The 72,089-nt window shown below is 33.9% G+C and overlaps 7 protein-coding genes across 8 annotated transcripts; 5 read left to right on the top strand and 2 right to left on the bottom strand.

Moving 5' to 3' along the window:
* Positions 1-6,095: 6,095 nt before the first annotated feature.
* CYCD5;1 (cyclin d5;1) lies at positions 6,096-8,316 on the top strand. 2 transcript variants are annotated; one of them, XM_078309038.1, is made up of 5 exons: positions 6,096-6,527; positions 6,619-6,705; positions 6,793-7,081; positions 7,163-7,296; positions 7,415-8,316. In XM_078309038.1, the coding sequence occupies exons 1-5, from the start codon at positions 6,273-6,275 to the stop codon at positions 7,586-7,588; spliced, it is 939 nt and encodes a 312-aa protein (XP_078165164.1). In that variant the 5' UTR covers positions 6,096-6,272; the 3' UTR covers positions 7,589-8,316. The 2 variants fall into 2 exon arrangements, with proteins under 2 accessions (XP_078165164.1, XP_078165165.1); XM_078309039.1 differs by having other exon boundaries at positions 6,367-6,543.
* Positions 8,317-15,015: 6,699 nt separating this feature from the next.
* Positions 15,016-21,357, bottom strand: LOC144559608 (calcium-transporting ATPase 10, plasma membrane-type-like). The gene is made up of 7 exons (XM_078308676.1): positions 21,123-21,357; positions 20,597-20,651; positions 18,274-20,222; positions 17,453-17,611; positions 17,005-17,176; positions 16,020-16,318; positions 15,016-15,677 (listed from the first exon to the last, which is right to left on the bottom strand). The coding sequence occupies exons 1-7, from the start codon at positions 21,297-21,299 to the stop codon at positions 15,333-15,335; spliced, it is 3,156 nt and encodes a 1,051-aa protein (XP_078164802.1). The 5' UTR covers positions 21,300-21,357; the 3' UTR covers positions 15,016-15,332.
* A 7,998-nt stretch (positions 21,358-29,355) lies between these two features.
* LOC144559532 (cyclin-like protein) lies at positions 29,356-32,912 on the top strand. The gene is made up of 4 exons (XM_078308584.1): positions 29,356-29,564; positions 29,779-30,040; positions 31,249-31,303; positions 32,101-32,912. The coding sequence occupies exons 1-4, from the start codon at positions 29,467-29,469 to the stop codon at positions 32,703-32,705; spliced, it is 1,020 nt and encodes a 339-aa protein (XP_078164710.1). The 5' UTR covers positions 29,356-29,466; the 3' UTR covers positions 32,706-32,912.
* A 9,518-nt stretch (positions 32,913-42,430) lies between these two features.
* Positions 42,431-46,492, top strand: LOC144559662 (Radical SAM superfamily protein). Its single transcript, XM_078308753.1, has 8 exons — positions 42,431-42,662; positions 42,734-42,896; positions 43,978-44,088; positions 44,473-44,607; positions 44,844-44,948; positions 45,228-45,397; positions 45,941-46,040; positions 46,122-46,492. Exons 1-8 carry the CDS (start codon positions 42,571-42,573, stop codon positions 46,362-46,364), a joined length of 1,119 nt encoding a protein of 372 aa, XP_078164879.1. The 5' UTR covers positions 42,431-42,570; the 3' UTR covers positions 46,365-46,492.
* Positions 46,493-52,982: 6,490 nt separating this feature from the next.
* On the top strand, positions 52,983-57,563 carry VDAC2 (voltage dependent anion channel 2). Its single transcript, XM_078307963.1, has 6 exons — positions 52,983-53,213; positions 53,304-53,371; positions 54,978-55,088; positions 55,179-55,265; positions 56,358-56,566; positions 57,172-57,563. Exons 1-6 carry the CDS (start codon positions 53,162-53,164, stop codon positions 57,476-57,478), a joined length of 834 nt encoding a protein of 277 aa, XP_078164089.1. The 5' UTR covers positions 52,983-53,161; the 3' UTR covers positions 57,479-57,563.
* Positions 57,564-59,342: 1,779 nt separating this feature from the next.
* Positions 59,343-60,050, top strand: LOC144559343 (uncharacterized). Its single transcript, XM_078308361.1, has one exon. It carries the CDS (start codon positions 59,343-59,345, stop codon positions 60,048-60,050), a length of 708 nt encoding a protein of 235 aa, XP_078164487.1.
* Positions 60,051-60,901: 851 nt separating this feature from the next.
* On the bottom strand, positions 60,902-62,034 carry LOC144559217 (uncharacterized). Its single transcript, XM_078308211.1, has 2 exons — positions 61,631-62,034; positions 60,902-61,543 (listed from the first exon to the last, which is right to left on the bottom strand). Exons 1-2 carry the CDS (start codon positions 62,003-62,005, stop codon positions 61,373-61,375), a joined length of 546 nt encoding a protein of 181 aa, XP_078164337.1. The 5' UTR covers positions 62,006-62,034; the 3' UTR covers positions 60,902-61,372.
* Between the last annotated feature and the right edge of the window lie 10,055 nt (positions 62,035-72,089).

The raw sequence follows: 72,089 nt of genomic DNA, 5'->3' as shown, positions 1-72,089 counted from the left end.
TAGTCCAACTCGACCCCAAAAATAATATTTCTTCTCTTCACTTCATTTGACTAGACTTTAGAGCACATTAATGTTAATCAATGCGGGCGTTTTATATATACTGTCTAAAATAGCAGAAAGTCTAAAGTTCATGAAAACAATTTAATAGTATTTTTTGTTTGATAATACAAATAATTGTCAAACTACTTATATTTTAAAAAAGGAAGCGTCTAATTGTCCACAGCCTTTTATCCACCATTTGTCCACAGCTTTGACTTGTGCGAATACTGTAAAATTACTTCTACATGCTATATAATTATACAATATATCACATAAAATATATCAGTTAATAACAAAACATCCAGCAACTATTTGAAGTGGTCCCATGATAGTTAGAAAAAGATTGCAACTTGCACAATAGGACAAAATAAATGTACTTTCAAACTGTACTTTCGAAAATTACAGTTATAGAAAGTTATTGGCAGTTAGAGTTAGTTATTAGTGGTTATTGGCAGTTAGAGTTAATTATTAGCGTCCGCACTGGGTTGAATCTTGTATACTGTAAAATTAAATCTTGTATACTGTAAAATTGAATATTGTATACAGTAAAATTTTCAATTGAATATTGTATACTGTAAAATTGAATCTTCTATACCGTAAATTTTTCACATAATACTGTAAATTGTCAATTGAATCTTGTATGCTGTAAAATTTCTAAAACTAAACCATAAAATAATATCATCTATACTGTAAGATAAAATGTAACAAATGCTACATTTCAGTTTAAACTACAACCTACAAAGAATCATGTATACTGTAAAATTACAAAATATAAACCATAAAATAATACCATGTATACTCTAAAATTACTAAATCTATGCATATATCCATCATCACACAAAAAATCTGTTCACCACAAAACATCATATGTTCACCACAAACAATATATGTTCAACACAAGATAAAAATATTCACCGCAACATTCAGAATAGCATAATAGCAATAAAAAAACTATGGACAAATAACTTTTACATTAAAAACCTCTTGTGTTCATTGTTCGGATGAGTAAGAAGCCTCTCTATCATCTCTTTTCTCCATATTTTCACAAGATAAAAACTGTAAAATTACAAGATGAATACTGTAAAATTACAAGATAAATACTGTAAAATTAACAAATCATCTCTTTCTTCCAGATTTCTACAAGATGAATGTTGTAAAATGACAAGATGAATACTGTAAAATTAACAAGACAATACTGTAAAATTAACAGATTAATACTCCATATCACCTCTCTATCATCTATTTCCTCCAGATTTCCACAAGATGAATACTGTAAAATGACAAGATGAATACTGTAAAATTAACGGGGCAATACAGTAAAATTAACAAATCAATACTCCATATCGCCTCTTTATCATCTCTTTCCTCCAGATTTCATTTGAAATGCTAGATCTGTTACTGCATACAACGAAAACAACAAATTCAACAGAAATAACTTACTAGATTTGAATTTTACCGTGCTCTTCAACAAAAATTAACCATCTCCGTCTGTGTCAAATAAGCTGATTGAAGGCTTCCTTGAACTCGGCGATCTGATTGTCGATGAGTTGATCCACCATTTAATTCTTTCTAAGATGAGAAAATAGGCACAAAAGAGAAAAAGAGGATAATCTATCAGTACTGGAGAGAAAAGATTAAATAATGATTAAGTATGTTAATTTGATTTAACATTTTAGGATTTTACCTGGAAGCAAGATCGGTAGTTGTTTCATTAAGTTTATATATATGAAGTTGTATTTAGCCTTCTTTCCTATCGGAATCATATATGCTATGGATGATTTTTTTCAAAACGAAGATTCAATTGAGCCACAGGCGGTAGCGAGAGGCCAGGGTTGACGGAAACAGTGGTGGTGGTGAAGAGGTGGAGAGGATCGAGTGTGAGCCATAGGCATAGCAGCACTAGGTCCAACGGTCAGTGCTGATGAAGGTGGCACAATTTTCAATGTCGTAGCTGATATGTCCGTCTCTTGTACGGATTGAACACTGTACTCGGAGCTGATCGTGATCTCGAATCATCTCGTCATAGTCATCGGATCTAGATCTGGTGGAAGAGCTCGATGTGGTAGCGGTTGTTTGGTGTTTGTGAGCGAGGAGCAGGATCAGAGAGTCACGGAAAGAAGAGGACCGGGAGAGAATTTGAAGGGCACGGTGTGGGGTGGCGGAGCAGGTGGAAGGAGAGAGAGAGAGCGTGAGAGGAGGAATGACATCTCTACTGAAGAAGAGGGAGAACGTGAGAGGGGATTGGGATTAAAGCTTACCGTAAATGGAAATCAGATAAAGTAACGGTCCGAACCGGAGTCCGTTAAAACAAGTTAAACTGGATAAGATACTGTACTGTGGACAAACAGTGGACAATCTTCTGTGGACAATAACCTTTTCTCTTTAAAAAATAATAATTTCGTAACATTTGTAATATTATATAATAATGAGTTACCTATACAATTAGATAAATTTAAAATACTAAGAATATTATTCATAAATCTTATTACTGTGTTAAAACATACTAAAAAGGTTAAAATGACAGAGAAAAAAACTTCCAGTCGTTTCTTGTATAAAAATTCACACGCCATCTGATCTAGGGGTGCACAAAAAAAACTCATGACTCATAATTCGTCCGGAATCAATTATAACAACTCAAGTTGAAACTGGATCGAATTCATTGACTCGGTTGTTTCACGAGTTGAATCCAAGTTGTCTCCAACTCGGTTTGGAATCAAATCGGTTGACTCATTGACTTGGTAAACTATGTAATGTTTTGTTAGACTTTGTACTATTTAGTAAGTTGGTAAACTTTGCACTATTTAATTATGTATTTACTACTATTTCTTTATGTAAAATTTCAAATTGTATACTATTTTGATAAATTATATACTATTTATTTTGTTAGACTTTGTTTTGGTAATTTTTAATTTGATAAACTATGTACTCTACAAGTCATGAGTTGACTTGAGTTGACTCGAGTTATTCGTGAGTTAAATCCAAATTGAAAATTTTGATCCAAAATTAGATTAGCAACTCGGACTCAACTTGACTCATAAGGTCACAAATTGAATCCAAATTACTCTTAACTCGAAATCAACTCGACTCATGAACAACCTAATCTGATCCCTATTATTTGCTCCGAAATTCATACTAACTCAATTTCTAAAACCCCATTTTGTATGGATCAGCTCATAATTTGATTTAAATTCTGTGCTAACTCAATCTCAAATGTATTTTTGTTCGTTTATTTGTGCCGAGTATAGGCTCTCGGGAACACTTATCTTTAGAATATTAAAATCAACGAAGGACTTTCCAAATATCGGGTCATGAACCTGGCCCATCAATTTGACATTTTTAATTTTTTACTCATATCCAAGGGTAAATTTCGCGGTAGGTCACTAAACTTTGTTATTTATCACGAATTGGTCACTCAAACTTGATTTGTCTCTTTTAGGTCATTCAACTTTGTTATTTGTTCCAATTAAGTTCCTCTATACTTTTTCATCCAAAATACTAACAGAATATGCTCATTCCGTTAGTGTTTTAGATGAAATATGCTCATTATGTTAATATTTTGGATGGAATGAGTATATTCCGTTAATATTTTGGACGGAATAAGAATATTCCGTTAAGATTTTGGATGTAAAAGTATAGAGTGACTTGATTGAGACAAATAACAAAGTTGAGTGACTAAAAATGGACAAATCAAACTTTAGTGACCAATTCGTGACAAACAACAAAGTTTAGTGACCTCTAGGGGTGGCAACGAGCTGTTAAAGAGCGAGCTAGGCCACACTCATACTCGGCTTGTTAGTGTATCAAGCTGAGCGAGCAAGTTTAGATTTTAGGTCCCGAGCTAAAACTATTGCTCAAGACCGACTCGTGGCTTGTCCGAGCGAGCCGAACTAGCTCGTTATTAGCTTGGCAGATTTATAAATTTGTATATTTTCTTTCCTGCTATATCTTAAATTTTCATAACACATCTTATCAATTATGACTAAAACAAAATAATATTTATATAACTAATTACTGAGGAATGCTCTTAATTCAATTGTAATTAAGCAAATTAACTACTATAAATTAAGTTTATGTCTAAATTCATACATACAAATATATCAAAATCTTAAATTCATACAAATATATCAAAATCCTAAATTCATACAAATATATTTACAGAATAAATTCATGCATACCAAATCAAACAAATTCATACAAATTAACTTAATTGCTTATAATTAATTCACACATATTCCATATAAAATTACCAATCAACTTAAACACAGTCCAAAGTTCAATTGCCATAACACTGGCTATGACATCCATAGACTATAATATCTCCAATCTGAAGTGAACGGATCCGATTAAACTATGTATATTAAATAGCTCGTTAACGACCGAGCTCGCTCTTGCCGAGCCAGGTCAAACTCAAACTCATTAATTCTGGCTCGAGTATGTAGTGAGCGAGCTAATTTTAACTTGATCCACTAATGAACGAGCTGTTATCGATCGAATCACAGGCGAATACCAAGTGGGCCACGAGCCACGAGCTTTTTTGCCAGTCTGACCTCTAGCAAAATTTACCCCATATCGAAAAAAAAAATACTATGATTATCAAATCCAGTCAAAGAGTCATATCAAGACACTGCAACAATTGTGAAAATGAGTGAATCTTTTTCTAGAAATTCTGAATGGTTATATTTAACAATTAGACCTACATGCTATACGACATGTTGTGTCATACAGAAATGTTTCTACGATTTACAAGCGTTATGTCAACTGATTTAATCGAATCGAACAAATGAACATCCCTAGTCGTATCTAACAAAATAGGTGTCCAACATGTACTTCTAACAACACAGCACATGACACGTTCAACGTGTTCAAATGACAAGTATCGTGTCTCGTCACGTGCTAGACATGTTGTGTTTGTGTGACAAGTGTTATTATAAATTTAACAAGGAGAGCATCAGAGCATGGAGTAAGGGGGGTGTCCGATGGGCATCGGACCAAATCCTGTTCGATGGTTGTTGGAACCGTCGGATCTGCTTTAGAATTCGCATCCGCAATTTCGCGTCTGCTTTAAAATCCGTACACACAAATTCTAAAGCAGATCCGACGGTTCCAACAACCCATCGAATAGAATTTGATCTGATGCCCATTGGAAACCCCCTCTCCCCAGAGCATGGGATTGGCTAGGACCCAAATCAGGTCTCATCAAGAGACTTTTGGGGAGTGAGTCTTTTTGTACCGAGAACACAAAAAGACCCCCTCCTATAAAAAGCACGGTACAGACTACAGAGGAACAGCTCACCATCATTGATTCATTTCTCACACGGTCAGCCTTTAGTGGTGCCTTTGTCTCACTTATCTCTCCTGGCTCTTGTATCCTCTGTTATAACTGTCAGTGCACAGATATACAATGAAAATAATTACTGCTTTCTCCTTCCCTTTACAGCACATTTTATTTTATTTTGTTCAAACTTCAAACAGTAATAGCTCAAATGAGAAATTAGTAACGATTGATCATTGTTTTGCTTTAGATATTGAATCTGATGACAATATTATGTGCTAAGAATAGAAAAATATTATACAAGTTCTTATGTTATCATGTGAAAATAATTATTCAACTCCTTTCATTATTATGTCATGTTATTATTTATCATGTAATGTACATAATTTGAGTGATCAAATACAAAAAACAAACAAGGTAAGAGAAGCAAAGAAGAATTTTACAAAAAAAGAAGTTGCTTCCAAGTTTTAAAAAAAAAAAATACAAAAAAAATTAAAAATATCATATGAAAAGCAGCACACCCGTTCTAAAATGGATGATATTACTAGTTACAATAATAAATAATCGGGCTAAATTAATAATTACAATCTTAATTACTTGCCTAAATTGCATATTAGCATGCAATACATAAATTGCATAGTTTTACAATGAATATAAAATGACAGAGGACACCAACCTCTCCCCTCTCCATCTCTTGTGTGTTAGTGTGTAACCGCTGTATTAATCAGCTAAATCTTAGGAGAATAACACACCCCCAATCCCTCTTCGCTTCCTTTCTCGACCAACACAACACAACACAACACAAGTACGGCGCGATTTTAATTCTCTCGGAAATGGATTTTCTCCTTTCCCCTATTACGCACAACTACCTTACTTAAACTACAGAATAAATATATAAACGCAGAAACAATAAAAGAACACAATCGCCTCACTTTTTTTTTTTTTCTCTTTTCCCTCTCTAATGGCGGATGCCCGTTTTTCTTCTTCTCTCATCTGCCAAGAAGACGGAACCTCTCTAGGAAAAGAGGAGAGATTAGAATGGGACATGGACAATCTTAGCTCGTTTGGTGATTTTTTTGACTTATCCGAATCGGATGATGAGTATATTGGCTTGTTGGTATCGAAAGAGAGCCGCTTTGAGAGCATAAACCAAGAGGAATCGTCTGAGAATCAGCTAGTATCAGCACGTACCGATGCTGTTGTATGGATTCTCAAGGTGGGTCTCTGATCAGGTTCCTCTCATTTTCAAAGTTCATTGTTTACTGGTTGTCAATTTTAATTTGGGTTTTGTAACTTTGTTCATGCAGACTAATAAGCGCTTAGGTTTCGGTCTCAAGACTGCTTACACCGCTGTGGTGTATCTTGATCGATTTTTCCTTCACAGAATAATCGATGTAAGGAAAAGATTACATCGTTTTCCTTTGTTTTTCCTGTGTTGTTGTTTTTTAAAATTATATTTTGTTTTAATTTTTTCTTTGCAGAGAGGCAAAGCTTGGGCTGTGCGTCTGCTAAGCATTGCATGTCTTTCTCTAGCCGCAAAAATGGAGGAAAACAAAGTCATTACCCTCACTGATTTTCAATTCGAAGATTACCTATTTAAATGCAACGCAATACAGAGAATGGAGCTTCTTGTTCTAGCTACATTGCAATGGCGCATGATTGTGATTACCCCTTTTGCTTATCTCAGCTATTTTGCATCAAAATTGCATGAGCATGGCATAAATGAGTTGATCAAAAGGGCTATTGGGTTTATCTTCTCATCTATTAGAGGTCAAAACTTTAAATTATTTGAGATTGTTTTGAATTGAAGATTTTATCTTTGATGCTAAAATTGTGTTTTTATATTTTCAGTGATTAGTTCTGTCAATGATCGACCATCAGTTATTGCTTGTGCATCTATTTTAGCCTCATCAAATGAGAAGTTATCGCGGCAATTAGTCAAATCGAAGATCTTGTCCTTATCTTCATTGGAGCTATTAGATAATGTAAGTCTCAACAGTACTGAATTGCTATTGTTCTATTGCTGTTGCTGTTTTATTTTTGGATATGTATGGACAACAGAGGAATAAAATTGTAAATGAAGTGCTATTATTCTCTTGTCAGGAGCATGTGTATTCCTGCTATTCCATGATGATTCAAGAAGCAAATAAGGAGAAAATTAATTACTCATCAAATAATATTTCTTCCTCTGGTATAAGTTCAATAGTAACCAGCAAAATCTCCTTAGAGAATCCATGCATTAAGAGAAGAAGACTTCAATTCCCAAATGATGAGTAAAGAAAATTTTGATTTTTGATTCCCATAGGGCCATAGTTATAATTTGTTTTTGTTTTTGTTTTTGTTTATTGTTTGTCCATTTTGAGGAATGTAATTGTGAGGAAGTTTGGTTTGAGAGGTCTTTCTTAAATGTAGAAAGGAGGTTTTTGGGTAGAAGTTATAAAGGGGAAAAGTAAGAAGCAAAGGCTGACAATGGTTCAATTGGATGGTGGCGATTCTTTGAGATTTGTGAATAAGGTGATAAAAAAGATTAGTACTTTTCCTTAGGTTAAGTTAAAAAAAAAAAAAAAAAAAAAAAAAGGAAAAAAAAAAGTGTCAAGCATTTGTTGTTATCTTATTTAGATTTTGTAAAAATGGGGCTCAATTGGTAGACCCATTTGTCTAAGGTTTTGGTTGGTACAATACCGAGTGCTCTATCCTTTTGGGTATGGATGAGTGCTTTTGCTGGTCCATGTGAGGACTGAAGCAATGAGAGGAGTCATCAGTTGCATGCAAATGGAGTTGCTGCATCTAGGGACTCGGGTTAGTGTGTGTATGCGGTGGAGGTTGATTTTGATTGGAAGACGAGAGAGGATGTGTAATCTCTTATTGCATTAAAGATTTTTGAAATAGATGATCTGGTATATTTTGTTGTTCCCTATCGGAACTCATCTATTCCTTGTTTTTGCTTGTAAGAAACTTTTGGATGAAACCTAAATAAAAAAAATATGATGTACATACTTTATTGACATAGAATTTCATCATAGAGAATAAAAGAAATGTGCGATAAAGAAGATTAATTTGAATTGTAGGTATCAAGCAAATTGTATCGAGATGATTTTGATTTATATTTTATTGGTACCAAGCACAAAAAAATTATTATCTTTAAAACTATGAAATAATAACTTCAAAACTTTTCATCAATCAGAGCCACAAACAATTTGGAATTGCATTTGTTGATTGCTTGATTGCACAAAATGATTTATCCAAAAATAATTTCCTAATGCAATTTCTTGCTTAAATTCTAAAATTAATTGAGATTGTTATGAGATTATGTAGATGTACATAGACTTAAAGGATGGCACCTTTAATTTGTGTCTTCTCAAATCAGATTGCCTATTTTGCTATTGCAAGAGTCAGTGTTCTCAAATAGGAATAAATATTTGGTTCTCCTTTAAATGCATTGACTTTATATGTGTGGTGCTTTCTCAAAGAGAAAATATCTGTCTTTTTTATTTTTCGATCCTCTGCTCCCCAATATGTCTCCAAGATTTTATTCATTGCCTATTCTTATTTGGTCTTTTCATCCTTCTATCTTTTTTTCCTTTTAGCAAACATTTTGTTTTTCTCTTTTTGTTCTTCCCTTTTTGGTACAACTTCTCTGCACATTCATCATTTGTTATTTTTTTTAGAAGATTTTCTGCTTAATTTTAACTAATGTTTAAAAATGCAATTATTATATATGTTTTAACACAAAGGTAGTTAATGAATTATTAAATACACAACAACACTAACTACAAATACCTTTACAAGTTTATACATTGCACAGTGCTAATTTTATGAACACTAAACAGTGCAATCATTGTTTTTAAACCTTCAGAGAGAAGTTTTAATATCGGACAATTCAAATTTAAATGCTAGAGAATATTAATTATAAGCACTTCACTCTGCAAGTTAATATTTATAATCACTTTAATTTTAAATGGTAAAGTGTTTGGATATCATAACATGTATAAGCATCTATTGTATATGTATTAGTACGTAAGAAATGAATGAACAATGGAAAGCATAGATATAAAAATTCAATACAATTCACTAATGGTAGGTGAAGGCGTGGATCGATCTACTCAGTGGACGTGGCACTGATGCATTATCTTTTTTGTTCAATTTGTTTTAGTGTGCAGAAGAACTACTATTTGTTTTTTTAAAGAAGAAATGTGAAAGTCTAGCTCTCAGATATCATTGATCAAGACACCAGTAATATCAAATTTTACGGAGTTTTTTGAAAGACAAGTAAAGGAAAAAGGAAAAAGGAAATTGAAATGAACATATTTACAAGAAGAACTAATAATTGTTATTATCGTAAATGATAAAACAATTAAAGTGACAGATTTGAACCCGTTTTTGGATAAAATTTCTCCAGTCCGTTGGACAAAATCCAATTTCTTTGTAGAATTAGACTTTTTAGTTAATTATATTACCATTCTCTTTTCCAAAAGTAGCATTATAAAATATGCAAAAAAAACCAAAAAAATTGAAAAATTCGCACAAACTGCAAAGTTGTGAGAGAGACTTGAACTCTCGATTTTTGAGTAATCACAATTTTATAACTTTTTTTTTTTCTAACCAACTGTACTACCGCCTCATCTTAAAATATGTGCATTTTCACTTGTACATGTACAAAATCACAAACAATATCACATCTATGGTGCACCCATGTTTCTTGGGATTTTAGGGAAAGATTAATAGAGTCTGAATAGGATCCTTCCAGTTAAATTCAATTAAATTAAAAAATATATATATTTTGCTACTAAATAGCAGGATTTCCTTTGTTGCTCGGCTACAAAAGTGCATTGGAATATAATGATCACAACCTGACGACCTATTCTAATTTTCAAACAAGAAAGCAACCATATAAGGTCTATATATACAGCATTATATTCATCTAATGTAGCACGTAAAAAAAATTTGATATACGTATAGCATTATCTTGAATTAAGTATAAGAAATAGGTCAGGTTCTTCATCTTTTAGATTGACCCTTTGTGAGAGAATCTTGATCTCAAATAGCTTACAAAAAGAAATGTTCTAAGTAGATATATACCATGTACCAGTTAGCTAACGGTATTATATCTAATCTTGCAAATGATGATTATATACATTAATTAGCCAAAACCATTATTATAAAGATTGTATATTATCTTCACCATTGTTAACTAAGTTTTGTCAGCCCGTGAGCACTATTGTTAACCACCTAATCCTCCTCCAGTGCAGCTACGAATGGAGAGATCCCTGCGAAGGACTAGTATGCACATAAGATTTTTTTTTCTTATATACATAATACATGACCTAAAAAGTGCAAAAATAATTTTTGTTTAACAAAACTCTTCTCCAACTATTAAGTTATATAGAATTGAGACATAATTACAAAGTTAGTTTGTTTCTTTATATTATTTTCGTCCAACAATTAAAAAAACATCTAAAACGCGCTAAATTATAAATGGAGATATGTTGACTTTCAAGGAAAAACGTTGTTAGTTTTGCATATTGTCTTTTTCTCAAGAAAAAAAAAAAGCAAGATATATATATTTTTTAAGCCTAGCAGAGGCTGCTAGGTGAAAAAAAGAAAGAAAAAAAGGAGCAAGATCTCAAAGTTATGAAATGGAGAGGAAGTAAATGTGATATAAAATTAGTGGAAGTCTGTCATAAAAGTATATGACTCGGGACTCGGGAGGCGCACCAACATAATAACAGACCCGCAAAATAAAAAATCGGCCCAACAACAAAATATAATGGCCCTCTCTCAGTTATTTTATCCAGTTACCGAGCTGTGACCAAGTTTCTTTAAGCTATTCTCGGCTGGTGCTTGCCATGCCTTGCATAGTGGCATGTGAAGTGTGCTCCGTTTTTTACTAGCTTCAAGGTGGTGTCTTTAGCGCTTAAGGGCATTTCTCAAAAGAAAAAGAAAAAAAAAAACAGAAAAGGCATATAGAAGTCTTCAGTAAAACCGAATGTTATGTTTCGAAGTAGGTGCTTCCATATATGTAGCGAACCACACACTGCGGATTTCATTCTACGTAGTACCTAGTACCTACAGTGATAAAAGTAAAAAAACTAACACATCTTAGCACACTCATATTTAGTGATCTAATATGTTGTGTACAAGAAAAAAAGACCTGCTTTTTTATTACATTAAACAGTACTGTGAATCCAGGTTTATTGTAACCAACTAAGTCAGAGAATTAATATTTCTAGAGGTTCCTGATGTACTATTCTATTAGATGGACAGGGGTTCTTCCTGCTCACAAAAAGGACTCGGCCAAGGGTGCGCAATGAGCTCTCATCTTTCTGTAGATCAATACTTTTATGATCAATACTATAATTTTTAGTCAACTAATACATATACCTGTACTGATTCTAATAAGTGCTAAATGTACCAATCTCAGCTATACATTTGCATCAATAAAAAGAAATGTTATTTAGTGAGAATTATTGCACTTAAAATTAATAAAGTCAAATCGAATTATCATATGTAATTAAATGATGCTGAAATTAAAGGATGGATACACATACCATCTATATGGTTCATCAGCTTTCTTTAATTGATCGGTTCCTTCATCATTATTAAGTTCATCTTCTATTTCGGTTTCATACCCAGTCTCATCATCTATTACTGTGGGCTGGACACGTGAGGTTAATTTCGCGAGTTCTACTTGGTCCACTGCTTCTAGAATGCCTTGATCTACCAAAACAGTATGTATATCTAACTCCTCTCCACCCGTAACCTCGTAATCACAACGAGAATAATCAGACTATTACTGTGGACTATTTAATGGTATCAGTACAGCACAATGCAGATTTTTTTTTTAAAATAGAATTGCATTGAAATAATTTAATAGAACAAGTCCAGACTGTTGGAATTTTCGAAAACTAGCCTCCACCGATCCCTAGGATCGGTGGAGCAAAAAAAACACATCCTACACCGATCCCTAGGATCAGTGCAGCCCATTTATCACTCCACCATTCCTTTGCCGCAGAATGTCACAGAATGTCACAGAAAATCAAAACAAAATAGCCCTCCACCGATCCTGTGGATCGGTGTAGGTTTTTTTTTTTTTTTTTTTTTTAAACAAAAATTTCTAATTTTTTTATTTTTTTTATTAAAATATTAGAAATGTTGAATATATTTCTTTGAAAATAGATGAAATACAATATAATTTGATTTATTAGAAATATTACAACAAATAATCCGGATCAATATTTTTCAGGCCGGATTTTTCGCGGCTGTAAGAAAAATTAATATATTTCTTTATGTGTTATTGGAAAAAAATAAAAATGCTTAGATTCTGAGTTATTGATCCCGGTTCAAAAGTCACTTCTAGGTAATCTAGAAAATATTGTGATCCATCTAGTACATTTAATTAATAAAAAATTGTTTCTATTTTGAGAATTCTTTTTGAAAAACAATCATTAAATAAATTAAAGTTTTTGTTTTTTTTCAAAAATAGATACAACTTTTTATAAATTAAATGTCCTAGAAAGATCACAATATTTTCTGGATTACATAGAAGTGACTTTTGAACCGGGATCAATAACTCAGAATCTAAGCATTTTTATTTTTTTCCAATAACACATAAAGAAATATATTAATTTTTCTTACAGCCGCGAAAAATCCGGCCTGAAAAATATTGATCCGGGTTATTTGTTGCAGTTTTTCTAATAAATCAAATTATATTGTATTTCATATATTTTCAAAGAAATATATTCAACATTTCTAATATTTTAATAAAAAAAAAAAAAAAATTAGAAATTTCTGTTTAAAAAAAAAAAAAAAAAAAAACCTACACCGATCCACAGGATCAGTGGAGGGCTATTTTGTTTTGATTTTCTGATTTTCTGTGACATTCTGTGGCAAGAGAATGGTGGAGTGATAAATGGGCTGCACTGATCCTAGGGATCGGTGTAGGATGTGTTTTTTTTGCTCCACCGATCCTAGGGATCGGTGGAGGCTAGTTTTTGAAAATTCCAACAGTCTGGGCTTGTTCTATTAAATTATTTCAATGCAATTCTATTTAAAAAAAAAAATCCACAATGCACAGCAATACAGATAGACTATTACTGTGGACTGAATAACCACGAGAATAATCAGACTATTACTGTGGACTGAATAATCACGGTAATAATCAGACTATTACTGTGGACTGAATAACAACGATAATAATCAGACTATTACTGCGGACTGAATAACAACAAGAATAATCAGATTATTACTGTGGACTATTCAATGGTATCAGTACAACACAATGCACGGCAATACAGATTATTGCCGTGGACTAATCAATGGTAAAAGTATAACACAATCCCAGATTACAAACATCGCCACGTGGCAAGCATATTTTTCTCAAGAAACTAACATCGCAGATACTTTTCCCCTTAACATCGCTAAAACTATTCGCGAGGATACGTACCATTAGCGACGGTTGTTTTTAAGAGGATACATTTTGCAAGGAGCTATCCTCGCGAATAGTTTTCTGAGTGGAATTAGCCTCGCGATTACCAGAAAACTAACCTCGCGAAAACCCAGTGGTTCTTGTGGTGTGCACTCACGCTATCCAGCATCCTTCCAGTGATTAATTGACAAAAATGTGGGGCAATTACACTCTTGGAAGCCACACATGTAGTCTCACGGCTCATATCAGAATGAGCCGAGTCAAAGATTTCCATGCATTTAGTATTGTGACTCACATAGATCATATTTAAAAAAAAGTCTCATATAGATCATGAACTGGAAAAGAATTTCATCATCTCAGGATGTGGTGGTCACCCAAAAGGGACAATAAAAGAGTGGAAAGGAATTTCATCTTCACTGAAAAACGAGTCGAGTTAGTCCAGCTTGAATTTGTTCATGACGAGAAAAATCAGAATCAAACGAACAAATTACGATTCTTTTTCAAGTTAATCTCGAATGAGTCACGAACTACGAATTATTTTTGCCAGTCCTATATATAATTCAGGGAAAGAAGGCAGATCATCAGCGTTATTGAGAATCCACCAACAGCTTAATTAGTAGTTCAAATGCAATTATCAAGAGGCTTTTAAGCGAGTTTGCACTAACGGGTCCAATATAAAGTTAGAATCCAATAGCTAACGAACTCGTTTAGATGTTGGATAAGTGGCTCTTTCAATTAGATTTTAAGGGGGGAGTTCAGTTGGTGTCTGATTGAGAACGAGCATGTATTGATCCAATACGAATCCTTTCACATTCCTCATCCTTTCTGTCCCCTACAAACATAAGCACATGCCATTATCAGAGCAGCAAAAGTGGTACAATAGAACAGCCTCCTAGTTCACATGTTTATTGCAGATTCAGAGTAACGTTTAGATAGCCCCCCAAAAAAAAAATACACCCAACAGACTTAGAAAAATAACAAACAATACCTTCTAGGTTTCAATTACTTTGACCATTCTAAGTTTACCCTGCCTCGGCTCTATAGCATCTGTAAATTGTTAAATGATAGTTGTACGTGATGAATGTACTATTTACTGGGAAGAAACCAAAGTTGCCACTAAACATACATTTATTTACTCTAGCTTAGTCTAGTTTAAGTCCAGTAAAGTGCACCAGTACATAATTGTAACGTGAACATTCTTGGTCTGGATTAGTTTGATAGTAGTCGATAAATGAACAATTATCCAGCCAACATTGAATCAACTAAAATGGAACATACATACTTTCCAATGTTTTTCTTAGACTAGATCAACTTTCCAGTCGTTTGATTAAGGATTGAACTAGTTCAAATTATACAATTTCAAAAGACAGATTATGAAATAGGAAATATACTCCATCTCGTGACTACACCTAAACATCGCTACATACAGATTTACAAATAAAAGCAAGGAACAAAAAAATAGAAAGAAAAAAAATTCAAAGGAAAATTGAACTAATTAGCTAGCAAACAGAGATATTCTACCCGTAATATCTCCCCAGACCAACAGCTGATCGGTCATGACTATTTCAGTGATAAGTACAAATATATATAACTCATTTATTTTGTAAGCCATTTAAACATCAAATCAGTCGGATCCTCTGGCAAATCAGTCGTGACTACCTGCCTAGGTTGCGACTGCACTGTGTTGTATTTTTTAGTTGAGCCAACTGGGATGAGCTTGACCATTGCAGCAATGGGCATACTAAGGAACCCCAAGAAAATGCACACAAACCAATGAGAAGATGAGAGAGGGATTGTATTTGCAAAATCACCAAGGAATTGCACAATTATAAATTGAAAAATTATTGTGCTGGAAATAACAGCCACAAATACGTAATTGTCCAATATGCCCTGGAACACGTTAATCTTCTCCATCTCTCTTGAGCTTATTTCATTAAACACCTATAATAAAAGGTACAACATTAAAGGAATAAGAGGGAACAATATGCATAAGACAAGCAAGTTTACCAGATTTTCTCAAATAAAAAAATAACCAATGCACAGTAAAATCTGATTCAGATATAAACACTAATATAAGAGGCACAGCTGGCATTTTTAAGCTAAACATGAAAGTTAAGAGTATAGAAAAAATATTTTCATGTTAATGGATTTCTTTCTGACGCACTCATTTAATTCTCATAGCCTTCATAAAATGCCCAAGTAGAAGATCATTGCTCAAAATATGGTTATTGAGCTGTACATTTCACAGTACTTGTACTGTAACTAACATGAGAGGGAATTTACCTGACAAAAGACAAAGGAGTTGAAGATCAGAGTGTTGAGTGCCACATCAGCGGTGGGGCCCTCTAGGCCGAACAATGACTTTCCATCAGCCTGGAGATACCAAATCACAATGAACTGATAAAACGCCTGACCGAAAATGTTTCGCCACATCACACTACTGATGAAGTTGCCACCCCTGCCAACTGGGACCTGCTTCATCAGGTCATTGTGTGGTGGTTCGGTCGCCAATGCGAGAGCACCAAGTGTGTCCATGATCATGTTAACCCAAAGTAATTGTACAGCAGTTAGAGGCGCACTCCCTACGAAGAACAGAAAGATTAAAAAGGATTAAGGTATATGGGAGGACATACATTACAAAATTTTAGAGATAGTGTCCGCAAAAAAATAAAAGCTTATTTTAGACAGCAATATTCCATATTAAATATCTTGTTATTATCCAAATGGAAAAATGTAAATAATTAGTATTTCACCTTAATACTCTCATCATGAAACCATTACTTCCATAAAGTGATAAGAAAATCTATTCTAAACAGATTACTAGATTTAGAACCAATAGAAACTTAATGAGCTTATTAAAGTGTCCCTTTTGGGTAATTACATTTTATTGGTCAAACAGATCATACTCAATAACTAAACAGTTCACGATTTCCTCCACCAAAATAAAATAAAATAGTCCACATAATTTTGTTATGTTATTTTAACCTTAATAAGTACTGTTTTGGTAATTCCGGATAAATGTAAAAAAAAAATGGAGGAAATCATTCACATGAGATTTTGTCTTTAACTTTACATGGATAAAATCTCATTCTACCAACTAAGAAATTTACTGTCTGCTCAAATATATCCATAAAGAGCAATTTGGTAATTTCAGCATTGGTACTCTTGGTCCAAGACTGCATAATAGGCCCGCGTGAGAAGTTATTTCATAATTAGATGGGTTCATCAAAGGAAAGCATTGTTAGTAGAAACAAGGTTGGTGTTTTACCAGTAATGCAAGCTGAAGTGAAATTAACAATTAGTGCAACAACATTGACAGTCAATTGGAACTGCACGAATTTTTGGATGTTGATGTACACCGATCGGCCCCACTTTGCAACTGTCACTATGGTTGAGAAGTTATCGTCTAAAATAATGACATCAGCACTCTCTTTTGCCACCTGTGTAAACATTTGAAAGCAAAGAAAATTATGCAAAACTTCATGGTGACCTGATTATATTTCTACCTGAATCACATATCCCGAGAATAAAAAAAGGGTTTACAGATTACAAGCAGTACTTAATTGAATTGAATTCTAATGTAACTTTAGCTTAAATAATGTCTAAATCATATTATAGATTATCGGTAGTTTGGTAATAGAATATACTCAAAATATGATATTATGAGAACATAGGCATCTTTCAGAAATACATGAAGTCAAATTATATATTGGTACCTCTGTCCCTGCAATACCCATGGAAAGCCCAATATCGGCCTCGTGGAGAGCTGGTGCATCATTTGTACCATCACCGGTCACGGCCACAACCTCATTAAGATTGGTACGAAGATGCTTGACTAACATGTGCTTGTCTAATGGCGAGGACCTAGCCATAACCTATCATGTCATGAGATATACTTGTTTATAGCAATGTTTTAATTATGTTCAGTGAAAATACATGTCAATAAAAACTGTATTGAGTATGATACTCGCCAAAGGAAAAATTGTCAATGTGCTAATTTTGTTATAAAAAAACATTTTGTCAAAGTTCTGCCAAACTATAAATATGGCAAGCACACTTGTTTAGAGCAAGGGATTGACTACGGTCAGTGGAAATACATGAGATCTACTTGATCAAACCTAGCAAATTAAGCAAAAGAAGGTACATTGATTCATATGCACAAGTATCAAAACACATTTGTGAGCTATTTGCAATTTACACCAAGTTATTATATATATATATATGAGAAATATATTAATTACTAAATCACCCTGGTAGTTCATATATATATATATGAATTACTAAGTCACCCTGGTAGTTCATATATATATATATATATATGAATTACTAAGTCACCCTGGTAGTTCATATATATAATAGAAATATAACTTCATTACCACATAAAAAAATTTGCAAACTAGAAACCCATCATAATCTTCTTGTTTTGAATTAATTTAATGCAGTATTAAATGGAAGGAAACAATTGGGCAAGAGCAAAGAACTTCTAACAATTAAAAAAAAAATGCAATTTCTCTTATAAATAAGAACTAAGAAGTACCTGAAGCCTCGGGATTAGTGCTGTCATCTCCTCTTCACTCTTAGTCCTGAACTCTGGGCCCTCAATTGCAAGCCCGTCATCAGTCAAAATACCACATTCTCTTGCAATTGCCTTCGCAGTATTAATATTATCTCCTGTTACCATTCTGACAATAATGCCAGCTGACCGACAAGTGGCGACTGACTCCTTAACGCCAGGCCGTACAGGATCCTTAATACCAACAATACTGATACAAGTGAACCCATTTACTGCTATCGGTTGATCAACCGAGAAACCACCTTCTAATTCCATGTAGCCCAGACAGAGAGTTCTCAATGCCTCATTGGCGTAAGTCTCAATTGTTCTTGTCAGTTGGCCTATGGTAGCTTCATCAAGTGGAACAACATTCCCATCACGGTTCAAAAACTTGTCGCAGGAGGCTAGAATAATCTCTGAAGCACCTTTGGTGTGGGCCCGGTAACCCCCCTCATTTAATTGTAACACTACGCCCATTCTCTTTTTATTAGAGTTAAAGGGTTCAACTTTTATTAATGTACCCTCCTGACGCACCTTCTTGAAATCTCCACCAAGAGATAAACCGAACTCTAGTATAGCTGTCTCAGTTGGTGTTCCGAGTATTTCGAGTTTGCCATCTTGGCTCACCACAACTTCTCCACCAGTGTTGGTAAAAATCGACTGCAATAGTAATTTTAGTACCTTGTCAGGAAAACTGGAGCGGATGCTAACAACTTCCTTGGGATCACTAACATCTTTGCTCTCACCACAAATGAATGCCTTAACAACAGTCATATGGTTGGTGGTTAATGTACCAGTTTTGTCACTACAAATAGTAGTAGCGGATCCCATCGTCTCACATGCTGCCAGGTGGCGCACCAGGGCTTTGTCATTCATCATTTTCTTCATAGCAAAAGCAAGACTTAGAGTTACAGCAAGCGGCAACCCCTCTGGCACCGCAACCACAACAATTGTAACTGCAATTGCGAAGAATTCTAGAAGTTCAAGCGCATCATCGCCTGACCACCAGAAATAGGAACCATCTAAAATCTTGCGCCTAACTAAACTTTCGGCTAAAACAGCAAATGTCACAACAGCAAAAAACAAACCAATTTTGCCAATAATAGTCGCAACCCCATTGAGTTTGACCTGTAAAGGTGTTTCATCATCACCACCTTCACTAAGGGTGGCCATAAGCTTCCCCCATTGTGTTCGCATGCCAACTGTTGCGATCAGCATCTTGCATGAACCATCTTGCACCTTTGTGCCCGATAATAGAAAAGGGTTCTCCTTGTTGACCATGACTGGTTCACTCTCACCCGTTAAGCTCGATTCATTGATCAAAACTGAGAATCCATCTATGAACAAGCCATCAGCTGGCACTTGATCACCAATAGCCAGGTGGACAATATCACCGACTAACAAATCATAGATGGACAATTTTTGGCGGTACCCGCCACGTGTCACTTGGATAGAAATTTTCTTCTTCTCTTTATCTAAATCTTTGAACTGGAGGGATTGCCTGTAGTCTGATGTAGCGGTGACAAGCACCACCAATAAAATACTTGCAACAATGCCAAGGCCATCATGGGCCCCCTTTGGCCAGCCCTCGGTAGCTACACCAACTATTAAAGAAAAAAATGCACACATGCCCAGAATCATGAGTGTCATGTCTTGGAGAGCTTCCCAAACGAACACCCAGAAGCTACGTGGCTGGATCTCCGCAAACCGATTTATGCCGAAGATTGATTGGCGACGAGAAAGGGACTCTTCAGAGCATGGGACACCCTCAGATGCTGAAGTGTCGAGTTTGGTGGCAAGGCCAAGGACACCACCGTGGGTGCGTAACCTTTTTAAGTCATGGCCTTCAACAATAGAGCTGAGTTCGTCAGCACAGACCTCAAAGCCAGCAGCTTTTACCTCAGTTGGTACAGTGTATTCAGTGTGCACAAGACCTGCATAAGAAGAGAATGAATGTAAAAGGATTAACCGGTATGTGTCATTCATGGCACATAACTACACATAGCTGGGAGCAGGGCAGATGAGTATACTAAGGCACAAATAGGCAGTATGCGATGTATAGGTAGTATAATAGTACACAAAAATATGTGATTGGTCCTATACCAAAATCTGATATTGAAATCCATGTCCCCCCCCTCCTCCTCCACTATTGTTCTGTATCCGGCAGTTTGCCGAACACACCACTCTTCATCAGCAAGGTCCAGGGACAAAGTAGTACCATCCGAGTAAATTCGTAATGTAACAGTGTAACACCCATTTATTTCATGTACGTAAAAAGAATCTAATATGGGTTGCCATGTGACTTTACCTTGAATAAATTGTAGAGCAGCTTTGGAAACAAGTACAGCAACACGCAGTTTCTCCTGAGAATTAAAATTTTCAGCATCAGTTCCATACTCTATAGCATTATAGCAATTTCATTTTCTAAGGGTCCCTGTCTTGTTTTCCTTTTTTTTTTCTGCGTTCTTTTGTCTCTCTCCTAAATCTTATATTTCGTTTTTTTTTTTTTAAATAGTTGTTTTATACACAACTAGTTCAGAAAAACAGTACTGACAGACAACAAACTAGTCTATTTGAATCAAATTATTGTGCTGACAATATAATAGATAAAAAACGGAACCATGACAGATTTCCCTTTGATTTTAAAAAAGAAGAAGAAGATCAAAGGAAAACCATTATTTCATTTGGTGATTTCAAATTCTATATGTACAGAATGTGATTTGGATTTGGTGATTTCCAATTCACCAACTTCCAATATGTTCAATAACAGATGCGAAAGAAAACGAATAGAACCACTGATGGTAAAAAAAAACTGACGTTAATTAGAAAAAGACCTGATTAGATCGCTTCATGGCAGCAGCCTCGGATCTCTTAGACAGATTAGCAGTGAATCTGAACCTTCTCTTAGGATTCTTCACCACGCCACACAGTTTTCTCCACCGCTGAAGCGACTCGTCTGACGAGTTCTTCGCCATCACTCCCCCAAAATTTTCCTTCAAATAATTCTCCATAGTCGCTCAGAATTACTCGGAGTTCGTCGATCTATCTTCCCTTGAAGAATCCCCTATGTATAGAACTCCTTCAGAAAGCGTTACTCTGAGTTCGTCGATCTATCTTCCCTTGAAGAATCCCCTATGTATAGAACTCCTTCAGAAAGCGCGAGGAATTTAAACGAAGACAAACTACAGAGAAGTTTCCATCTGAAAATTAAGATGTTGCAAGAAGCGGGAAATTTGGATGAAAATTGCGAGTCATATGGAAAAGAGACGGGAAATCCGTTGAAGTTTCGGGTCGCGCTTTATATAAGGTCTACAAGAATTTGACTAGAAATACGGTCAAGTTTGTGATCTTCTGTGGCGGGATGAACATAAAACATGCTGCGAGTTTATGCCAACCATTGTTTTATACGGACTGATTAATTGATTAAACTATCAGTGACATGCCACACCACCAGAAAGTACGAGATGCCGTTAGCTTAGCATCAATCTATGAAAGCCTATATATAGCTTGAGTTATTGTGATTAGAGGTTGAGATAAATGGGATAGATTTTTGATACTTAATTGTTTCGGTAAATTTATCACTTTTAGGTGTGCCAATGCACAACCACGAAAATATTTGCATAGGCCGTTAAAAAAATGAGGAATGTGTTGCCTCCCTTCCATCAAAGTGCACTTCCATATGAGTCCTTTTCCCAATTTTATATCCGAATTACTTCATTTCGCTTCTTTCGGTTATGCTCATGCATGTCTACTAAATGTATATCATAGAGACCAGAGCAAGTAAAATAAAAAATACGTTTCCAAAACAAATAGAAGTATTTTTGTTTAACAATAATACTCCACTAAACCTGACATTTTTTTTTTTTTTTTACTTTTTTCAATATATTTTTTGAGGAATTGAATTCGAGTACAGGCAAAACATTATTATTTCAGTGGTGTATTCAATCTCTTATAATTCATATTTTTCAATGAGGAGGGTTCAAATGCCTCCATTTTTTGTGCCTCCACCATGCCTCCATTTTTTAAAACTTTAATAATTCAAAATTTAAAACTTAAAAATCAAAATAAAACCGTTGGATATGATCTACATCATTTTATCTATGCACATGTAAAAAATTATGACATTTCAATTTTATTTTGATTGTCATCAAGAGCTTGTAAAAAATGCACCAATTTTTGAACTTATTGATTCACATAAAAACAAAATTGAAATGTGATAATTTTTTATGGGCACATAGAGAAAATAACATAGATCACATCTAACGGTTTTATTTTGACTTTTAAGTTTTAAATCTTGAGTTATTAAAGTTTTAAAAAATGGAGGCATGATGGAGGCACAAAAAATAGAGGCATTTGAACCCTCCTCTTTTTCAATATATATTTTTTAACTTGCTCATATTTTATCTTCTAGTAGGATTTATAATATCTTAGTATATTTTTATTAACAATACGATAATAAATTGTGATTATTTTTTGTTACTTAATATGTAATTTTTGTAACGAACGACCTTGTTATAGAAATATTATGTTGTTAATTTTTTATTAATATACATACAATGCGTTTACTTCTATAAAATATTTGATGATTTTATTTTTAATATATATAGTATTTTCTTATAAGTATATGTACTTGTTTAATATTTGATTTGTGTGTGTGTGTATAAATATATATATATATATATAGAGTACGGCTAACGCGCTTCCTCTAGCATATGGACCGAAATGCTTCCGGTGGAAAGTTGAAATTTCAAAATCCAAAAAGTCGATCTGAACCGTTCATCTTCTTCTCCATATTAATATCTGCTTGGAGACCAAATTTTACATTTTTCTGAAATTTTTTACTATTTATTAAGCCATTTTGAAAATCGCTGATCCAACGGTAGCTTCTGATTTTTACTGTTTGGTAAGCCACCGTTGGATCAGCAATTTTCAAAGTGGCTTAATAAATAGTAAAAAATTTCAGAAAAATATAAAATTTGGTCTCCAAACAGATATTAATATGGAGAAGAAGATGAACGGTTCAGATCGACTTTTTGGATTTTGAAATTTCAACTTTTCACCGGAAGCATTTCGGCCCATATGCTAGAGGAAGCGCGTTAGCCGTACTCTATATATATATATATATATAGAGTTAGGCTGGGTGCTATGGATAGCATAGTGGCCTCCCGTGCTACGGCTCAATATTCAAGTTTTCAAAATCCAAACAGTCGATCCGAACCGTTCATCTTATTCTCCATATTAATATCTGCTTGGAGACCAAATTTTATAATTTTCTGAATTTTTTTACTATTTATTAAGCCACTTTGAAAATCGCTAATCCAACAGTTTTACTGTTTTGTGCAGCCACCGTTGGATCAACAATTTTGTAAAATACTTAATAAATAGTAAAAAAATTCAGAAAAATGTAAAATTTGGTCTCCAAGCAGATATTAATATGGAGAATAAGATGAACGGTTCGGATCGACCGTTTGGATTTTGAAAACTCCAATATTGAGCCGTAGCATAGAGGCCTCTATGCTATCCATAGCACCCCAGCCTAACTCATATATATATATATATATATATGAGGAGGGTTCCAATGCCTCATTTTTTTCATACCTCATCATACCTCATATTTTATATTTTCGTTTTTAAAGTTCAAATTGTCGATCCGAACCGTTCAACAAAATATTTATACTAAAATATGCATGGAGATCAAATTTTATATTTTTTGGAATTTTTTTGCTATTTTTTAAGATAGGTACAAAATCACTGTTTTTGAACCGTTCAAAAAACATTGATTTTCTCCCCATCTTAAAAAATAGCAAAAAAATTCCAAAAAATATAAAATTTCATCCCTAACCATATTTTAGTATGGATATCATGTTGAACGGTTTGGATCGACAATTTAGACTTTGAATATGAAGAAAATGAAGATATAAAATATGAGGTATGATGAGTTATAAAAAAAATGAGGCATTGGAACCCTCCTCTATATATATATATATATATATATATCCAATCTATATATTCATATTAATTCGCATGCATGTATCAAATCCTTTTACCTCCCTAGTGATTTGTATTAATTTATGCTTCTGTTCAACGTGAGATTGAGTTGGCGCCATCATCCTTATTGTTAATTTGAATAAGCGCCGCCCATTTTCATTAAAATAAATAAATATGCTGTCCCATGTTTATTCGTAAAATGGCTCGAAATTGTGCCCTCTGTGCAATTGTTGAGACCACGTTCTATCACTGCTCAAATTTGAAATGGCAAGCACTTCAACCGCAAAAACCAACCACAATATATAAACCACTTTAAGAGTTTTAGCAAGGCTAAATAATGTAGAACCTCTCTTTTTTATCTTACAAGGTCGACCGGTATTGACCGGATCGATAGGATTGACAATTGTAGCTATATATCTGTACTCAAAACTGATAGCTTCTATCAGTGTTTCAAGAAAAAGACAATTGTAGCTATATTCTATCAGTGTTTAAAAAAAAAAGACAATTGTAGCTATATATTACCGAATAGAATGGAGTAGGTTGGATGTCCCGGAATTTTTATATATAAGAAAATAAATAAATAAAATATTAAAAATAAGAAAGGTACCGTGGAATTTAATATGAGGCTGGGTATGCCATGGCGTCCCTAGAATTTAATTATATATATTTTTTTAGCTGAAATTCTTGGACTGGGATATGCCATGGCGTCCCAGCCGGACGCCATGGCAACCTCCTGCCTTCTTATTTTTCAAATTTTCACCGTACCTTTCTTATTTTTAATATTTTATTTATTTATTTTCTTATATATAAAAATTCCGGTTCGATGTCCATTGAATTTATTTCACTTTAATTGTCGGAAGAAATGACCTTTTTTTTTGTTCTCTTCACGTTTGCGCTTTAGGATATGGATTTCGCTTAATATTAATTAGTTGACTTAAAAGCATAAGAACTTAAAGTGAAAATATTTAATTTTATCTAACACCGTTCTTTTTAGATTTGTCTTCCACATTTTAATTTCAAACATGATATCTTTACTTTCTGACATTTATCGACTTTTATGTCCCTTCACTGTTAGAAAACATATTCACTTTTAGAGTAAACGTTTCGTCGGTGTAAATATATTTAGATCGTTAAGAAATAATGCAATATAATGCTATTTGAGTTATTTTTGTAAGAATAGTGTAAGAAATGTGCTACTCGATCCAGTCTCCAGATACTAACATAGCTCAAAAAAGCTATATACATTAAGTCCCTTTATAAACTCAACTCTAAAATTTATCGGACTGATTTCAAATGACAAATTCGGACCGTTGAAATCTATCTACCTTACTAGAAATGCGTCTACATATAAATTTTAAAATTTTTTGAATTAATTTTGTGTAAAGTTAAGCGGTCAAAATTAGAAGGTTTATAAATTAATTTTTTGAACCATTTTTGACCACTTGACTCTATACAAAATTAATTCAAAAATTTTAATTTTTTATATATAAATGCATCACTCGTAAGATATACATATTTCAAAATTTTGAATTCATAATTTGAAATCAATCTAATAAATTTTAGAATTGAGTTAAAAAAAAACTTGATAAACTGATTCTACTCGAATTTCTTATCTTACCATCGTGCTTACTATATTTGGACCTGTCCCTTATTAATTATTATACATTAAATACTGCAACAAAACAAAACGGCTATAATTAATATCAAAGCCCAACCCTCAAATTCAACAACATATAATAAGTGATCCCTGTATAAAATGAAAAATACAACAACATACTTGTCCCCACGCACAGATCTGTGGATAACACCCCACCAATATTTAATTGTACATGCATGTTTATATTTACACTACTGTCAATTATGTATATTTATTCTACTATATTTATATATACAATATATATACTTGACAATACAATGTGTTTATAATTAAACTATGTTATTAAATTTGAACCACCGGATTAAACTTGATAACTTAATGTCTATACTTAAAAATATCCGTGTTTTGTAAATATTAGCTTAATCTAGCAATGTGTTAACTATGTAAATATTTTTTTATCAATACAAAATTGTAAGATCACAACTTGCCACCTTATCATAAAAAATAAAATAAAAACTATTTGTGTTTAAACTTCCATTACCCAATGTTACATATTTGAACTATCTGATATTTAAATCTGTACTTATCAAGTGTTTATACTTTAACATAAAGATATTTATAATTTAGTTGTGTTGTGTTAATGTTAATCTATTATCATTGTGTGCAAATTTATATTATAACTTGATTTATTTAATGTAGGAAAAGAAATTCGCCAAAATGAGAATTAATAAAAAGAAAGATGCTTCCCGAAAAGGAAGTGTGTATATGGACTGAGTTAGAAAATTTATATTACAAGATAAAATTTAAGCTCAAATCTTCACCATGTCACGATCATGAATTAAAATCACTAAAATATAAGCGCACTTTTAGCATTTTTATGAGAAAACTGAACTATATAAAAAATAAAAAAAAATTAATATACATAATTAATTTAAAATTTAAAAGGTAGCTAAGCTACTCCTATAACTATAATTGACTATAGACCCGTCTTTTAAGTGTGGAAGAAAAAACAATCGGGGTTGCTTTTTTTCATTTTTGTTTTTGCCCGCTGTTAGAGTTCAGCTAGTGAAAATTTAAGATAACTAATACAAGCAATAGAATCGCTCAACACAAATACCTTTACACAGGAAAAAAAAAGATGGCCACTCAGGGAGTCCGCACCTAGGGAGCTCCGCTCCTGATCTCCAAGGCGATTTAGAAGAGAAGTCTGAGTCTGAGGTTTTGAGAGTCGTCCAGTCAATTCGTTTTTTTGTCTCGCCACCTCTATCTCCATTCCACCGTTTATTGTTCCATCTTGCCTCACTCTAACTGAGCAGGTGCTTCTGTCTGGTCACCGCTCTTTGATTCGCCTCGACTCTTCGAATTCAATTGAGGGTGTTGTAAATTCGCTTCGTTTCCGTAATATCTAATATAACTATATATGAATAAGGTACCTGTTGTTATAGTTGTGGCGATAATGATGGATATGTTGTCTTCTTTCTCTTTCTCTTTTTCTTTTTCTTACCTCCCCTCCTTCCCCTCTCCTCTTCTTCTTCTCTCCTGATGTAACTCGTATGAGGTGACTGTCATGGTCCGGCCGATTCAGTTTCCGGTCTAGTTTGATTCAATGTTTCTTCGGCTGAGTGGTGGCTGTCATGGTCTGATTGATTTAGTTCTCTGTCTGGTTTGATTCAGTGCCTCCTCGGCCGAGTGGTGACTGTCCTAGTCCGGTTGATTCAGTTCCTGGTTCGATTTGATTCAGTGCCTCTCAGGTGCACATTCTTCTAGGTAGTGTCGACATAGTGTAGTCACACTCGCTCAACAGTTACGGTTGCATATCAAGAGAAGAGAATGAATAGGCCCATTGACTTGCCTATCTGACATGAACTAAACATTCGCAACTACTTTATTTACTTTTTTTCTTCTCTTTAATTTTTAGCAATGAGAGATTTTACAAGTAATTCAGTGTATAGGATATTATCTTTGTGTAATTAAATATCTACGTTGAAACAAACTTATAATTTGCTCCAATGTTTTAATGCAATTGCCTAAGGGCTTACAACAAAAAACACACACACACACACAAAAAAAAAACACACACAAATACCTTTAAGCAGTAAACGCTTGTGATGATTTTGGATATCTGACTCTCTAACCCCCTTCTAAATTTGCATTTCTTAAGGAGTCAGAAATAGTAATATGAAGTAAACAAAAAATTAAGGATGAAGATTAGTTTTATAATTATTTTATACTACAAGTATACCGTTATAGTTTTACTAAAAATACCTTAGTAAAAATATTTTAAAATTTTCTTAGATCAGTAGGGGCAAATGTCAACACCGGATTATACGTGGCTCTGTCACTAGCATCACAAGCTTTGAACGAAATTGTAAGCAAAATAGCTAAACAGCAAATTCGTACAGAAGAACCATACAGGCGTAATCCATTAGTTCAATTTTATTTATTTATTTATTTAAGAGTTGGTTTTTGCAAATAAACTATCTACTTGTATAATTAGATAACTTTTACCAAGTGATTGATTGTTAGTCTATCCACTCTAAAACTAGAAAAAAAAAACAAACAAACAAATGTAAGCAAATAGCTCTTTTAAACTGCCTATCACTTAATAATTTTTATTTTAGTTCGTCATAAATATGAAATTCATGTTCAGTTCTATACATCAAATTGAGTTTACATTCTATCCAACACACTAACAATCAAAATAACTGGAAATCATATTAATTATTTTTAATTAAACATAAAATTAATAGTATGCAATACATAATTATTTTACATATATAAACTCAATATTAAATTGACGTAATGATCCAAGTATATAGGAAGCAAATGAGCTTTCAACAAAACACAAGAAAATTGACATAATTGATACTACTTTTGTGGTTCAAACAGGGGCGGATCCAGACTTTCAAATTATGAGAATCAAATATATATGGAGTCAATCATATAAAATTTTTATGTAGAGAATAAGGGTCAATTTTACAGTTTCTTTACATTAACAGGGGCGGAGCCAAACTTTCGAGTTATGGAAGTCAAATATATATAGAGTTAATCATATAAAATTTTTGTGCAGAGAATAAGAATCAATTTTACGATTTTTTAACATTTTACTCTGAATCATATAAAAACAATACATAAATATAATAAAAATAAATAAAAAAGGATGAATTGACTCTCATATCTCCTCTTTACCTCCGCCTCTTGGTCCAAAGATATAGCACTATTTTTTCTAATGACTGGTGCTGTCATAGTGGCTCATAGTGACTAATTTAGAATTTAGATAGTTTGTAGTGACTTGTGAAGAGTTTAATCCTAAATTGTCAGTGTGCGTTTCTTGATAGCAGCCTGAAGCCCTGAAGCTACTTAAATCGGGCTAGTAACTTGTTGGGCTTGAAGCCTTCTGGCCCGTTTGCGGAAACTATCAGATAATTGTTGATGAGATGACAATAAAAGCGGACGCCTCCATTAGTCCATTGTCTGAAAATTTTGAGATGCAATAAACGAATGTGCAATTTTCAGTTTGGTTTTTAGTTTGATTTCATTCATTTTCGATACCAAACCCTAAACCTGCTCAGTTCCTCCACTCCGTATCTCCGATGGTGGGGAGAGAGGAGAGAAAACGACAAATGGATCGGAGGGACGGTCGAGATTCTTACTCCAGGCGCCGTGATTCTAGACGGGAGAGAGAGCCCAGGTTCTACTCTCTTATCTGCTTGATTATTTCGATTGTACCTGTGACTAAGGCTCGATTTCATTGATTATTTAGTGGAGATAGTGTGCTTGGATTTGATTGTACTGGTACGCAACCTGACTGAACTGTTGCATAACGGTAGCGCACTGTACCTGACCTGATGGTATCACTTGAAGCAATCCTTTTTGTTTACTCTCAATTTGATATCCTCTTGTAGTCCAAAGAAGTTGAGAAGAGACAGAGAAAGAGATGAAATGAGAATTAAAGATTTTGGCCGCGCTGATTCATCTGGTCGTGACTCAAAGAATAAGAACAGTTCAAGAGATATTGAGAGAGCAAGAGATATAAAAAGCACTGAGGCAAATAGGACTGTCTATGGTCTAAAAGATAGCTCCGAAACAAAAAACAACGGTGGTTCTGATGCTAATAGATTACATCCGGACCCAAAAGAGTTTGCTCGGTCCAAGATCTACTTACAGGTCTTTATCTTGCTACTCTATGCAATTTTTGTAATTATTAAAAAGGATATTGTCATTTTTTGTCATTCTTTTGGCATTTTATTATGTTTTAACAATTTAACATTTTTAAATTGTGTTGTAACATAATATGTTCTTAAAATTGAGAACTTTTTTATCCAAGTGGTATGCATACTTCTGAAGGAGTTTGGTATAAACAACATGAAGGATCTTATATAATCTAAACAATATATATAATTTAATCTCGCTCTTTCTTAAAAAAGAAAGATGAGAATTTCTGATCTATCAGAAATTCTCGATATTTTATTCTGTTTCTTATGAATTCAACAAATTCAAAAAAGAAAATTCAAGATTAGAAAATAATCTTTCTTTTTTAGAAAGAAAGATATAATTTTCCATATCTATCTTTCTTAATATTTTTATCATTTTTTTTCAGTTTTTTTTTCCTATTGACAAATTCTATTTGATCAAATAGAAATTGATCTATAGATAGATCCATAGATCTGTTTATTTTGTTATCTATTTTTTTTTACTTGAGCAGTAGGTTTCAATTTCATTCATCAAGACATCTTTTTCTTCTTCTTAATGAAGAAGAATTTGATAAAAAAATAGGTGATTTTTCATTATTTTTTCATTTTGATTGGAATGGATTTTGATTTTCTCAATTTTAGTATTAGTAATTGAACATGCAATCTTAGATGACTAATTTGACTAACAAGGACAAATAAGCCGGTTGTCTTTACCTGCTGTTGGCCTTATGAAAGGGTAAATGGGAGCCCATTTTCTGTACCTACTTTTACCTATTGCTATGACCCCCTCAGCGAGGTTTCAAACTTTTGTGATGTAACAGTAAAATGTTAGGTTAGTTTAGCTCTTTGTTTGTTTTAGACGGTATTTCCTTTGTGGTACATAAATTTGGTTGTCTATACACTTACCCAGACTGCTAGGTTTTTGAGATAAAGATGGGGGTCAAGCCTCTCAATTTTAAATATCGATGTCCTGTTGGGTTTCGAACATGCTAGTTTTATATTCCTCATTGCCAAGATTGTAGTATTATATGTCTCATATATTTAGTGACTAATTCTGTTGTGAGAAAAAAGGATCATGAATTTTTCCTCATGTAGTGGGATTCTGTGTCGATTTGTGTGCCTCAACTGCAATGTTGTAATTAAAAGAAATGTTTTGGGCTGCCTATGCTTATGTATGTGCAGCACGATGAGCGCGGGAGTTCTGGGCAAGTTCAGATCCATGTTCGACATGATACCGGTACGGTTACAAGCATTCACTTTCTATGAGGATGTAAAGTATGCATATGCTCTACAAAACCTTATAATATCACGTATACACTGAAAATGTCAGAATATATAAGTAACACCATAAGGGATGGAAAATGTCAGATAGACCTTTGGATGAGTTTATTCAATTTGTACCTGAACTTCCTCTAGTTCCTTCCTCAATTTGGTAGAGCATATCAGGATGGAGAGGGGAGTTTTTACTTGGGAAACAAAATGGGAACAGAGGACTATAGATTTTTTTTTTATTATTATTTTTTGCAGCGTGTATGATGTTCCCAATGATCGTGGGGGTTGTGCATGATATTTCTCATTCTGCTTTCTCAAAAAAAAAAAAAAGATATTTCTCATTCTGTAAGGGCATTAGTGATATGCTCTATAATATCAAGGGTTACACATGAAGAGGATACTGTCTATTTTAGGAATTAGTTTCACATGTCGATGCCTAGTAACAGTAAGCACATGAGAGACCCTTGTAATTGGTCACAAGCTACTACACCTCAAATGACCATTCACCCTTAGCTTTAAATTGGCACAGAATAACTAAAGATAAAAAAACTGATATTTTAAGCTAGAAATGAAAAAACATAAAAACAAGCCCATTCAAAATTAGCAAAATGCCTTGGGATTCATGCAAAGGTTTCAGTCTGGAACACCATACATACCTGTGTATGGAGTGTGGTTTGAAGTTTTGTGAAGTGTATGTAGTATTTACAATTACATATCATGTTTCTCTACTGCACCTTACTGAGCTTTTGCTTTGTTTAAAAGATAACACGAGGAGCGACCTGAGGGAGCATAGATTTGCTGAGAAATTGAATGAAAAGACTGAGGTAGAGGCGAAACACACCACTAAAAGAAAGGACTACTCTAGACGTGGCGATGATAGTTTTTTCAAGCTTGACCCAGGCCTGCCATCTGAAAAGAAAATGCCACCAGAACCTGAGTTGGGTATGAAAACACTGAACAAAGAACACAAATCGCTAGATTCAGCAAAAAATGATGAGAAAAAACTGGACACAAGGGATGATACATTTGGTAGGAGGGATGGTAGAGTTGTTTCCAGAGAAAACCTATCCAGGTCTTGGCGGGATGATAGGTTTGGTAGGAGGGAAGGAGGATTTAACAGAGGAAATGAAAACAGAAATGGGAATTGGTTACCCAGGAATGACTACGGGGATAGGTTTAGTGGTCGGGCCCCTCCAAGGGGCCATGAGAGATTCAGCAGTGCAAAATTCAGTGATAGGAATCAGAAGCAACATGTGACGGGGGCTCAGATGGACAGGTGGAAGCATGATAAGTATGAAGAGGCAAATCAGAGCTTGACAAATGAAGAGGATGAGATTGCAAAAGTCGAGAAACTGCTTGCATTGTGATATTGTTTAGTTTTGTCAAAGTTTTATGTTGTGATTGTGATTGTGATTGTAGGGTGCTAATTTATTTGGAAGTATGTTGTTCCAGTTGTTCTAACATGGTTCCTTTCCTGTGTTAGTTTTAAATTTTGTCATGTGGATTATTACGAGTTCATGTAGCTCATACGTTTTTGTTGATCATATTTTGAAGTTTCCAGCAATTATACTTGAGCTTTTGTGATGTTGTGTTGAGCTCTTGATGGGTTTTGCTAACCTACAAGATTTGCATGAACCTGGAAATTCCTTCCGAGTTCAATTTGCCTCTAAAGGCCATTATTTTGTTTGTCTTTTTTGTCTTTTCTTACCCTGAAAATCATGATTAAATTATATAACGGCAATTTTCTGCGTAATTCCCGTCGTTCCTGTGTATGCAGTTCCATTACTCCATTGTACTGATGTCTCCTCCAGGATTGAAGTATGCAACGGGCCGTACAGATGTGGCAAGGATGCATGTTGGCATCAAGTGCCATGCCTGACACCTTCATGGCCCGTGCGGTGCAAGTGATGTGTTTAGGCATTTGCTTAATTAGACGCGTTATAGGCACCTTCGCGGCAACATGTCACGCTTAAGCGTGATGATATTATCAACAACTTTGTTTGACACGTGAAACCCCGTGTCTGAAACGGGTCAAGGCTTGCGCCTTGTTCGGGGCATGCAAAGAGCCAAACACGTGACAGGTGTTTTTGTCCTGAAATTAAAGAGTATGGCTAATATAACATTAGTGTCATTTCAGTCTATATAATACCAACTTCAAAATCTATCAAATCAAGTTCAAATGGTGAATCCAAACCATTCAAATCGATCTACTTCATTAGTTGTGTGCTTACATGTAAAATTTATAAGTTTTTGAATTTATTTGGTATCAAGTCAAGCAGTCAAATGTTTGAGTTTTTAAGTTAATTTTAATACATTTATTTTTTAATTTTTTTTACCGCTTGATTTGATACTAAAATAACTTGAAAAATATAAAAAATTTGTATGTAAACGCATCACTCATAAAGTAAATTAGTTTGAACGGTCTGAATTCACTATTTGAACTCAATTTGATAGGTTTTGAAATTTGTGTTATATAGACTGGAATGACACTAATATTATATTACCCATACTCGAAATTAAATTGCTGCATTGAGTGGAAAACTTTGAAACATTCGGCAATTCTGCTAACCCTCTGGACCTGCTTCAAAAATTGCATAGGAGGAGAGGGTTGGAACTTGGGAAGGAGAGGCAAGAGGAGAATATAATTTAGTATAATGTTTCTATCCCCCGAGCCATTTCCCCTGTTCAATACCCCAACTAGTTTAACCACCTACTTCAACCGTGAACTATCATTTTAATTTTGTCGGGCCGTTATTTCGTCTCCTCTCCAATTTCCCTTTCAATTTTATGGGAACCAATCCTCAGATTAGAATTCGCTGAAACCCATGTTTCCTCTTTCAATCAACTTCATCGTTCTCCTCTTTCAAATCGTTTAGGGGACAGAATGGAGAGGACTGACTGTTAGTCGCTCCCATTTTATACTAACTTTTTTATTAATTTAAATTAGCATTGTTCATTTATTCTTTGATACGTCCTGGCACTACGGCTGTAAACGGAGCGGATCGGATAATGCTGATACCATATCAGTATTTGCCGCCTTTCAATGAGTGAGCGGATACAAATAATAAACAAATATCAAAATTTAAAATCAAATCCGCTTTAAATAGATACATAGATACAGATATTAAATAGATAGTCTACGAATACGAATTCAAATACAGATATAAAACAAATAATGATAGAATAATTAAGATACAAATATTAATTAAAAAATTAAATATAAATATTAATGATAAGGCTCCTAATGAGCCGAGTCGGCTCATGAACCAATGAGTTGAATAACTCAATTTTTTATAATAAATCGGACTTTAAACTGAAAAAAGCTCAACTCGACTCGACTCAAATATTATGGCTTAATCCAACTGAATCCGAGCCGGGCCTCCAAGTAGGGGTGTTCAAATGATTCGGTTTATTTGGTTTTTAACCGAACCGAAAAAAATTGGTTTAAATGGTTCGGTTTTTCGATTTATTTGGTTCGGTTCGGTTTAATTTTGTATGTTATTCGGTTTCACTAATTCGGTTCGGTTTATAATTTCTAAAAATCAAATTAACCGAACCGACCGATTTAACCCAGTCACACTAAATCCAGCCGAAATTTTTATTAGTAGGAAATATATTAATTAAATATCGAGATTAGAGAACGCTTTTGCGTTTTATCGACCTCTGACCGTTGTAGACTATCACGGTCAGGATTAACGTAAATCTCCGTACTTGCACTTATTGATTAACTAAAAAAAAATTCCTGACCGTTATAAACTATCATGGCCAGCAATTGCATTTAAATTAATTTAAACTGCAGCTATTTTATAAAAAAAATAAAAAATTTCTAGCCGTGATAGTGTATAACAGCCATCTCTTCTCTCGCTGTTAGTTCAATAGATTTGAAACTTTTTGTTGTTACCTTCTCTTCGCTTTTCTCACGCTCTCCTTGATCTCTATTCCTTCGCTGTTACTTTTTTATTTTGTTTTTTCAATATTGCACAAGAATTCACTGTAAATTTGAAACATTTTCCCTCTTTTGTCTTGTTGCTCTTTGTCAATTATGTACTAGTGATTTTTTTAATTGAAAATTTGGAATTAACAGGTATATGACGAAGACAAACTGAAATAAGACAAGAAGCTGAGTTTAACATGTGCGCAGTACTGCATGACAAATTTGATGTATTAGTTTATTCAATTTCAACTAAAGGAGATTTGTTTTGTTAGAGATTTATGTATAGTAAATTTGTAATTATAGCAATAGAATTGCTGTTGTGTTTTTGGGTTCTGCATTCAAATTTCGGTTCAACCGAACAAACCGAAATTTAGTTCGGTTTGTTCAGTTTAGTTCTCTTTCGGTTCGGTTTGGTTTGATTTTTTAAAATCAAATAAAACTTTGTTTGATAGATTTTAGTTCAATTTGCACCGAACTGAACCGATGAACACCCCTACCTTCGAGGCTATTTCAAAAACTATTTTATTTATTTTAGTTATAGTAAGTATACATTCTCCTTTCAAGAAGTGTTCATTATGAGCCTTCGAAGACATGAATACAATTATTAATAATTCAAATAATAAATTGATAGTTATCAAACTGTATTTTGATTTAATACATAATCGATATAATATTTTTATTTTGAACTAAAATAAATAACTGTTTATTTTATTTAAAGAGTGTATATTGTACGTTGAAGAATTTGTTCAAGGAGAAAACAAAAATGCACATTACATTTTAGAGGTGACAAAATTTTGAGTTTAAAAATGAATGACGTTATTTCAAAAACTATTATTTGTTTATTTCAGTTATAGTAATTATACGTTTTACTTGTAATAATGTTCAATCCGAGCCTTCAAGGGACTTGAATATATTTATTGTCACTTCAAATATAATATGAGGTGACTCGCGAGCCGGACTGAACTGCAGGTTGAGCAAAGTGTTTACATGAGTCGAGCCAAGCTTTTTCTTTCAAAATCGAGCCGAGTCATTTTGCTTCTCTCATTGAGTCGAGCTGAGTTTGAGTCGAACCTTAATTATTAGCAGCCCTAATTAATGATAACTCTAAGTTGGTGGAGAGATGAGAGATAATTGATTGATATGATATATATATATAAAATGAAAGAATGGTAACAAAAGATAAAAGATAATGTGGTGGATGGACTTGAAGCCTTTAGTCACTTGGGTCTTGACACAAAGGTACAATGGAATCCCCCGAATTTTTTATTAATAGAAATAAAATAAATAAAATATTTAAAAAGAACACTACTGTTGAGTTTTTTCGAAAACTAAGTAGACCGGGCCCTGTAAACCCGTCCCGGTTAATCGGATTAGCCGTTAACTAACATCACGGAAAAAAAAAAAAAAAAAATTCCCGGACGGGTTTAAGCATCCCGTCCCGAGTCTGTAAGAAAAAAAAAAAAAAAAAAATTCCGGACGGGTTTAAGCATTCGGTCCCAAGTCTGTAAAAAAAAAAAAAAAAAAAAAAAAAAATCTGGACGGGTTAAGTAAACCCGTCCAGAATTTGAAATATTATATTTATATTATATTATTATATTATATTATATTATATTATATTATTATATTATATTATATTATATTATATTATATTATATTATATTATTATATTATATTATATTATATTATTATATTATATTATATTATATTATTATATTATATTATATTATTATATTATATTATATTATGATTTTATATATATTATATTTTTTTGTTTTTTATATTATATTATTATATTATTATATTATGATCTTAAACATTTGAATTAATTTAGTATAAAGTCAATCGGTCAAGATTAAAAGATTAATAAATTAATTTTAGTGCATTTATTTTTTGAACGTTTTCTTACCGCTTGACTTTATACTAAATTAATTTGAACGTTTAAAATTTTCACATGTAGATGCATCACTCGCAAGATAGGCAGGTTTTAACGGTTTGGATTCGTCATTTGAAAACGATTTAATAAGTTTTGGAGTTAAGCTCACCAAACACTTTGGTGAACTTAAGCACAACTAAACTAGTTCTATTCATAATATAATATATATATATAAGTATATTAATATAATAAGGGTCTGTCTAAATTGCTGCTGGCAGCATTTCGGCAGAGGTGCTGCCGGGGCTATATTTAGCCGTGTGATGTCCAAACAACAAATCCAAACCGTTAGATGTTTAATCTATATTATAATCTACTTGGAGACCAAATTTTATATTTTTTTGAATTTTTTTACTATATATTAAGCTGGTTTGAAAACCGCTGATTTCAGTAAATTTCTGCAGCATTGAAATCAGCGGTTTTCAAACCAGCTTAATATATAGTAAAAAAATTCCAAAAAATATAAAATTTGGTATCCAAGTAGATTATAATATAGATTAAACATCTAACGGTTTAGATTTGTCGTTTGAACATCAAAAAATAGAAAAAACAGTGGCAGCACCGCTGGCAGAAATGCTGCCGGCAGCAAATTAGCCACAGCCATATAATAATACTAGTAATCGTGCCCGTGCACAGCAACGGGAGCAAATTAAATATTTTTTAAGGAGCAACATAGAATGAATAATATGAATGTTTAAGAACTAAGAATGAATAAAATATATTTGGAAAAACAAAATGGAATGAAAAAAATGATTTTTTATGAGCTACTTTGAAATTCTAATATGAACACAAAACTAACATCAGAACAATAAATATAAAATCACCCTCTCATTCTTTCGTACCAGTACCGGTACATATCGAGTATTTCCAAGTCTTAATCACAGAACACATTGCTTTACAAAATCACAGAACACATTGCTTTACAAAATCATTAACCTATACTATTTGCTAAAACACAGAACACATCAGGTTAGTAGATAAAACACACAACACAGGCTATACTATTTGCTAAAATACAAAACCATTAACCTATACTATTTGCTAAAACACAGAACACGTCGCTTTACAATATCACCAGCTACACAGACAGCAGGGCCCACTAATCAGAGAAAGTAGCAACAGAGAAAAGTCAAGACATAGGGTACAACATTAATAGCAGTACAGTACCCTGAGATATTATAACTGGGTCGGGTAGAAATGAAAGTAATTTCAATTCAATCCCATCCAACTCGCTGATGTCCTAGTTAAATAAAATAATAAAACAAAAAACTATATATAGCTAAAATATGGATTAAGGTTTGGCTTTTGGAAATTTGTCTTCATACTATTCACAAACCAGTATATATAGATTACAAAACTGTCAAGTTAAGAAATAAAATTGCAATTGCATGAGCAGTCCAAATTATAAAAAAAGAAGAAGAAGATTATCTCCATGTGCACATTCAAGAAATAAGATCATGCATTGAGCATCTCGATTGCTTCATTTGTTCGTCAATTTTCTAGGCTCATTTACTGTTGTATCTTATATGGTACTTGGATCACCGTGAATTTAGAAATTTTGAAGCCATATAGGTACTCAACCTGAACAGCCCCAAATTGGCACCAAGCTGGTACCGGTAAGGGAGCTGCCACGACCATAACTTATCATTACAACCTCCTTTATTGACCTACTGGGCAATAAAGTTATAGCTATACAAGTGAGCAACACATTATCAATTGAATAGCACCAATGAATTTGCCATTCATTAGCTACATTTCGAGCGGGAGAATAATAGCAAATTGTGTGCTGTTGGATTGATAAATTTTCGTCATGAGATATGTAATATTTAGATAGTACAGGACCAGATTTTTATAATTCTAGTATAATAAAAAATGTGAAATGGCCAAGGTAAATATCCAAGGATATAGGAATGCCCCTGGTATTTGAGAAATACAGTACCCTCCGAGGGTACTATATATGAATTGCCCTGCTCAATAAAGCCTATGATGATTATACTGAGGCCATTATCTAAAATTTAATAAAATAGGTAGGCAAAAATGATGAAAAATTCAAGGATTTTGGCAGACTGGACTGATATCACAAAGCATATGCACAAAGACCAAGATGTTATGGTCTGATATACTGATACATACATACCAGAGCAAACATTACATAGGAGGATTGCAAAGTTATAATATAAAAGAATCTAAAAGGTAAAAAAAAAATCAGGCTATAGAAATCAGGCTTTACACAAATTTGATGTTCCAGTGCTCTATTACTGTTATTGCCCATCAAAGTTAAGGTAATGTATTGAGGATACGGTACTATACATAGCAATTTGAAAGCCTCTCAATTTTGGCATTTTTTAGCGTACTATTTTGAATTTTGTATAAATTAATTTACAACTCTTTTTTAAAAGTTCCTCCTCAACTTTGCTTTAGCAATTTGAAAGCCTCTCCTTGCAAAATTTACCAGTAATTTGGTCATACTCTCACCTTGTATAAAAGACAATTAGGTATATAAAATTCAGAAATGTGAAGATGCAGAAAACCTACATCTGCAAATAGAGAAAATGCAGAAATGTGAAGATCAATAGAATCAACTTATTTTTATTTAATTTATGAGAATACATGAACCAAAATCACAATCAGTGGCCATGGCCAGGTTTTTTTACAGTTAGGTCTCTATCTTTACTATTATTATTTTTGCAAAGAGGAATGGAGCGACCAACTGATATGAAGAACAAATTCCCTGTTAATTACGCAGGGTGACAACATTTGCCTTACACAAAATATCTATATGAACACAGTCCCACCCAGCAAACTTTTGATAAATAAACCCGAAGGAACCTAATTATTAACTAATAAAACCAATCTAACACTTTACATTGACCAACAGTTGTCTGATAATAAGGAACACAACCCTGAGCCAACAGTTGTCTTCTCCCAAATAGTTCCTTTCTTGTTCTTTGTTTATTCATATCTCCCACCCAATTCTGTTATGACAATATATTTAATTAGTAGAACACAACCCTGAGCCAAAAGAAGCCTGAAAACCCGTAAGGGGATGAACCAATCGAAATGTCAAATCTGAGAGTGACTACAGCCAAATTTCAAAATGATCTGGATATGAATGACCCAAGATATGAAATTCAACCTGAACACAAAATTGCCTTCCCTATGGAGTATTGACCATCCTAATTTAACCTAACTTGCAAGACCTTCGAGTCCAAGGGGAAAACTTACAATAATAAAATAAAAGAAAATTCATAAAACAGAAGTTATCAAGGAGACCACGTCATCAGTATGTAAAAATAGAAAATTGGACGTATACCACTTAATTCATCTGTATTAGATATTTACTTTTTCATAGTAATGGACTACTTGGATTAATGTAAAATTGTAAAATTGTTGTTAAATAAAATGAATGTTATTTCGATGCAGACATTTTCAACAAAAACACACACAAGAATACAGGAAGAAACCCAAATTGTATGTGTACAGGAAAAAAGTAATTACCTTGGATTTACCCATGACCTTTACCACCTTGAAGAATATAAACTGGACAATTTTCAGTTTAAGGCGTATTCATTTTTTTTTCTTTTAGCAAAAACAAAGGATAAATTGAACTGACCGTTAATCGGAGAGCAGCTGATGCAAATGGAGGAGAGGACTGCTGCCTCTTTATTTGCATCATGGTGAAGTCAATCTTCTCCACTTCTGACTCATCTACCTCGCCCGGTCGTCATCCCACGCATCATGATGCATTGCCGGTTGCACCGTTGCTCGGAAGGTTGCCGTTTAGTGTGTGCTCCACAAATCTATTAAGAGGGGGAGGGGAGGAAGGGAAGAATTAAAATGGAGTTACTTGCTCCACAAATATTACCTTGAGCACGAATCGTGAAATGGTGAGAGCGGCGGAGTGAGGAACCGAGTGTGGGGCTGGGAGGAACAGATCCTATCCAGATCGGAATCGGGGGGAGGGGGTGGTGACCGGAGAAAGAAAGTCGGGATGAAGGGAGAAGCGGAGAGGAACTAACAAAGAAAGAGAGGAGGAAAGGAGAGACAGTGGGAGGCGGGGTCTAGGGTTTTGGTCTGATCGGGGAAGAAGGAGATTTGCGAGAAGAGAAAAAAAATTTCAGCGTCTTTAGTTGTATTATATTGTGTGGCAATACATGTAGCGGGTATAATTTCCACTAAATTTAGATTTCTACACATAAAAATGGTATATTTAATCAAAAAAAGACAGATTATGTGTGATCTGAAAATTCAATGGCTGGGCATCATTTCACCAAAAAAACAGTAAATCATGACCCTTGCAGGATCTAGACATTAAGCTCCTTAATAAGGTAGGGAGATAGGGAGATAATATAAAAAACAAAAAAATATAATATATATAAAATCATAATATAATATAATACAATAATATAATATAATATAATATAATATAATATAATATAATATAATATAATAATATAATATAATATAATATAATATAATAATATAATATAATATAATATAATATAATAATATAATATAAATATAATATTTCAAATTCTGGACGGAAACACTTAACCCGTCCAGATTTTTTTTTTTTTTAACAGACTGGGGACGGGATGCTTAAACCCGTCCGGAATTTTTTTTTTTTTTTTTTTTTTTTTTTTTTTTACAGACTCGGGACGGGATGCTTAAACCCGTCCGGGATTTTTTTTTTTTTTTTCGTGATGTTAGTTAACGGCTAATCCGATTAACCGGACGGGTCAATTGGACCCGTCCGGTGGGACGGGTTTACAGGACCCGGTCTACTTAGTTTTCGAAAAAACTCAACAGTAGTGTTCTTTTTAAATATTTTATTTATTTTATTTCTATTAATAAAAAATTCGGATGGAATCCCACTAAGAGTGAAATAAATTATTTTTTAGGCTTTTAGCGCTGGATGTGTTTGCGGATTGGTTTTAATTACTTAGCGGGTCCAAAAAAGTGAGCGGTTTGTGAATGGATTTAATTGCTGAACGGGTCTAATCATATTTATTGGGTTCCGAATAATCCAAATATCTGCTACGTTTAAGATTTACTATACGTATTCGGATCCGGATCTTCTCTTTGAATATTTGAGAATTATCCGAATCTTTATCCGAAAATTATCCAGATCCATTTATTCAAATTCAGATTTGAATCAGATGCGGAACGGATAATCCGAATCCGTTTACACCCCTACCTGGCACCCTTGACTTTTAATTAAAATATCCCTCAAAGCCAACAGTATATAAGCAACATCCAACTCCTCTCCGAAGTCCAAACTAATTCCGCCAAAACAACAAATTCTTACTTCTAAAAGCAACTGATAATTTTACCAGTGGCCGCCTTCTCGATTTTCCACTCTTCATTCATGGCGTTTTACTCGATTTTCGATTATGGCCCTCTTCGCACCGAGTTTGAAAAATCAGGCATCAACGACCAGTTCATCCCTGTCATCTGGAAGTACGTTTCCTCTCCTCTTTCTTTCTATCTGACCTAACCTAGGGTTTTTCTCATCTACAAATGTTTTCCAGGCATGTGCTCCAAAATCCTAGCTGCGACATTGATACCATCGCTTCCCTTCCTTCGGCGGCGTACCCCCTTCTTCGATCCAAGTTTCGCCCCCTGACGTCAACTGTGTCATCGGCCGTTGATTCGAAGGATCGGGTCACCACCAAGCTTCTAATCCGCCTCCAGGTATTTTTGTCTTTTCTTTTCTTGTATTGGATTTGTTTGATTTGCGGGGTTTTTTATGTGGTGAATCGACAGTGTGCCCGTTTGATTATGTTTTGTTTGCTTAAATCTTGAAAACCTTGTGCGCCTTAGCTCAATTAAGATCGTCAGTCAGACCTTTTTAATCGCTCATGTTAGTTCTATAATTGGACTTATCATGTTCTTGTCTTGTTTTCTAGCTTCTTCTAATTTTATGTATTAAATCAATTGTTTTACTACTTAAAAACTTACAATCAGCAAGTATATGGTATTAGGTGATTAAATGTTGTTGAGTATTAGCCTTTTGAATTAATTAGTTCATGTTGTGTGATATCCTGAGATCTAATTAGAAGATTTAGTTGTCTTTTCTTTTCTTGTATTGGATTTGTTTAATTTGCGGGGTTTTTTTATGTGGTGAATCAACAATGTGCCCTTTTGATTATGTTTTGTTTGCTTAAATCTTGAAAACCTTGTGCGCCTTAGCTCAATTAAGATCGTCAGTTAGACCTTTATAATCGCTCATGTTAGTTCTATAATTGGACATATCATGTTCTTGTCTTGTTTTCTAGCTTCTTCTAATTTTATGTATTAACTCAATTGTTTTACTACTTAAAAACTTACAATCAGCAAGTATATGGTATTAGGTGATTAAATGTTGTTGAGTATTAGCCTTTTGAATTAATTAGTTCATATTGTGTGATATCCTAAGATCTAATTAGAAGAGTATTTGAATGAATTTTAAAATTGAGAAAAGAAAAGGGACAATGATGTAAAATTAAAAGTAACCATGAAATTTAATATATAAACATGAATAAAGGCCCATCAAGTCCAAGCCCACTAATGACTTCGCACCTTCCTCTTCTTTTCTTCAGACCAAATCTGTCATGGTCAACATTCTCAACAACTATCCCTAGATTAGTAATCGCCATTGCTAACATATTGGAATTTAATTTAGGATATCTGTGAGGATTTATGACATTAAACCTACATTGCATTTTATGCATATCTAGAGTGCCATTTTCTCTCTTAATAAGCAGATGTCATAATTGTAATATAATATTGTCAGAATGGTTCTTCCGTGGAAGCTGTAATCATGAGATATGATACTAGACTTGGCAAGTATGATGGGAAGCCACGGCCAGGAGGCATCAGATCTACTCTTTGCATCTCTTCACAGGTACAAATTTTGTATTTTTACAGTTTCTAACTTTTACGCTGATAGTATTTGTAATTCTGTACTGTTATCAGTTCTTGATAAATTAAAGTGGCTACTTTGGAAAATACAAGGCAATGAATGTTAATATGTTAGCAATTAGTAAAGTTGCATTTGAATCAACTCGATCAAGAATGGGTAACTTTCATACATAGTATGGAAACTAAAGTTTTCTACCTTGTGTTGTACATGTTGATGTTGGGCCTGCAAAAACTGGTATAAACTGGTAGTTAAATCTATGAAACTATAAAGTCGATTATACAGTACAACGTTAATTAAGCACAAATTAAAGGAAATCCACAGTATCAGTGCCTTCTGTAAAATCCTCCCTGTTACAATTTTATTCAGGTAGGTTGCAAGATGGGTTGCAGATTCTGTGCGACAGGAAGTATGGGTTTTAAGAGTAGTCTCTCATCTGGAGAGATTGTAGAACAGCTGGTGCATGCAAACCGTTTCTCAAAAATTCGAAACGTGGTCTTCATGGTAATTAGTTTCTCTTAACCTTGATTGTGGTTTGAATACAAATTGTTCCTTCTCAAACCGTCTTTTGCTAGGTTCATAGTTATGTTTTCATTATGAAGAAAAATTGTTGCTATTGAACTATTGGGCAGTTTACAATCGTCAGATGTCACCTTTGCAGCTCTTTTTGTGTGCAATGTCAAGTTTATTACTTTCATATCACTTTCGAGTCTTGACAAGTTTTTTTCTTTTCTTGTCAGGGAATGGGGGAACCATTGAATAACTATAGGGCATTGGTAGAAGCAATCCAGATCATGACAGGACCTCCTTTCCAACTATCACCTAAGAGAATTACTGTATCAACTGTAAGCTGATTAAAAACATACTGCGATAAATTTTATTCAGTGTTTGTTCTGGCAAGTTACTTCGTAAGTGTTACTTGACAAATTGCAGTTTCAGTTCAAGTGTATTATGATAGGTTCCATCTGTCTGAAATTTTCTCTTCCTTTTTTTAAAATTTTGATAATTAGGTTTTGGTGTGGTATTTATTTTGTTAGTTGATATTCACCTTCTATTATTTTATAGAGGCCCATTAGTAGAACAATATAATTCTTAGTTTGTGCATCTTTTTTCTTTTAATTTAGGTGGGAATTATACACGCCATTAACAAATTTAATGATGACCTCCCAAATGTGAATCTTGCTGTTTCGCTCCATGCACCTGACCAGGAAGTACGTTGTCAGATAATGCCAGCTGCTAGAGCTTTTCCCCTTGCAAAGCTTATGGATGCTTTACTGTCCTACCAAGCTAGCAGGTGAGTTTGTCATGCTTACATTTTGATACCATACTGGTAAGATCCCTGGTTAGGTTTTTAAAAATACCAATTTGCCTTATTCTTCACAAGCTTTTCATTAACCTGTAAAATGTTTAAAAGACAACCCGGTTATCTTTCACTGTTTTTTACTGACAGCAGAATGTTTCCAGTGAAGTACAAGTCTCCTAACAGAAGGTGCACCTGTATTAATTGTGCCATATTTGTAGATTGGCATGTGTTTAGCAAATGGCCAAAATTACTACTTTGACCTCCTGTTCAGAAGTTCCTAGAAATTCATTTAAACAAGAATTTACAAATCACCTGCTCGAGTTAGAAAATTAATTTTAAAGCATTGAAGATTCAATTTTTAAACTTTTACTTATAGAGAGTAAAATATGTCTAACATACGGCTTTATTTTATTTTTAATATTTTTCTTTCGACCAAAACTAACTCATATATGGTCACAACATAATACATAAAAGGAATACTTTGAATATTCTATTAGAAAGATCTGAGTTCAGTTTTATGATTTCATCTAGCAGCAATCAAACTGTATTTGTTGAGTATATAATGCTTGATGGGGTGAACGACCAAGAGCAGCATGCCCATCAGCTTGGGAAGCTTCTAGAAAATCTTAAATCGGTAGGTTGTTTACATATTTTGTATTGGTACATTCTGATACTTAGGTTATTTATTCTTTATTGGTTGTTTAATTTTTGGCAGGTTGTGAATTTGATACCATTTAACCCAATCGGTACCTCCAGTATTTACAAAACAAGCAGTGATCAAAATGTGAAGAAATTTCAGAAAATAGTAAGAGGCATTTATAACATCAGAACTACAATCAGGCAAGAAATGGGTCAGGATATAAGCGGTGCATGTGGCCAATTGGTGGTCAACCTTTCTGAGCAGAGAGCTGTTGGTGGTGCAAGCCTTTTAACTGATATAGAAGACCTTCGCATCTGATCTGCCAGAAGCAATTGCAGTTTTGTTTTTTATGCAAGTTGCAAATGTGTGGCTTGTGGGTAGCTGGGGCTCTTTTTGTCTTGGTCGTATTGTTGTAAATGCATGGCTTGTGGGTAGATTGTTGCCAATTCAGTAGTTGGTCTTTCGAGGGCTCTTTTTGTCTTGGTGGTATTGTTGTTCATGCAACAACGGCTTTTTCTCTGGATAGAATGCCGCAGCATATGATCAATGGAAGGTTATTTCCTTTCATGAAAGACCAAGGCAGGCTTGAATCCTGCATTTGGGAAATATACTTGCAAAACTAAGGCATAAAAAAGGCATGTCAATGAAATCATGCTGTCAGAGATACGATAAACAGAAGCCAGACTGGGTGTTATGCCTCGATGATATCACTGTTTTTTTTTTTAAAGAACCGAACTTCAGGTGAAATGGTAGTCATTTAAATTCCTGTGGCAGCTAAGTTCATGTGCCCTAGGCAGCCTAGCTCAAATTCGGATCCTCCAAGGTAACTCAAACTTAAGAGTTTGAATCTCGGCTGTTCAATTAAAATTCACATAAATATTAAAGGAGTGAAGGGCCCCGTAAATTCTAATCTGGACTGCATTGGTCTGGATTTTCATCAGACGGTCTAGATTCAAACTCAAAATTTGAGTTTACCATAAGAGATACGGACCCGCCTAACGCAGTTTCATTTACTTGAAACAAAATGGAAAACGAGAAATTCTTAAAGCTAAGATTTATTTATTCTGGAAGTGAAATAAAGTCATAACAGAGTTCTTATGATTTATTTAATCATTCAAAATGAAATGGATTGTTTTTCTCATTATTCAATTCCTGCCAAAAAAAAAAAAAAAAATGACTACCGGTACCTAGACAGGAGTGATTCCTGAAGATTTCAATATGGCTTTACACGTTTACAGAAGCCAAAATGGTACCATAAGCAACATATATATTTTTTTTCCAATAATAAATACTCAATTATTGGCAATGAAACACAAAAGGTATTACATGGTCAATTATGTTTATATAAATATTCTACATTGCAGGTATTATAATATCAAGATCACCATCCACGTGTATATTAATAACAGCATCTTGGATATTATAATATTCTACATTGCAAGTATTACTTTTTGAAAGAAAATTACAGAAAGTTTCTCTCAATCTTTTAAATTATTTGAGGTCGCTCCTGAGGTCAGTCCTTTTAATTATATATTTTTGAGGCATTATTTTTTTTTTTATTGTTGACTCCGAAGGCTTCAAGAGAGAAAAAATAATAATTTTGGTTCATTATCCACCATGCAGAAAGGTTTTCATAGGTCCACGAAGGAGTCTTTAATAGGTGTCCAATTTTCAACCCCATTTTTCTCTTCATCTCATCTCCAAGCGGCGATGTTTATAAATTGTATATTTCACTTCTAATTAAAATTTCTATTCTTTTATTTTGTCGTAATTTTTAAAACTTTTTTCATAACACACATGATATTTCTAGAGTGGCGGAGTTAAAAAAGATGAGTGGATTCAATTGGTCTCACTAAATTTTTGAAAATACATTTAAATTGTACAATTATTTAACTGAATAAATCGTTAGAAGTTTCTCATAGCTGACAGCACTGGTCGGGGAAATTTATAAACTGATATATCTTCATAAAAAGTCGGACAAAATACCTCCCATCTAAATTGTTTGATAAAATAACTATGTGGACACACACATGTAAAATTATGTCCTTTCCTTAGTTTACTCTCATTTTTTTGTCTTTCTTTGTTTCTTCACCTCCCTAAAAAATTTTGATCTCTGTCTTTATTAATTTCTACGCTAAAGCACCCAAATTTTTTTTATTAATTTTCTAACAAGGCTCTGCAAATGCTAACGGAAACTGAAAGGAACTAATATTTTCTGACAAAAAAAACTTTATTGATGACACATAAAGAATGAAACATCACTCACTTTATTCAAATGAAAGAGAAGAAGTATGAGGCTTGCCATGCACTATACTTGTGTTTTGTGTTGAAAGTGACTCTCGTTAGAGGTTGCATGTACACATGCCGAAAGGAGCTACATATTTTTTGGTCAATTAATGCAATGGGTCTCATAATTGTGTTATTTCAATTGATAACAACATGCATCGAAATTGCACCTCTGTTTTAATTTGTAAGAAGATTCTTCCATCAATGAGAGCATCGTTATCAATGAGTGAAAGAAATTTGACTCAAGATCAATGATAATTTTAAAACAGATTTCAGTTATGATTTAGCATGGAAGGCATGCAACAAAGCGTTGAAAATTATATACGGTAGTAGGGAAAGAGCAATTGAAAACTGAGTGTGAGCATGCTTGGAATGGATAGAGGAGAAAATAATTGACGACCGTGAATATATATTAGGCATAAGCATTTGATGGTGGAAGAAGGTACGGCGTTATGACCACCAATTGGTCCGAGATCTTTAACTCGGTACTCAAATGTACTTAATCACTACCTGTTACTGCATTTGTTGTTGCTACCTTTTATAGAGTAAACCAAGCTTCTGTCGAGCGCACGAAAAATGAATTAAAATGACAACCCAGTTGTCCCCCAAAGTTGTTGACAAAATACACCCTTGACAATTTGCAGCTTGTGGGTACCAAGTATGTCGGTTTGGTTCATGTGCATTTGAGGTTAATACTGGAACCTCAATGTACCTGGTGACAATAAACAGGAGGTTATCAGATTGTGTTTGTCAAGCATTTCGACTTACCGGCCTTCTTTGTAGTCATATGAGATAGGGATGAAATAAGTAGTGTTTTTCCCTATCACTTGACTTAAAATATTGCCAAATATCGAGTTACAATTGCTTATTTTATATAGAATCATATTACTTTTATCATTTTACACCTGACCTTTTTACTCCAATAAACTAGAAAACCGAGCTCTCTCTTGCCTCTTTCGCAGTTATGCTACCAACCAAAAGGGCTATCGTTGCCTTTATCTTCCAACCAACAAATTATACATTTCTCGGCATGTTCAGTTTGATGAAGCCTCTTGCTCCTGCAAAAATCCCTCCTCTGCCTCACACATTAACCCTCATGTTGACCTTCCTATGCACCAGGATCCTCCCCAATTTTTACCATTTTCCGCCCAGTACTTCCCCACTCAATCCTCTTCAGCCCAGCATCCTCGTCACACCTTGGCCCAGCAACCTCTTATCCATTTGGCCCGAACTAACCCTCTCACCCAATCCACTCCTCTCCCAATTAACCCATCTTCACTACTCGACCTAGCTCCACCTCAGCCCAATATAAAAATTCCCTCAAATTTGCCCCAGCCTCAAACTCCCTCAAATTCGCCCTAGTCTCCCTCTTCGTCAAATAATTCCCCTATGTTGCCTGCTACTGACCGAACCACCCTTACAAATACCTCTTCTCTGACTACTCCTCCCCCGTCCTCCACTCACCCAATGATTACACGAACCCGCGACAATACTTGCCGCATTTGAGACTTCCCCGACCATGTTGCTTTCACCACAACCCTTGAGACCGAACCACACATATTTCTTCAAGCAAACACAAAACCTGAGTGGAGACATGTGATGGCAGCTGAAATGAATGCATTAATACTCAACAACACCTGGACTTTGATCCCTCCTCAACTAACCCAATAAATTGTCAGATGCAAATAGGTTTTTAAAATCAAGCGTCGAGCCGACGGTTCAATTGAGTGCTACAAGGCACGCTTAGTAGCTAAAGGCTACAATCAAATTGAAGGTAATGATTACTTTGACACATTTAGTCCTGTGGTTCGACCAACCACAATTAGACTCATACTTTTTATTACGGTTTCATCTAGTTGGTCCATTCAACAACTTGATGTCCCTAATGCCATGGAGACCTAACCGAGCAAGTGCTTATATGTCAACCTCCCGGTTTTGTTGATCCGGACCGACCAAACCACGTGTGCCTTCTCTCCAAAGCCCTATATGGTCTTAAACAATCATCTCGGACTTGGTTTACTAAACTTAGCTCGGTCCTCATTGAACTTGGTTTTGTTGCTTCATGCTATGATCCTTCTCTCTTTATCTCTTATTCTACCAACCATACTACCTTGATTTTAGTTTATGTTGATGATATTTTAATAACCGGGAGCAATACTTCTCATATCTCTCAATGCATTGTCTATCTTCATGACAAATTCTCAATCAAAGATCTTGGATCCCTAAGTTACTTAGGAATTGAGACAAAACCACCCCTCGGCCTCCACTTATCTCAATCAAATGCCTTCATGAATTGTTAACAAGATCCAACATACATGAAGCAAAACCGAGCCTTACACCCATGACCCCATCCTCTTCCCTTTCTACCAATGATAGTGAACCTTTCGACAATCCACACCTTTATTGAAGTATTGTTGGTGCTCTCCAATACACCACAATTACAACCAAATTTATCCTTTACTATTAAGATCTCACAATTCATGCACACCCCAACTACCAATCATTGGTCTGCGGTTAAGCGTATCTTGCGCTACATCCATGGTTTCATCCATCATGGGCTCACTATTCATTCGGCCTCTCCCATGTCACTCCATGCATATAGTGACGCCGATTGGGCCGGCTCACTTAATGATCGACGGTCTACTTTGGGATTTTGCATTTATCTTGGTCAAAATTTAATTTCTTGGAGTGTTAAGAAACAACCCACGGTTTCCCGCTCTAGTACCGAGGCAGAATATAGGAGCTTAGCCATCACTTGTGCTCTCAATTCACCTCCGATTTTATGGCGTGACAATCTTGGGGCTACCTTTCTTGCCGCCAATCCTATGTTTCATGCAAGAACCAAACACGTGAAAATAGATTATCACTTCGTGCGTGAATGAGTGGTTTCTAATGAGCTCTTTATTCGGTTCTTATGCACCAATGATCAACTAGCCGACATCATGACCAAGCCTTACACCAAGATTCGAGTTCCTGTGATCCAAGCTTGCTGTGACTGAAGTCACTTGCGCTTGAGGGGGGGGGGGGGGGGGGGTAATAAGATAATGAATGGAGCTATCCAGTTAAGCTTGTACTTGAGACAATGCTTCGTCTATTGATCCTTCTCTCTGTTATGAAAACAGAATTTGTTCCTTCTGTTTCTCTTAACAATATTTTACAATTTTAACTTTAGTACAACTCATAAGCTTGCAATGTAATAATTCTACCTATATATATGGCATGTAAATCACCTTGAGAGAACAATACAAAATACAATACCAAATACTAAAAATTACATCTTGTTTTCTCTGAATTGATTACCGCTTATACTATTGCTTGCGTGAGCAAACTAATCTCAGTTTATCAAACATACTAACATAATTGCTAACATTTGAACATAAATAAAGTAACTAACAAATAGAATTTGCAACCAACAAACAAATTAATAACTTTATCTATCTCCATGTTTAAATATATACATACATAGATCTAGAGGAGGGTTCCAATGCCTCATTTTTTTTTTATACCTCATCATACCTCATATTTTATATCTTCATTTTCTTCATATTCAAAGTCTAAATTGTTGATCCGAACCGTTTAACATAATATCCATACTAAAATATAGTTAGGGATGAAATTTTATAATTTTTGAAATTTTTTTACTATTTTTTAAGATGGGTAGAAAATCACTGTTTTTTGAACGGTTCAAAAACAGTGATTTTGTACCCATCTTAAAAAATAGCAAAAAAATTCAAAAAAATATAAAATTTCATCTCCATGCATATTTTAGTATAAATATTTTGTTGAACGGTTCGGATCGACAATTTTGACTTTGAAAACGAAAATATAAAATATGAGGTATGATGAGGTATGAAAAAAAATGAGGCATTGGAACCCTCCTCATAGATCTATTCCTCATAATCAAGGTTCTAAATAGCGATTATAGCGATATAGCTTTTAAGGTTTGAAAACGTTACGGTAAAAAATTCAATTGACAATGTGTTTTGTTACATGGAGAGAGAGGTGTAGGAGAACATTTAGGGATGATAGTAAGAAATTTTGATAGAATACCAAAATTAGTTTGAAGTGAATTGAAGACAAGGGCATCAACATAAATGAGGTAGATATATGCATGCCTACATCTTTAAAAAAAATTATTCCTTCTTAAAATTCATCATTTTCTCTTTCTTTTTTCAAATATTTTTTTTTTACTTATTGCTTTGGCAATCTTTTGTAACATCTTGACAAATCTAGTGTCATGTTAATGAAACTTGGAGGCCTGACCTTCATTTTTCTTAAAAAAAAGAGTCTGAAAAGCTATAGCGAAATTATAGCTAGTTATTTAGAATCATTATAAAAAAAACGGTCAATGGTGTCATAGCTTTTTAAGTCCGAAAAAGCTATAACATAGTTATTGCGTAGTTATAGTTAGTTATTTAGAATCATGCTCATAACCATTCATTGGTCTACCTTTGAAAATGATAATTGATAATTATTAAAAACTGTAAATAATTTTTGAGGTAAATGTAACATCAGTTTATGCATCTCAATTGTGCTACTTGATCATAATAACCAACTTGCAAGTTGCAACACATTTTATCAGCCGAAAAATACAAACAGATTTGAAGCTGGAAACATCCATTACGACGTAATGGAGGTGATTGAACGTTTGAAGAGGAACATTCTGAGCTGTCCATTTGTGATAAATAACCTTCTCCAAAAAAGAAAAGAAAAAAAAAGGAAAGAAAAAAAAAAACACAAGGATTCTTCACCTCCTACAATTTCGTGGCAGCCGACCCCCTCTCCTCTCTCTCTCTCTCTCTCTGTGTTAGCCGCCACTTCCTCTCTACATGGCGATGAAGGGGCCAGGGCTTTTCTCCGATATCGGAAAGAAACAAAAAGGTAGAACGAAATCCTCCCTATATAAAGTAATCTTCATTATAAGTGGTTGATTTATTACTAGCAGTGATCTTTTTGGTTTTTTTTATTCAGATCTGCTCAACAAGGACTATAACTATGACCACAAATTGACCATCGCCACTCTGAGCGCCTCTGGCGTGGTAAACCCTCGATCTCCTTTTTTGATCTTTTCATATTTCGATTTTATTAAGTTCGGTTCGATTCGTACTGTCACTGTATCTCGGATTAACTACTGTCATTGGTTCTTCTTCTTTTGATGTTGGAATTCCCTATTTCGATCTAATTAAAAGATAGGTTCATTCGTATTGAAATTGCCTGTCTGAACTGGATCTTGAAGCTTATCCTGTTCTATTTCTTTTACTTGTTTCTCTCTTTATTTGTAACTCTGGCCGCATTTTTATCATAGGTGTTCTATTGACTTGGTATTCTGAAATGTGAATCCAGCTTACTGTACAGATTTAAGACTCTTGACCTACTGATCTTTCAACTTTTACTAGGTTTAGTAGTCTACCTTAAAAAAATGATCTTGTTTTACTTATAGTTGATTTGAACTAACCATGTACTAGAGCACCTAGAGGTGTGAGGCTGGAATTTGTTCCTAGTAGTCATGATGGCACTCTGTTGCTTAGATATTAGTATACGAAGAATGAATTTTTTTTTTTGCCCAGGGCAATTTCGGCTCGGGCTTGCCCAACAATCCCAGGGACACATGTAAACCCTGTAGAAAATTGCGTGAAACTTGTACAATTTAGAACTTGTGCAAGGTCTGCAATTATGGATGAAGACATGGGGAGTGTCGGATGCTGGGATTGGTGGGGGAACCAGTAATGAAAATTACCCGGAGCAAGAAATAGTAACCCTCTTAGCTTATCATCTCATAATATTTAATTTCCTGAAGTTATTGATATGATGTGATGTATATTTTGTTGGCGATTCATTTGAATGTTCAAATACTCTTTACTCTATTTTGGCATATTCCGAAGCAAATTTTATCCTAATTCCAATTATTTTTTGCTTTGTTTTATTATGCCATCCCACATTAGTTACAGGACATTATTTTTTAATTTTAAAAGCTATTTTGTTGAGAGTTTTGTCCTTGGTACATGAATTTTTCAATTGACTATGTTAGTAAAATTTGGCCTTCACGTACATTAGGTAGCATTACTATTCTGCAATTACGGCATAACTCAATTTATTGTCATTTTGTTCTAGTTGGACATTTATACTATTCTGCAAGATGAATTATTGTAACTAATTATAATTATGGATCAGTGAAGTAGCTTCATTGCTAAATTATCATAGTAGTAGGTCTAGTTTAAACTTATTAGCTAATATTGTCCTGTTATGGACTCGGTTCCATCGTATCATGTCTCTCTGACTTCTTTGTTGATGCAAGAGTGCGTTTCATTCCTTTTGGTACTTGCATATAGAAATATCAAATGTTTGTTAGATTTTTTGCTCTCTTTGTATCAATTGCTGTTGCTTTATCCAATCACACTGCATCATAATTTTTACTGAAGTATAAGAACGCAAACTGCTTTTGAACCCCAACTTCTTATGTTGATTAACAAAGTCAATGTCCAATGTCTCTGAAACGTAGATTAGACTAGTAGTGAAAAAAATATTTTTCTTCTTCTAATGACCAAGATTATTGTGCAGGTCTCAACATTAAAAGTAACATAGTTTTTTTTTCAACCCCAACTTCTCACATTTTTCTTCTTCTAATGACCAAGATTATTTCTGTAGGGTTTAACTTCTACTGCTGTGAAGAAAGGCAATATCTATGCTCTTGACATTGGTTCACAATACAAGTACAAGAATGCCATTCTGAATGTGAAAGTCGACACAGACTCAAATGTGAGTTTTCACCTGCTAAGGTGGTTATGCATTTATAATCTCAACATGCTGTTTTTGAAGTTCTGATCCTTTCTACTTATCTTGTTGTAGATTGCCACGACTTTAATTATCTCCGAGATTTTGCCTTATACAAAGGCTATTGCTTCTCTCAAGCTTCCTGATGTGAACTCTGGCAAGGTACCATAAATGTATCTTGATCGTATATTTTTTGAGTTTTTAACTGTTCTGCAATTTGCATGGTTTTAAATTATGATGTAATGATGGTTTTCATACAATGTCCTACTGTTTTTGTTGATGGTAGCAGTTACTATCTTAATAGTACAGTTCATGGGGATCGGTTTGGTGGGCATGAATTGGAGAACACCCCATTATGAAACAAACCGAGCAAAGAATTTTGCAATTAGTTTGAATATTTAATTTTGCTTGGGTGTAAAACCTATTCTCATTTTCAGTTGTAAACTTGTAGTCTTGGTTTTTGCAATCAAAATAGAAATCCAGATGTTAAGATCAGCAAGTTAACTCTTTCGTATTAATTCTAACCAAATATTTCCTTAAGCAGTCCATATTAAGCTGATTCAAAGCCTGATCAGCTTGACTTAGTTTTAGCTAAAATTTGTGCTTTAAAAATGTTCACAGTTGGAGGTAAAAGGAAGAATTTTCATTATTTAAAAGAATCCACCTTCTATCATGCTAATTTAATTCTTGATTTACTGTTGAGCATCTACAAGTTCTGGTTTCTAAGTTGCACAATGTGAATTAGTTTGTTCATTCATTGTTGAGCAGCTAAAAATTTTGGTCCTAAGTTGTGCAATGTTAGATTGATGCAAACAGGATTTTAGAGAACTATTACAGTTAGGGTTTAGCAAAAGACCTAGACAGGATCCCAATAGGGATTGCTAAGAGGAAAGGTAGAGAAGCACGGGATTTACCGAAAGCGAAACACTCGATTTGTTTTGCTTCATCTTTACTTTTCTTTTACAAATAACATTGTGCTTTTAAATAAAATTAATAATGCTTAGGCTATGAAGAAACAATATAATATTACAAATTTGGAATAAAATTAAATTAAAATAAATAGAAATCTCAAATATGACTTTCCTTGACAGATTTGATGATAGGCAACACATCTGGCTAGAATGCAATTCAGATTTGGGCACAGTTTAGCCTATTAATTATCCGACTCAACTAACCTAGATAAACCAACAATCCTGTCTTAAACTATATAGCATATAGTACACTCATTAAGAATTTCTTCTTTTATTCTTGTAGCTGGAGGTGCAATATTTCCATGATCATGCGAGTGTCACTGCTGCTTTCAGTCTAAAGCAAAACCCTCTTGTGGAACTTTCTACTACTTTTGGGACCAAAGAGATCTCTTTTGGAGGTGAAGCCTCATATGACACAGCCAACGGGAACTTCACCAAGTACACAGCAGGTTTTGGTCTGACAAAGCCCGATTATACCACCTCTCTTCACCTGTAAGTTTTACTCTTTCCATTAATCTTATCTGGGATCGATTTTATCCTGCTACAAGCAGCATTTATACTCTGGGCTGTTTGTTTTTTGTGTGGCGCTACAGAACCTATCAAATGAAGTTGTGACCATGATGGTACTTTATGCTTAACACATTAAATCATGATGTTACTTTCTTATATTCAAAATATATCAAATTCCATGCCCAACTAGATGAGATCAGTGATTTGGATCTTTTTGGATTTGGGTTGACTGGTTTGGGATTTAATTACGCTTGGGTTTTGGTTGGATTGATGTCTCTGTAGTTAACTCAAGGCATTATCCTGAGTATTGATAATACTATATTTAAATAAATTTGTCCAGCTTCTGGTTTGGAATTGGAAGGACTTTTTTCTGGAAGTTTTTGGGTTGTCAGGTGCTCTATCAAGGTTATATTTGATTGTAGTTCAGTTGTGCTCCTGGCTGATTTTAGTCTGAGTCTGTTGTATGTCAATTCTTCATTCATTCAGTTCTCTTTATCAGTCTATGTTATTCTAGATGTATAAACTATTGAGCGGTATCATCATTCAACTTAATTAGTCTTGGAACTGACAATCATCATATCATGCAGGGCTGATAAGGGAGACACTCTGAAAGCTGCATATATGCACCACTTGGGGGAGACCCGTAGAGCCTCAGCTGTGGTTGAAATCACAAGGCGCCTCTCTACAAATGAAAACTCTGTGACGGTGGGGACCGCATGTGCAGTTGACCCTCAGACAACATTTAAAGCCCGGCTCAACAACACTGGAAAACTTGCCACTCTCCTTCAGCATGAGGTCAAGCCCAAGTCTTTCCTTACTCTCTCTGGTGAATTTGACACAAAGGCATTGGATCGGGCCCCAAAATTCGGCCTTGCTCTTCTGCTCAAGCCCTGATTTATTTTTTTTATTCCTGAGTTTAGTTTCTTTCCAAATATGATCAGGGTTACAATAAATTTGTTCCACAAACCTTTAATTTTTTGAGCTTTGCTATTGTGAGCTAACCCCTCTTAGGTGTGGGAGGTTTAATCTTCAGTTTTGTTGATTATTAATGGAGGTAATTTTGCCTCTGGTAGATGCACAAAAAATTTCTGTTGAGGATCTCTTGAGAGGTTGACTAGTGCACTGTTTCTTGTCTGGCAGCCTTTGCAACTGCAATTTTACAAGATACGAGGTCTCTTTTTTATCTTTTTTAAAATTCTGTTCCATTTTTTTTTTCTGTTTTTCAAATTAAGTTTTGCTCAGCTGTTTTGTGTAAGGATTAAGGATTATCAAAATTCTTGGGATTCAAGATCCCTGTTTTTCGTGGAAGTAATAGTTTGCTTTCTTCCTATTTGATACTTTGACAACGATAGGTACTGTTGATATGTTTACCAAAGCAATGAAAAGGCAAAGGATCATTTCTTAGTTTTTACCCTCAGTAATAAAACTTCAACAATGCTTTGAACAACAACGGCTATGGCCTGCTTTGTTTTGTATTTTACAGCATCTGGTTGCACTAGTAGTTTAACGAAGATTTAAATCCTTTATGGGCATTTTTTCTTCTACAACAATCAACATCGGGAATTGTACCGACGCTTTTGGCCCCCAAGTTTTGTGTGATGTGAAATTTAATTGCACCGTTAGTCCGTTACAGATCGTCTCTCTTTTTTGTAACAAAACTAACAGGGAAGCTCGACCCCGGCCTTGTAACCCTAAATGATACAGGGGTTGGAGGGGAAATACATCTGCTGTGATTCTAAAGGGATCGCAGGACCTGTGATTTCAAATCTAGTCTTTCACTTTTTGAAATGCACAAATTTTAACAATACTTGTTTTTTATGCATGAATCTTTAGACAGATAAATGGATGGATTTGGAATAACAAGATCCTGCGATCCCTTTAGAATCACAGCAGAGTTATTTCCGGGTTGGAGATTCTTAGTAGTGTTGCTGATTGATGAAGTCTAATTATTATTTTTTTTTTTTTTTAGTAAATTTATTAAATAGTTTCTTATCGAAAGTTGCCTTTGCTTTCATACACTATGCAAAAAAAAAAAAAAAAAAATTGCAAAATGTTTACTCTTTATAATTCATGAATCCTACGGCATGTCGCTCAAATTATTGGCCCAGTATTGATATTGTCTTTCTTCCGGGCAAAATGGCTACGAAAGAAAAACAGAAAATTTCGCCATATATATATTGCTCCGAGTTACTGATAGATCAGATTTAAACAGAATCGCCGATTTTGATCCTACGCGTAATACTTTGTTAGCTCGTTCCCTTGATGTTCACAATGTTTAAATTATATAAAACAAAATTCAATTTTTTTAAGGACAAAAAACCCATACAAGAAAGGATAATAGGCGCTTTCAACGTGGCTCACAGTATAAGAAGGCCACCTGGAAATGCCACCCATACACTAACTATTTGTGCCGGACAATTTTTTTTAAATACATTTTGAAATCCAGCCGGACAAACTAAAAAATAGAAATTAGATGGAAATGATAAATAATACAAGTCGAAGTCTCTGCTCCTTAAGGTATTAATACGGAGCATTTTCTGCACTTCCATTTCCTAGAACAAACAGAGCAATATAGGTCGCACGAGAAAGGTATTATCTTTCCTCTCCTCCTGCATTTCATCCAACAAAAATAAAGAAATTCATCTATTTGTTCATTACATCCATTTTGTAATGATCCGTTCAACATAACCCACCCTTTCTCTTATCTTCGGCTTATATCAGGTTAAGGAGACTTTGAAACAAGAGCAACACTAATCAAATGCCGAAACTAACATCAATTAAAGACCACACACACCATGAGCACACTCTTATTAAGAGAACTGACCTTGCACCGTTCAAATGTGACGGATGCCAACAATTCGGATTCAACATTGGATACAGTTGTAATGAGAAGTGTGATTTTCAACTACACCCCCCATGCACCGAGAAGTTCGGTACATACATTCGTCTTCGCCAATTCAAGTGCAATTTCCTTCACTTGAGAGAACCCCCAGAAAAGCCCACCATCTGTGCCATTTGTGACGATGCAATCAATGGCTATGTTTATTCCTGCGCTGACGAGGGTTGCGCAACCCGACTCCACCCCAGCTGCGCTGCTCTGCCTCACGTTCTCAAAGTTCATGAAGATGGTCTTTTACTGGATCTTAAAAAAACCATTAACAAGCGGTGCTACATATGCCGAGAGAGAGAACTCGGCGGTCACAGGACATGGTCTTATGTCGTGCGAAACAAGTCAAACATACAATTCCATATCACATGCATGAGAGAGATGTTGGTTCGCTATTGGGATAGGGCTCATGATCTCGGTTCCCCCATAGAAGACGATGGCGGCAAGTCTCCTGCCAGAGCCTTAGATCGGGCAAAGAGCCAGCGTTTCAGTGTAGCATCCATATTTGGAGCTATGCTTGGAATTGAGACGGAGGCAGATTTGAATATGAGAAGTTTTCTGGATTCCCTCGCCAGCTAAGTGTGCTATTTTCTTTTGTCAATATTTCTGTGCATGTGTGTAAGTTTTTGTGCATGTTTTGCCTTCAATGTTGATTTTTTGTTTTCCTAAATATTGTACTTTTTGGCCCAAACAGAATTGGAGTTTACTCTGTGAGTAAAAAAAATGAATAAATAAAATGATTATACCTTTTACGGTGCACGAGTTTATTAGAAAATGAGGTCATCTTCTCTGTATTAACACCAGAAAGATAATGTAAGAAATTAATCCAAAAGCACTCATTTACCATATTTTCTACAAGGAGAAATACTTAATCTAAACCCAATGATGCCATTACAAACCCAAGTTTTGCAGCTAAATTAAGTCTGTTCACGACAGTGGTGAAGATGCATCTAACTACGCAACAATCAACATTAACAATCGCTTTAAATGGTTTAAGATGAAATACAAAATATATTTTTTAATTACAATGTACTTTGTAGCCTGGTACATTGGTGGAAGTTCAATAATACATTGATAATCCCTATTTTGGGACCGAAAATATTTCATGTTACTCTTAGTGACTCAATTATGGTACCACAAACTTCCAGCTAACAGGATGTACTGAATAACTACTTGTATTATTAATTAATGCACAGTACCAAATGACAAAAATAAATTAGACAGAAGCCATCTTGTAATAAGTACGACATCTGTGACTCAGTGTGGTGTCCCACAAATTTCCAGCTAATTTGAACGAAATATTAAATAACCACAATATATTAATAATGCATAAGATTTCAGTGAAACAAAATAAACGCAAAGAAAAACAAGACTAGGGAGCCCTAAACTATATCTCTGCAGTAATCATGTGAAAAGGTAGAGACACCAACTGAGAAAATACTGTCATCTGTATTTGTCAATTTTGTACTATACAAGCACAAATCTTCTCTACCATTTCGAAATAGAGAACCTTCAAACCTAAATTATCATATTATAACCATTATTTTGACGATGCACCAGCAACCTTTGTCCTTAAAGAACATACGAATGTTGGTAATGTATGACTGTTTACTTACAGAAAATCCATTTAAAAAATAAGAAATTCAATATCAATTGGACGACTCTGTTGCAAATACATACCAAAACAAAAAAAATTAATGAAGCCTGCATGACACTGAAACTATCATGCCTGAACAAAGTATCAGTGTACAATTTCAAATCTTTCGTGATGATGCAACTGGGTCAGGAATTTACTTGTACTGGTACAGGCCCGGTGCATTACCAAAATATGATAACAGGAGCCTCTCATCATCTTTACGCAACTCAACAATTTGGATGCTATGTGCTGATTAATATAAGTCTTAACCTTGAGGTTTGAACCTTTTTCCCCATTTAACGAGCAAATTCTCAATTTGAGCCTCCATTTTTGTTCCTTTACCTCCCCATACCAGCATATGAGCCAGGTCTTCCATTGATGAACCATCCACCTCATGTGTCACTCTAAAACCCATTCTCTTGTAGAACCTCACAAGCTGGCGCACACACAAAATTTTTTATTTATTTTTAAATAAAACAACAAAAATAAAAGCAGTTATGAAGTTAAGTTGAGTATATATTACCTTGGAGTGGTAAAGAGGGGTATCATTAATGGCAAGCAATTCAGCACGCACACAGCCCTGATCAAACCCATGCCTAATCACAACAGCACCGAGAAAAAGACCCAATCCAAATATGGGTCGATCCAGTTCCAGCGTGGCGCGACTCATGCGCATGGATTCGAGGTGGAGCATCTTACCACCGATCCAGGGCCGAATTACACCCTCTGCTCTTCCCAGTTCCGCCTCCGCGTCGCCGGAGCGGTGTGCTCGGACGCGAAAGAAGGGGCCGAATGTGGAGAGGTGTATGCGGAGGCCCTGTGAACTGGTGGCTGCCGCTATCTCTGACATGGATGGGATAAGAGGGGAGGTTGACGTGGATGCCATGAGATGCACCATGTCAGAATAGGCGTATCTGTTGTTTCTGATTTTTTTTTTTCACTGTTTCTACCTTAAATTGGGCCTGAAATGGGCTGGGATTGTAAACAGATCGGATTTTTGAAAAAAAATATATTTGGGCATCGATAAAGGTCCAACCGTAAGGGGTATTGCCAACCTAAAGCCCACTAAATGAAAAAAAAAATGATTGAATAAATAAGTATATTATATTTTTATTTACGATAATGATCAATAATATTAATTTTTGTAGATATTAGAAATTTTAAAAGACAAATAAATTCTTTCAAATTGTAAGAACTAAGAATGCGTAGCCTCCCTTGCCCTCTATTTCCTTTTCCGTTTTTGCGACCAATATCAAGGTCATTTTATTATAGTAAAATATATTATGAACTTTTGTTGGTTGTAAAATTGTTTCATTTATAGAGAGAAAGAAAACGTGTAGAGCGTAATACCCCATTTTTTTTGCCAAAGAAATATATAGTTCGAACTCTCTGAAATTGTTAAAACTTATTTTGTCCCATCAAAATAATTAGGATACATTTTTATATGAAGAAAAAAAGAATTTACAAAATTTTAATACAAACATAATGATTGAAAGTTTGAAAAAGAGACAAACAGAGAGAAAAACTACAGAACACATATCTTATCGTGTACTTTTTAGTTGGTCATTCCCTTTATGTTGAAAAATGTAATAAAACCTTTCGAGATAAGTTTATATATATGTTGAAAATTGTAATAAAATCTTTTGAGTTAAGTTTATATATGTTGAAAATTGTAATAAAACCTTTTGAGTGAAGTTTCTTTATGTTGAAAATTGTAATAAAACCTTTGGAGTTAAGTTTACATTTTTAGAATGCCTCACAAAAGGTTTTAAGCTTTTGAGTTAAGTTTGCATTTCTTAGTTCATTCAATATTTCAATCCCTTTATTCTAGAAACTGTAATAACTAATAAAACCTTTTGTGTTAAGTTTGCTTTTCTAATAGTTTAAGCTTTTGGGTAAAATTGAAAACCATTTGCTATGTGCAAATTGTAATAAAACCTTTTGACTTTCAGAGCACCAATCCAAACTCCGCCTAACGATAACCGAAGGAATGTGCTCCTTCGTCATGCGACACCTAACCATAACTGAAGGAACATGCTCATTTATCATGTTGTGTCACGTGCGACATTATTTGTTCTTGGGTGCAGAAATAGAAAATTTTAATAGTGGGGGGCTAAAAATTAAAATGCATAAATATAGTTAGTAGAATTTGAACTCAAGACCTAGATCTCATCTATAAAAGAAAGCTCTAATCACTAAACTACAAGTATAGATTTGAGTATTATTGAGAGAGGCTAGACTATATAGAAAATTTTAAAAAATAAGTTTTAATTAAATTTCAATAAATATAACTAAAATTTTAAAATCATAGGAGTAGCTTAGCTACCTTTCCAATACACTAAGATCCGGCCTATTTGTTCTCTAAAGCTTGTCAGATTATACCAGCTGCGTAAAGATATTGACAGATGAGGTTTTGCTTCATGCAGCATAAAAAATAGAGCAAAACAGCATGACTCGTGCGCTGCAAGAAGTAAAAACTACTGTGTCAATATCTTACTCAATCAGCTCATACAATTAGTCAGTTACATTTTTTATATTTTAATTTTTGTTGTCAAACAAAACAGTTGGAACTATGCACGTGAGGTATAGGCGTGCAGAGAGAGAGAGAGAGAGATTTTTTTTTTCTCTTCGAAAAAAAAAAGACAAATATCAGCGCGCCTGATTTCAGCGCTCCCTCTAGCACGCTCCCTATTTGCATGCTCGCAATGCGACACAACTACACAAGTGTTCGCAAGGAATTTCTAGAATAATTTTCCAAGTTCCGCTTGAACTCGATGCACTGCGGGACGGATGGACGGTTTACACTAGCGGGTCGGAGTAATTAAATTATTAAACTCAACTGCACCAATTGCGTATTTAGTTCTCTCCCAATTGGCAATAGATTTAATTCGCAAGTCTGGTACTTGGTTTGTTTTCTGGTGATGGGTGTATGGTTCCCAGATTTCCAATTTGCACCAAATTAACTGCCTAACATGCTCTTAATTCGAGATAAGTTTGTTTCTAGTCTCATCAGTGTAGACTACTTTTTTTGTTTGAAAAACAAAATATAAGAGGCTGAGTTAGGATTGTAGAATTATTTAATTTTTTCCATCGTGTTTCGAGGCCGGAATTAATTTGAATGAATTAGTCAAGATGGACGGTCAAAATGTAGATAATCTTTCATTCAGAATTTTAAGGAGCTTAATAATACTATATTTTAACGGTAACGAAATTAATTTTTTTAATTAGGTGTGCTTTTGTTATTTTTTTTTTGGTTGCTTGAATGTTTTGGTTGTTATAGTTGTTTAATATGAAACATATAAGTGTTAAGTTTATTAGTAGAATTTATGAGTACAACTTAATTAATAGTGTAACAGCTTCAACAGCCATGAATAATTGGCATTACTGTTAGTTAGGTAAAGTTAGTTAGGCAAGTTTGTTAGAAGTAACAACCTTTGTAATACACTGTTAGGAGGTTAGAACTCTAGTTAATAAAGAGTCTAACCATGATTAGCTTGTATTAATCTTCCTATATAAAGGTAACAGTGTACGGAACAATTCAACCAAGAGAATCAATAAAATATTGAATTCATACAAATTCCTTTTATCCTCTGTTTACATTTTCACAACTGTAGTAGTTCAAAACGTGTTGAATTGTATTTAAATGAAATATATAAGCAGTTGAAATTTGTATACTTTACAAGTAATATGTTAATATATAAAATTTATACATTTTTTTAGTTAGTACAAAGTTAATTGTTAAAAATCAGGTTTAGAAACTTTATTTTAATACACATTTTTATTGCTTAATCATATGCTAAATTTAGAATACAGATTGACAATATTAATATGTAAACATATTAATTTTGAATTAGATTAAACTGAACTGTTTAAATTTTTGTTATTTTTAAAGTCATTTTATAGACTTTCAAGTTATTAAACTTAAAATTCACACACACTTATTTCATTTTTCAATCTTAAATATAATTTATTGTGTTAAATAGGTAAAAAAATATTTTTTTATTAAAGGCTGCCATATAAAAAATATGTTCTTCGATAGTCAAATGTGCACCTCTTCGTAAAAGAATAAGACTCGCATCACTGCGCTAAGTCCGTAATTCTATATCAAAAATATTTAATTTTTTTTTTCAGAAATAACAAAAATGAATGAGAAGCTAAATTTCGGATTGACAGGCGGATTTATGATCACATAGTTACATACGACAAGACAGGGGGGTAAAAAAGTAAAGCAGCAACAAATTTTGATCCATTGATTCTGGGAATAAGTGTGGAAACAAGCAAGATTAAATTGTTTCCACACACGAAGACACTAAAATATGTATATATTTTTCTCGAGCAGATCTAAGCAGAGCAAAAGCACTTAAGCAAGCTCACATGTTTTAGGCTCTTTGTCTCGGTTTAATTTTATAAGCTAGTAGAAGAATGTGTTTATTATATTTTAATCGAGGAAAGTTATCCGTCTCCCAGAAACTGTCCCAAGCTAGCTCCACCGTATTATGCAATAACATTAAAAGATTTGAATTTTTTTTTTTTTTTTTTTGATAAAAGTGGTGCATACCACTTGTTTTCATAGAAACACAAATGTTCTTACAAACCATTCATAGAGTTCAAAAGCAGATAACTACTACATATATATGGATCTTCCTAATTGTGAAGCAATTAGGAGATATCTAATAAAGCAGAGGAAACAGTTTGTTTAGGCACTACATAAGTCTTATTACAAAAAAAATACAGCTGAGATAACTACTCAGAAAGTGAAACTAGTAAGCAACAGATGAACTGGTATAAGAAGAACTTGGTTGACCAGGGGGGTTGGCAGATGAGAGGAATGCAACATCAAGCACGTCAATTTCAGCTCTGTCTCGCAGGTAGTCATAAAGGTCTGACCCCTCGAATCCAAGACATGGATCTTCCTCGGAATCTCAAGTATTGCTTTCCTCTTCCAACGTATCGGTCTCCGAGAGGATTATAACGCCTGCCTGAGACAAATAAGAGATATCCATGGAAATTACTAAGGTTAGTTTAAATAAAAGAATCATCCAAGTTATTTTTGCACCAGTAGGAGGTAAGTGAAATTATTTTTGATTCTATTGTAGCAGCTGAAGGTATTAAAGAGTTATTAAAACATACATTGTTCCTAGCTAACCAAATAGTCCAAATAGTGGCTGCTTGTATCAATTCTATGAGAAATATATCCTTAGTTGGTATCCAAGCATCTAAAAGCCATAAGTCAGCTAGATATTCATAGTCAATAATAAATCGTTTCAAGAATTTTGGTTGTAAACACTGGCGAGGTAATTTTGTAAACTTTAGTGAGGCCATTTGACTTTGCTCGCATTTTCTTTCATATTGCTTTATTATTAAATTAAGATTTTACAACTGTCAAACATTGACACATTACACAATTTCTCTTATGAGAACATACAATTTTCTTCATCACCAGCCCCCACATATTATGTTTTTCAAAAATAATTTTCATTAATTCTATTCGAATTTATTCTTTCAATTGTATTATTTTGAAAACTTTATAAGTTTTCTTTGAACAACGTATCCTTAAAATTATATTGCTTTATATTTTGTTTTTCTTGTAGATAACAAAGAAGGAGATAAAAAAGTAGATATTGGGTGTTAAATCAAAATTTTGATATTATCGTAGCATCCCAGCACTTTTTTTGTCCAACCAATTTTCACTATACATAACTCAAAATTAATTCCATCTAAATGATTTTGTTTTTTCAGTTTGAATATATAGAAGGTTTACCTTTTTTTTTTAGAATAGTTGAATAAAACATGATTATAGAAATTGGACAAACGGTGCTTTATAACAATAATAGATGTATGGTTCAACTTTTATGCTTTCAAAGATTTAGAAATATTAATAATTCAACTCCAAATGGGATTTTTTAATCCACTGATCTAAACTTGATAAAATTTTAAATAAAACAAACAACATTCAATATTTTGCTATATTGGTAGAATAGGAATCAAAACCATTTAGAGAGTGGCATTTCAGGAACACTACTTGGGGGTACACAAGTCGGAGTGATTTATCATCTCTCAAAAATTAAAACATGACGACATGTATTGACTTTGTGTGTACAACAGTACAAGTAGTTTGTTAGTACCAACGGAAATAACTAAATCCAAGGTTTTGCACCAAATAGAATTCTTTCATGCGTTGAGTCGGATACAGTTATATAATAAATTCTAATTTAACATGACCCACACAATTAGTTGTGTTTTCATTAGATTATAAAATCACATGTATGTACAAAGAAAAAGAAACGAGGATAAATATTAGTTTGCTCCCACGCAAAGGAAGGAAAAACAGAGGAATTGTTTGTATATATACGGCCAGAGTATTTTATATTTTAATTCTATGTCTGTTCTATGTGATAGCTTTTGAACCAGCACAAATCAAAATTATGGTTTCAGATTTCGGTGCCACATCAGCTTTGGAGGGAATTGGGAAGCATCATTCCATATTACTTAAAAGTTACCTTTTCTGTTGTTATTTACTTCTTGATTTTTAAAACTTCAAATAAGACATGAGAATTTATATAAGAGCGAGAAATGACATGAGGAAAAAATAGCAATTTTAAGTTTGGATTAATGGTAAGTTTTTTCAATTAATGAGCAATCTAAAATAATTATACAATTAACAGAATGAAACTTACCTGTAAGTTTTTGTTCCAAATACTAATGCAAACAAAACATTTATGGTTGTATCTAATATTGCTCATCATATTGTGGAATGAAAGTAAGTACAGAAGTTGCTCTTTTTGTTTAGGATTGTCTTGTCATTACTATTATTTCAGGAGCAATGATGATCAAGCATGCGAGATTCATATAACACAAGTCAATTTTCACTTGTAAATTTTATTACATTTCAATGTTATATGATTGAATATATATATAGTCGTTTTATTAAATTTGAATGTTGTATAATTAATTAACTACAAAAAAAAATAAAAATGTTAAAATATTGTAAAGTCGGATGGATGTGGATTGCATGTGCACAACGGCCTCCCTTAAATAATGAAATAATAAATAATTGCATTCCTGGAATCAGGCCAATGAAAATGCATAAATCCTGGTAAGAACTAAATCTAATCAACAACTAAACTACATGACATGTGTTATGCGACAAAACCCATGAAAAGGGATCCATCTATGTGTAAGATGTACGCAATACATTTAAATCTTTCCAACCAAGGCAAAAAGATTTACAAGTCATGAATTTCACTAAGTTCTAAACTCAAACAAATAAGGACATATTAGGCACAGACAAGTAAAATAGCATACGGATGTGAATGTGAATGTGAATGTGTGATATGATATCTCTGTTTTTGAGGTGGCACAAGTCAAAGGGAACCCATTACTTATTTTTCTAAGTCGCATTAATTAACTGGTCAAAGAAAACCAATAACCCATTACCGAGTAATTTAATTTGATTATCTACTGTTTTTCCGGAACTAAACCAGTAAACAGGTAGAAATTAAGGTGCATCGAGAAACTAAACAACTAGAGACTTTGTCCCAATGAGGATGCTCAATTATTTAATTAGTCACTGCTTATAACAAAAATATACTTGTTTTCACTGCAAAAGTTAAAAAGTTTATATTTTTTTAAGTAAAAATTGAAAAGTCAAGTTATTCAACTATTCAATATCTATGATGTTTTCATTTATATTTTAAAATTTGAAATATAAATGTCGAATCCAAATTAATCGAGGATTTTATCCATATATATCATTTAAGGGGTATCACCACCGTTATTATTTTGTCATTATTCTAAGATATTGTGGTCATTTTGCCACCTTCAGCATCAACCATCATGGTAGCTCTCTACCACTACTAGATAGATAATTATATATTTTTTCTTTCTTCATGACACTTAATTTAGCATAAAGTAATTAATTTCAGTTACTTATCTTTATACTGTCGATTATTTGACAATAGTAATTTGTGGGCATTGATCACTAATAGAAGGCTTACAAGACGGTGATAATTAATCATTTGATATTTTAGATTCCTTAATGGTGTTTTACTTAGAACAATGACTTTAGATATATATATATATAGGCTGTGGCTAATTTGCTGCCGGCAGCATTTCTGCCGGCGGTGCTGCCGTCCATTTTTCTGTTTTGTGATGTCCAAACAACAAATCCAAACCGTTAGATGTTTAATCTATATTATAATCTACTTGGAGACCAAATTTTACATTTTTTGGAATTTTTTTACTATATATTAAGCTGGTTTGAAAACCGCTGATTTCAATGCTGCAGAAATTTACTGAAATCAGCGGTTTTCAAACCAGCTTAATATATAGTAAAAAAATTCCAAAAAATATAAAATTTGGTCTCCAAGTAGATTATAATATAGATTAAACATCTATTTATCTATTCTTAATTAACAGTTTGGATTTGTTGTTTGGACATCACACGGCTAAATATAGCCCTGGCAGCACCTCTGCTGAAATGCTGCCAGCAGCAATTTAGACAAACCCTATATATATATATATATAGTACGGCTAACGCGCTTCCTCTAGTATATTAACAATATGCTTCTGGTCTCTAAAATCTATCGAATCGGCTTCAAATGACAAATCTAAACCGTTCAAACCAATGTCCTTAACGAGAGCTTCGTTTCCATATAAAAAAATTTAAGTTTGGAATTTATTTACTATCAAGTCAAGCGGTAAAAAAAATGACCAAAATAGTGCATTAAAATGCGCATAAAATCCTTCGTCTTTTGACCGCTTGACTTGATAGTAAATAAATTCGAAACTTAAATTTTTTTATATGGAAACGAAGCTCTCATTAAGGACATTGGTTTGAACAGTTTAGATTTGTCATTTGAAGCCGATTCGATAGATTTTAGAAATCGGAAGCATATTGTTAATATACTAGAGGAAGCGCGTTAGCCGTACTCTATATATAGTACGGTTCGGATTGACTATTCGGACTTTGAAAATATAAAATTCGGATTGGCTTAATAAATAGTAAAAAAATTCCAAAAAATATAAAATTTGGTCTCCAAGCACATCTTAATATATAGATCGCATCTAACGGTTTGGATTGACTATTCGGACTTTGAAAACGGAGAAAAAGGATAGGGTGCATTTGGGTGCACAAAAATTTGGGTGCATTTGAACCCTCCTCTATATATATATATATAGAGAGAGAGAGAGAGAGAGAGAGAGAGAGTGGCTAATATGCATTCGGTTGCATATGGACCGAAGTGCTTACGGTCCAAATTTGATTTTTCAAAATCCAAACGGTCGATCTGAACCGTTCATCTTGTTCTCCATATTAATATGTGCTTGGAGACCAAATTTTATATTTTTCTGAATTTTTTTACTATTTATTAAGTATTTTACCAAATTGTTGATCCAACGGTAGCTGCTGATTTTACTGTTTTGTTAAGTTACCGTTGGATCAACAATTTTGTAAAATACTTAATAAATAGTAAAAAAATTCAGAAAAATATAAAATTTGGTCTCCAAGCACATATTAATATGGAGAACAAGATGAACGGTTCAGATCGACCGTTTGGATTTTGAAAAATCAAATTTGGACCGTAAGCACTTCGGTCCATATGCAACCGAATGCATATTAGCCACTCTCTATATATATATATTAAAATCAGATGGTGGAGAATTATAACATCCGGTAAATATAATTTGTTTATATAAATATTTATAAAGTTTAGGGGTTTAAATTATAGAAATAAAATTTGAAAACATGGTACCACGGCCTATGTATGTTTTGCCATCTGTAATGTTGACCACCGTTAAAACTCTCCTTATAATGAGTCATTATATCTATTTAATGGATTAAGATAAAAAAAAATAGTGAGAAAGAAAAATGAAAACTAATAGAGTAAAACCGAAGAAACAATGAGAAGAAAATATTTTGATAAATATTATGATTTCGCGATTGATTAAAATTCCGACTACGTACGTCGCGTTGATTCTGAACAGTTATTGCAGTTTGATTTGTATTCTTTGAATTGATCGCTATCAAGTAATCAAACTTTTCTATAATCTGTATTTTTTATTTGTGTTGTTGAATTGGATTTTGAATTGGATATTGGATTATGATACATATTTAACGCGCGGGATAGCGAGTCTGAGGTTCGAATTTGATTTGTGAAATAATATGATTGCGTGTTCTGAGAAATTGTGAGATGATATGATTGTGTGAAATGAAATTATACAAATATATATTATGTGACTTGTTTTATTGATAACTTAGACCCAAGTGCTATTGCGGTAAAATATGTATTCATAATTTGATGTGAATTTGTGTGAATTAATCATGTTTGTTTTAATGGTTGTTTAATTAAGCCAATTATAGAGAAGCACATCGTTAAATAACAGGTTACTGAGCTTTGTAACTGACTCTGTATTACTTTCAATCTGTTTTTGTTTGCGACGTAAATTGACGGAACAGAGAATGGATGCATGGGTGCCTCTCTTATCGCGATCTCAATTGCATTTGCAAGTGAAAATTATATGAAATGTGTACTTGCTATTTAAGACAGTATTCGCGAGGGTAAAAAGTGACTCTTCGCGACGGAGTACTGTCATAAATGTATTTTTTTCTATTGGCGACGGTACTTTTCGCGAGGGAATACCGTCATAAATGCGTTTTTTTCCTCGCGGATAGTGTCTACTTTGTTGTTGTGACACTATTCGCAAGGGAGAAAGCGCATTTATGACAGTACTCCCTCGCGAGGGCATCGGATTGATATCTGTTTGGAACCGTCCGTTTCATTTTGTGATTCATACGTGCTTGATCCGCATGAATAATAAAGTGGTGCACACAAATATTGAATTGAAACACACATATCATGAAGTAAATTGGGCGGTTCCAAACAGGCATCAGACCGACTTGAGTCTGATGCCTATTGAACGCCCCTCACTTCACATCTCAAGACCTGTCAAATTTCTATTTATCAAATTTGCTTGCTGAAATA

Source organism: Carex rostrata, chromosome 9 (genome assembly GCF_964058835.1).
Source record: "Carex rostrata chromosome 9, lpCarRost1.2, whole genome shotgun sequence".
Classification (NCBI taxonomy): Eukaryota; Viridiplantae; Streptophyta; class Magnoliopsida; order Poales; family Cyperaceae; genus Carex; species Carex rostrata.
This window is presented reverse-complemented; position numbering and strand designations above follow the sequence as displayed.

Excerpts from the sequence above, each read along its gene's own strand:
- LOC144559608 (XM_078308676.1), bottom strand. The coding sequence starts at position 21,299 with ATGGAGAATTATTTGAAGGAAAATTTTGGGGGAGTGATGGCGAAGAAC. Across the intron at positions 20,652-21,122 it reads CCATGAAGCGATCTAATCAG|GAGAAACTGCGTGTTGCTGT; the intron begins GTCTTTTTCTAA and ends TTTAATTCTCAG. Across the intron at positions 17,612-18,273 it reads CACTAATCCCGAGGCTTCAG|GTTATGGCTAGGTCCTCGCC; the intron begins GTACTTCTTAGT and ends ATGACATGATAG.
- LOC144559532 (XM_078308584.1), top strand. The coding sequence starts at position 29,467 with ATGGTGGGGAGAGAGGAGAGAAAACGACAAATGGATCGGAGGGACGGT. Across the intron at positions 29,565-29,778 it reads AGACGGGAGAGAGAGCCCAG|TCCAAAGAAGTTGAGAAGAG; the intron begins GTTCTACTCTCT and ends ATCCTCTTGTAG. Across the intron at positions 30,041-31,248 it reads GGTCCAAGATCTACTTACAG|CACGATGAGCGCGGGAGTTC; the intron begins GTCTTTATCTTG and ends ATGTATGTGCAG.
- LOC144559662 (XM_078308753.1), top strand. The coding sequence starts at position 42,571 with ATGGCGTTTTACTCGATTTTCGATTATGGCCCTCTTCGCACCGAGTTT. Across the intron at positions 42,897-43,977 it reads AGCTTCTAATCCGCCTCCAG|AATGGTTCTTCCGTGGAAGC; the intron begins GTATTTTTGTCT and ends TAATATTGTCAG. Across the intron at positions 44,949-45,227 it reads AGAGAATTACTGTATCAACT|GTGGGAATTATACACGCCAT; the intron begins GTAAGCTGATTA and ends CTTTTAATTTAG.
- VDAC2 (XM_078307963.1), top strand. The coding sequence starts at position 53,162 with ATGGCGATGAAGGGGCCAGGGCTTTTCTCCGATATCGGAAAGAAACAA. Across the intron at positions 53,372-54,977 it reads CTCTGAGCGCCTCTGGCGTG|GGTTTAACTTCTACTGCTGT; the intron begins GTAAACCCTCGA and ends TTATTTCTGTAG. Across the intron at positions 55,266-56,357 it reads CTGATGTGAACTCTGGCAAG|CTGGAGGTGCAATATTTCCA; the intron begins GTACCATAAATG and ends TTATTCTTGTAG.
- LOC144559343 (XM_078308361.1), top strand. The coding sequence starts at position 59,343 with ATGCCGAAACTAACATCAATTAAAGACCACACACACCATGAGCACACT.
- LOC144559217 (XM_078308211.1), bottom strand. The coding sequence starts at position 62,005 with ATGGTGCATCTCATGGCATCCACGTCAACCTCCCCTCTTATCCCATCC. Across the intron at positions 61,544-61,630 it reads CCCCTCTTTACCACTCCAAG|CTTGTGAGGTTCTACAAGAG; the intron begins GTAATATATACT and ends TGTGTGCGCCAG.